Genomic DNA, 72,089 nt, shown 5'->3' on the forward strand with positions numbered 1-72,089 from the left:
AAGACACTTTCGTGAGAACCTAAAAAGGATGATCCCTGATTGTCCAATCAGCGAACTCGGATGCCCAAATTTTGATACTTGTTAACATCAATTTTACTATAAATTATGGTAGAATAGAGAGGTAATTACGGTCGTTTTTCCAATTGCCTGAGGTTATGCTGACGGAGAGGACGGTGACACTGCAGGACAGCTGTTTCCCTAAATCTTTGACAGACTGATCGAATGCCCAATTTCCTGATGAACTGAACCTTCAAATTTGACGGGCATAGATTGATGAGACTACTGGATCTGACTTAGAAGACGATATTTAGCCAGAATAGGTAAATTTGATGGTCAGCTGCTTGAACAACTAATGAATTTATTTGCATATAATTAGATAAAACATATTTGAGTCATTACAGAATTGAGTCGGTTTGTTTATTTATGAAAATGTATTAATGTGAAGGGAGAAGAGAATTAGGTAATCATTTAACCAGCAACTAGCAGATCCACCGCCAAGATTATGGAAGGAATATCCGAGATGGAATATAAGGCCTAAATGAGCAACACAAGGTGGTGTAGATTTTTTTCACTCATTAGGGTAGAAGTGGTATTTCCTTCTCATACCTGTAATGATGCTAGGTGCTGTGTCTGCTTGCTGCTGTTCCCCAATAACTTGCTGGAGGCTTTGTGAGGTAAGTAGATGCCTTTATTATCAATTATATCGCTACTCCGAGAGAGCACCGGGCAACACGCTCCGATCGCCGTCTCTCGCAACACGCTACTGCTCGCGCATGCGCAGTAGCGTCCAATATGGCCGCTACGCGCTTCGCCGTCCTTACGTAGTGCGCGCGTCAACTAGACCGCGACACTACATATCTCCCCCTTTTCATACCACCCAACACAATTACCCCGACCATGTGGTCAGTCCATTTCATAGTCTCTAAACCTGGATGGTCTCACCACTGCTCTCCCCACCCGGGTGTGTCTTACCAGTGTGGACTGTCCTTCTCGGCCTCCTTCTGCGACCGGGCCTCCGTCGGTTCCTTCCGGAGTGCCCTGGCCCTCTCTCTCTTCTTTCTCACCATCTTCCCGGGCCGTTTCCCCCAGGGACCACCCGCCTGGTGTGTCTCTCTCTCTCTCCAGCTCTTCGCTCATGTTCTCACCGCGCTCTCTTTTGGACGTACCTGCGTCCCTTGTCGGCCCTTCCGTCGGGGTTTCCCCTTCCGTGTCCTCACGGGGCCATTTTATGATTTTGTTGCACTTGGCCATGCGATCGTGAGACCACACGTTTCCGTCACTGAGCAACGCTGCCCGGTCGTACACCTCTTCTACTCTTAAGGGTGGGGAGTACTTGCTTTCTCCCTTCCGCTTCAGGACTGCCAGCTTCACTCTGACCCACTCCCCTTTTTCCAACGCCGTCTCCTTCACCCTCTTTTTTCGGTTGTAGTGTTCCGTATAAATGCGTTGTGCCTTCTCCAGGTTGTGTTGCACCACCGCCGGAGACCATTTGCTGGTGATGGTCTTCTCCTGCCACGCAACATTGTCTCTGGTGAAGGGTTGCCTTCCTCGTAAGATCTGGAAGGGGCTGTACCCCGTACCGGTGGGGGTGATACGGTACGCCCATATCGTGCTTTGCACTTCTTTCTCCCAGTCTTTGCCCCTCGTGATGGCCGCTTGTATGGAGCCCATAAGCACCCTGTTGAACCTTTCTACTTGTCCATTGCTGGCCGGATGATATATCGAGGTGTGTCTAAGTAGTATGCCGTTCCTGTTTGCAAACGTGACCCACTTGTCCGAGGTGAACTGGGGGCCATTGTCGCTGATTATGATCCTGGGTATGCCTTCCCTGAGGAACACCGCCTTGAGGAAGCGCAGTATTTCGTCCGTGTCCATGATCTCGTTGATGTGCACTTCTGGCCATTTCGAGTACTTGTCTACTAACGCACAGAGGTATTTGGGAATCCCCTGATCGTCTAGTATAGGCCCTAATATGTCCACTGCGACCTCCTCCCATGGGTTACTGGGGTTCGTGAACTTCCCTAAGGGTGGTCTCATTGGCTTCAGTATCTTGTCCGCACCTTGGCACTGCGCGCAGTCTCTCACGTGCCTCTCTACATGCATGTCCATTCCTGGCCACCAGTACGTTTGTTTAGTCCTGGCCTTTGTCTTCACGATTCCCAGGTGACCTTCATGTAGTATGGATAGCAGGGCCGGTACTATGTTCTCCGGTGGTACCACTCTGTTGCCTCTGTAGACGAACACCCCGTCGTTCCCCACCGACAGCTCTTCTCTGACCTCGTAGAACTGCCGGACTTTGGGTCTTTGTCTTCTCCGTTCGGGCCACCCTCGTACAATGTACAACTTGATGTCGTCCATATCGTCATCCGCCGCATACGCGTTTTTCCACTCCTGCCTGCTGATGGCTTTTTCCGGGTCGTCTGTCAGGGCTACCATCTCGTCTTCGTCTTCCATGCCATTGGAGGCACTGTCCATCGCTGACGCCCTGCTGAGGTAGTCCGCTATCTTGTTTCTTGAGCCCGGGATGTACTCCACGTCGTACCGATACTCCAGGAGTTTCAGCGTCATTTTCGCAATCCGGGGTGTGGCGCTGGCATGACCATTCGATGTCAAAACCTTCACTAGGGGCTTGTGATCCGTCTTCACTTGAAATCTAGTGCCCCACAGGAACTGACGGTACTTCGCCATGGCCCATACCACCGCCAGCATCTCTTTCTCGATCACACTGAACTTTTGTTCCGACGCCGTCAACGTCCTGGACGCGAAGCTGATCGTCTCCGTCCCTCCTTCTGGTCGTTCTTGCATGAGCACCGCTCCTAGCCCTTTGTCACTCGCGTCCGTCATCAATATGGACCGCCCCTGGGGATCGTACCCCTGCAGCGGGATCGCTCTTCTGATTTCCTGTTTCACCTGGTCAAACTCCTCCTGCGTTTCTTCAGTCCATACAAACGCCGTCTTGTCCCTCGTGAGTTGCCTCATGTGGTGAGTTTTCGTGGCGAAGTGGTGGACGAACTTGCTATAGTACTCCGCCATCCCTAAAAATGACCGTACTTCTTCCTTGGAGGTGGGCGGAGGTGCGTCGCAGATGGCCTTCACGTTCCCTTTCTTCGGTGTTATCCCCTGCGCTCCTATCTCATGCCCCAGGTATGTGACTGATGTCATCCCGAAGTGACATTTCTCCCACTCTGCCGTCAGGCCGTTCTCCTCCAGGATCTTCAATACCGCCGACAGCTTCTTATCATGGTCTTCCAGCTCGGTCCCCATCACTAGGATGTCATCCTGGAAGAACTGCACTCCCTCGATGTCCTTGAATAGGCGGGCCATCAGCTTCTGGAACACCGCAGCTGCCGAGGCAAGACCGAAGGGCATGCGGCAAAATTGGTAGCAGCCAAACGGCGTGATGAACGATGTCAGTTTTTTGCTTGTCGAATGCAGCACTACCTGGTGGTATGCCGATTGCAGGTCGATGGTGGAGAACCATTTCACGCCTTTCGTGCGGGCCTACATTTCCTCTATGCGTGGTAAGGGGAATTTTTCTACCACGATGCACTTGTTTAACTCTCTGAGGTCCACACATAGACGCACCTTGCCTGACGGTTTCATGGCTACTACCAGAGGCGCCAACCACTCCGCGCTGTCGATGGGTTCGATGATTCCCCCGTCTTCCAGTCGGTGGAGTTCCTGTTGTACCGCCTCTCTCACCGCAATCGGTATGTTCCTTACTTTGTGCGCTACCGGGCGGGCGCTTTCTTTAAGGACGATCTTGTGGGAGAACTTCTCTAGTTTCCCGATCTTCCCGCCAAAAACCTTCGGGTGTCCACTCCGCCATTTCTCCGCCGTCGACTCCTCTCCGTCCAGGGTCACCATCACCTGGGTGTCCCCTCCTGGATTCATCTGTACTCCCAACTCTCCTTGGTCCATCCAGCCCAGGACTGACGGTCCCTTCTCCGCGACGTACAGTTTGCAGAGGGCACTCCGCTCTTTGAACTGGAACAACAGCTTCTTGAACCCCACCATCGGGATGGGATCCCCTGTGTAGGTGACCGGTCGAATGTCGGGGGGTTCTAGCTGTGCGCCCCATGTGGGTCTGAATCTCTCGTTCCACACCGATCTTTGGACGATCGTGTAGGGAGACCCTGAATCCGCCACGATGGTGATGCTTACTCCTCCAATGATCATGTCACACTGGGGCTTGCGTGTCCTCCTCCCATCGATGCCCAGCACCTGGTCCTCTACACACAGGACTTCATCGTCTTCCTCCAGGCCTTCTGCTTCTTCCCCTGCGTCTTGCGTCACAAATTTCACCGCATGCTGTCTCCCTTTCCGCCGGCATACTTTCTCGTAATGACCTACTAGGCCACAGAACGCATACTTGGCTCTGAAGGCGGGGCACCGTTTGTCGTGCGCTGCGTGGCTCGAGCTTCCGCATCTGTAGCACCTCATCGCTTCACTCTTTTCTTGCTTCCATGTCTGTCCAGGTTTGGCCTTCCCTTTGGGCGCTCCTCTGTACTCCCTCGTCGCTGTTTTACCTCGTCCGTGCTGGTCCGCATCATCCACCTTATTGACTGTGAGTCTGGGGGCTGGGTCTCTCTTTGCCGCCTCCGCGCAGCGCTTGGTCAGTTCCGCCCTTTTCACTATGGCGATCACATCTTTCAGCGTCGCATCCCCACTCGCCCACAGTTTATCTTGCACCGTCTTGCTTGTCGTATGCATTACAATCTGGTCCTTGATGAATTCTTCCTGTAACCCTCCATACTTGCACGTCATCGCAAGTTTACGCAGCGCCGCCACGTAGTCGTCTATGGATTCCCCCGCTTCTTGCTTCCTCTGCTGGAAATTATAGCGGTCAATAGAGGTGCACACTGCAGGCCGATAGTGGTTGTCCAAGTCTTCTATGGCGTGTGAGAACACATCTGTGTCCCCTGCCTGTCTGGCGCCCGGTGTGAGGTTTTGAAACACCCGTATTCCTTCTGGTCCCAGGTTGTGTAAGAGTATCCTCTTCCTCCTCGCACTGGAGAACGCCTCCTCGTTCTCATCTTCCAGCGCTTCTAGGTAGTTTTTGAAGTACTCCCTCCAGTCTTCCCACTTCATTTGGGGTTCTCCCGGACGTGGAAGGAACGGGATCGGCGTCAAAGTTGATGACTGTGCACTCATTTTTGCTTCCGCCTGTTTCCTTGGGCTACCTGGCGCGTCTGTCCCCGCTCCCCTTCTTCGGGTACCTGGGACTGCGTTCGAGCCGCCTGCGCCGTCGTCACCCGAATCCGCCAGGGTCTCCTCTGCCGTTCTGCGGTCCGCCTGCAGAGTTCCTCTACCTCGTGGCCGGTTATCTGGCGTCTATCTGCCTTTGCCGCGCTCTCCCGGTGCGTAGGCATCTGTCCTCGACCCCCTCGGTCCTCTTACCGCGTGGGGTGACGTCCCTCCTTGTGGGCACTCCTCCCTGAAGCAAGTTGGGGGCACCTTCCACCTGTTCCACGCAGGGTTCTCACCAGCCCAGCCTCGTCGCCACTGTAATGATGCTAGGTGCTGTGTCTGCTTGCTGCTGTTCCCCAATAACTTGCTGGAGGCTTTGTGAGGTAAGTAGAGGCCTTTTTTATCAATTATATCGCTACTCCGAGAGAGCGCCGGGTAACACGCTCCGATCGCCGTCTCTCGCAACACGCTACTGCTTGCGCATGCGCAGTAGCGTCCAATATGGCCGCTACGCGCTTCGCCGTCCTTACGTAGTGCGCGCGTCAACTAGACCGCGACACTACAATACCAGCGTTTGGAAGATAATCGCCTCCCACACGGACTGATGGTGAGTGAATGTTGGTGTGGGCCCCACCATGGATAGTGTGTGTATGTGATAGAGGGAGGGATTTTGCACTCCGCGCTGAAGCGCATCAAGTACACAGGAAACATGGAAATGTCACGCATTAGAACAATGAAAACTTGGCAGCTCTGGGACTTTGGCGTTCGTCTCTTTTGCGTGAGTGTGCTTTCCCACGCGTTGTGTCATTGTTATAGACGTTCCATGACAGTTGACCCCTGCTTGGCAGTTGAAGGCGCTCCTTTCTGGTGAATAAACGCTCGTACCGGTTGGTTTGTCTCGTTGCAACAGCGCTGTAAAGATGTGAAGGAATCTCATGAATTGTCACATGAGAATCTCGTGACAGTCACGTGGCGCTGAGCGTGGACCCGAAAGGGTAAATAATAAGTCGATTAATACCGTCAGGAAGTGTAGCGCCATCTTGGAACGGAATACTTCGCATGGAACAAAACCGCGGTCATGTTACTGGTTACATAATTGTGTTTAATGTAATGAGGTTCGGTATATTGCTCGTTGCTTTGGAAGGGATTTTAGTCAGTACATAGAGTAAAACGTCTCACCATGTTTGACAGGGGCCGGTATGGTGATGAATGCAGTGAGATCGCGAATCGCTGCGGGTTTTTGCCATCTTGGAATGGGCTGAGAGTGAAATTCCGACCGACAATAACGCGTCTCCATTCTCCTCTCTGAATGGCTGAAGGGGTGTTGTGGGCAGTCTTTTCTCCTGTCTCTGAAAGGGGAGGTGTCTTGTTGAGCTGTCAGAAAGTAGACAGGGGAGAAGCTGCAAGAAGCTAGGGATCCAGCTCTGAAACCGAGCCTTTCCATCCCTTCTGTGCCGGCGCTGAGCCCCCGACTCACTGCTCGGCGTGTCTAGCTGTTCGTCAACCCACCCCAGAAGCGCCCGCGCTCTCACCTCTGCGCCCCGATGGTGTCCCTCCTGTGCTGCGGGCCGAAGATGGCGGCCTGCGGGATCGTGCTCAGTATTTGGGGGGTCATCATGCTGGTGAGTGGTTGGAACGAGCTGGGGCAGGGGGCGGTGAAATGACCTCCCCTCTGTGTCTCTGGAAGGGGGCCTGTGGAGGCTGTGGGGTGTGCTGTTTCAGAGAGTGGTTGGGTTGTGCTGTTTCAGAGAGTGGTTGGGTTAGGGGCAACGGTGGGAGCACAGCGACAGAGCTGTTGAATCGCATCAATGGGGAGCACCGCTGAGGGAGCCAGACATTGTCAGCCCTGACAAGAGGGATTGTTGAAGGTGAGGGATGGCCTGTATAGGAGCGCTTGGCATGAAAGGGATATTAGGTGAGGTCATCGCGCAGAAGCAGAGCTCTCGGGTTTTCCATCCGTAAGTGGCTCAACAGGGCTTAAATATGCAGTCTGGGCCGGGCACTAGTCTAGACTGTCTGGCACTTGCAGTCCGGCGTAGCCCATGACAAAATTGGGGTTGTAAGCCATTGAAAGCAAAGCAAAAACGACACTGGGAAAGATAATCTGGCATGGAACTGGAAAACTTGAGAGCCTTGGCGATAAAACCCTTTGAGTCCCGAGGAATGGGAGCCTTGAAGTAAGTCTTGAATGAGCAGTAAGGGAACTCGAGGGAGTGGACTGTTTCCTGTTGTATAGATGGAGCTGTGAAATGACCTCCGTGGGGCTACCAGTGAGTGAGTAGAAGGCCAGTGGTGGGTTGGGTAAGCGGGAAAGTGTGAGAGATCAGTGGAATCAGTTGGGAGGGGAGTTGTGGATTGGATACAGTGGATAGGAGAATAGTGGCAAAGTTATGGGCCGCTGTATAGAGTGACCTTTTGAATGACCTCTGTGGACTGGAGACCTAATTTGGGGCAGGGTTAGAAACCTGGGTCTCAGGTGTATGCATGTGGGTGAGTATTAACAGTTGGCTCGTGCCTATGGCTTCGATATGGGCTTTACATCGTATGCCCCTTATTTTGATATTACGTTAAGTCCCCTCATACGAATGAATGGAGGTGGTGTCCTGTGATTGTCTGTAAGGTCTGATTAGTGTTACGCATGTGATCACAAGAGGGTGTGGCTTCCAGTTACTGTTTCTGCTAAACTGTATGTGTTTACCAAGGTATGGGGGATCTCTAGGTGGTGCTCAGTTGAACGCTCTTCAGCGTGGGTTCATCCCTGGTGTCCTTTTGATAATAACTTCAAATAATAGACTAACGGTTCTTATGTAAACGCCAATTCCAAGTATTTTTTTATTCATAATCCAGACGGCAGCCTCTTAAATAACTTGCAGGCCAGCAAGGAAACATCGAGCCCCTCCAGGTTTTAGTTTATGGTGCGGGAGGAGGTGGATGTCTGCCCTGTAATACGGTTCCTACTATGAAGTGAGCAGGCAGTGGGTACCCAGGAAGCCAATTAAGGAGGGGGCAAGTCCTTCATATGTTTGTAGACTATGGCAGCGAGTTAAGATGCATCCTTGCCGGAACTTGGCTCGTACGAAGGAACCCTTTTCATCTCTTGAATATTGCCCCATATTTGTAGATGTGCTTTAGGCAGGCAGTACTTTTGTACACTCTGAAACCCGTGGTTGTGGACATGAGTTTGGATGTCTGGTCCTGAGTGGAACTTATGCTCTTGTACAACTGTTTCACTTCCTCTTTGACTAGTGCCTGATCTCGGATTCCGGCACTGCACTTCCTTCTAAGTTCTGGAAATTATGACTGCTACTGTCACAAGCCGGCGTTCTGGGCTTGTGAGCACGCCTGCCCTGTGGGGGTAGAGGTGACTCAGCTGATCTTCTGTACAGCCAGGATACAATCTTGAGGGATGCATTAAAGCAGTGCCTTCAACCGATAACAGACACACTGTCCACAGTAAACATGTATACTGGATCGAACCCACGTCTGTTAGGCCGAACAATGGACCACTTCCTAGATCGGCGAAGGAACAAAAGGCTTTCCAGAGTGCAAAAGGGGCATCATCAGACCTTGGGTCTCGGGTCTGCATACCTTGTCTTCACGTTTATGGAATATTGGTCACAGTTGGGCCATTGAATCTGCGCACAGAGTACTGCCTTTAACAGTTTGCTCATGTGCTGTCCAGAATATGCAGAACCGGCTAGATTCGAGCGAACCTGGGCGATCTTTTGCCAATGAGTTTAATTTGGTGTCAGTGATAGTTCCCCTTATCATTTTGAGATAATGCAAGGGCCTGATCATGACCATCATCCTTCCTTTAGTCCCAAGATTTGATCCCTCATGGCCTTTGCTTGGGTTTGCTGTCTGTCATTTCTTGCGTCTTTGTTCGTCCCAAGTGAACTTGATCTTTCTTCTATCCGCAATTGCTTGAGACATCCTCCCGATCTCCAGGTGTACTTCATTGTTAGTTGCCTGCAATCTCTAGAAGTGACCTTCAGGGTTCCTTTTTGACTGTGCTGGGCATGTACAGATGGGCTCCCAAGCTGCTTGCTGCAATTGGTACCACTTATTCAGATAGCCTTTGAAGCTAATCTTCTGAGCTGTAGGTGAGTTCTGTCCTTTTTAGGTCTCGCCTAACGTTGCAACGCGAATGCGCTGCCATGGCTTTGCAAGGCATGCGATATATACTGTAGGATGGAAGCTCCGCCCACTCTTTGCCCATTGGCTTTTGTCTTAAATGTTGCCTTCCGATTGGTTTGAAATGCAAAAACAATAGTTGATGGACAGAATGCAGAACAATGTCATACATTCACCCCAGTACAGAGATCTGGGCCTAAATCCATAGTTTTTTTGCTCACCATGCCATTCCAGTTTGAACCCAGCCAAATACAAATCAGTCTTGACCCTGTGCCTCATGGGAACAGTCCAGCCTGAATTGCCAAGCCAGGTCCCCCCTGTACTGGAAACAAGCATCCTAGGACCGGTTTCGGGGTTTCACCCCTCTTCAGCCAGGATAGCTTGATTCTAGTGGCATGGAGAGCACGGGACCCACGTCTGGGCATACCCGTCTCACTCGGGGTGAGAAATGCAAAAATAATAGTTGATGCACAGAATGCAGAACAATGTCATACATTCACCCCAGTACAGAGATCTGGGCCTAAATGCATCGTTTTTTTGCTCGCCATGCCATTCCAGTTTGAACCCAGCCATATGCAAATCAGTCTTGACCCTGTGCCTCATGGGAGCAGTCCAGCCCGAATTGTCAAGCCAGGTCCTCCCTGGACTGGAAACAAGCATACTAGAACTGGTTGCGGGGTTTCACCCCTCTTCAGCCAGGATAGCTTGATTCCAGTGGCATGGAGAGCACGGGACCCACGTGTGTGTGTGTGTCTTTTGCTTCCGATTGGTTTGTGGCTTGTTAGTCCCTCCTCATTCATCATATGTATCCTTCCACGGCTATTGGCCCCTTTACTACTAACTTTTCTTTTAGGTCTCGCCTAGCGTTGCAGCGCGAATGCGCTGCCATCGCTTGGCGAGGCATGCAGTATATACTGTAGTGTGGAAGCTTCGTGGAAGCTCTGCCCACTCTCTGCCCATTGGCTTTTGTCTTAAATGCTGCCTTCCAATTGGTTTGAGGCTTGTTAGTCCCTCATTCATCATTTGTATCCTTTCACGGCTATTGGCCCCTTTACTCCTAACAGTATTTTCTCCCCTCTCTCCCCACCCCACCGCCCCCTCCCTCAGTCTGTGACTTCTCACCCTGTTGCGCCCCCCCCCCCCCCCACCTGCCGTTCCTGCTTTCTTGCCTGCCGGCACTTCCGTTTTCATCTTTTTTTGCCACCTTGAAATATGCGAGTTCAAGATGCGTGCTGAACAAAAACCTCTAGTGTTTAATGAACTAGATTTTAATGTTACTCTAAATATACTAAGACTCCAGGCAACATTCAGGGTATGCATGGCAACGGATGCCTCTTAGTTCACAAATGACATTGTTGTCGGGCGGGAGGAGTGGCAGTGTTTTAACTCCTGCTTAAAACAAGCACTTTTAATAACTTCCTCTCAAATCAGTGCTATAATATTGTGCACTGAGGTGACGCGCTAAAGAAATGTATATTTTTTAATTCTGAAGAGACATTATCGCACATTTACATCATGTTTACTGTATGATTAACATGCCGTTCATTTTCACGGCTCACCCACTAGCGTATAAGCTTGGCTCGTCTCCGGCTGGCTCTACATACTAATTAATATATTGGCTCGCGCACTTCTAACAAAGAGAGATGAATGGATACATGACAGTGAGCCCGGTAGATGGTAGAGAAATAGACTGGTGCAGACAAAGTCAGTCTCCATTGCCTCACGTCAGAATCATCACTTTCAATAACCTGGAAATCTGCCAGCAACTCCCGCATGCCCCAACCTCAACCCCCTCACCTATTCTTAGCAGAAACGGCAGATTCTGAGCAGTGTCCTGCTGGTGTAGAGGAGCACTTCAGAGTCTGTAGAAGCGCTGGGATACCTAGCCTCCCTGGGCGGGCACCTAAGCCTTCCGGGTGCCTTCACACTCAGGATAAATGAATACATTTTGTTCTATGCTTTAGTCGCCCCTCTGTGAGCACTGTCTGGCAGATGGAGCTCTGTGTTAATAAACACATTCAGAGAGGTGGTTGTGTACAAACAAACAGCCACAATACCGTACGTTTTGAACGTGTAGTTAAATACCTGCTCATCGAGTACCTCATTGGCTGATCATTCCATGGCACTACTAAAATTACATTTGGACACCTTTGCTCAACTGTAAAACACTCCCTTCTGTGGGTCACTTAACAACTCGGGGCTTTGGGGTTAGGTAACCTACTTTGGATGCTGTGTAAAAGAGTAAATACAAAAATTAATGCAATGAAACTAAGCAGCCAGTACTGTCTAAAACACTGTGAAAAATGACACGCATACTGGTATTTTCTTTAGTTAATGTCGATTTTTCTCATAGATGCGAGTAAAGTACGCTTAATATCTTAATGACATCTGCACACTTTTAACTAATAGCACCGGTCGTCCATTGACAACTAGCCAATGAATACATTTTCATGTACCCCCGAAGCCTGCCAAACTCCCCCCCCCCCCCCCCCCCCCCCCCCCCCTTTCCGGCCACCTTCATTGCCTCCCAGTGTTTGGAGGATAACCAAGACGCAGGAGAGCGCGTCAAATAGTCTAGAAAATGAAAGAGAAGTTGGGATTCGGATTCACATGCTCCGATCGCGTTGGTTAGTCTGTAAGCGCTACTTTTATTAATGAGTTTCGCATTAGTAAAGCACCACGTGTGCATGTGTGGCGACACTTCACCCATGAGGTACGTGCCAAGCAATGCAATGCATACAAGCAGGATATATATCGAAGTAGTGTTTTATTTTTTATTTTTATTGTATTTCTGTTGTGTTGCTATTTCTAATTTATGGCCAGTGTGAGAAAGTGCCTCTTTTGATGTGGTTAGCCCCCACTTTTTGCCTGGTTTTGATGTGGTTTCAATTGTAGTGCATAGGGTCCCTACCTACCAGTTTACCTGTGGCAGTGCTTCTTACCTAAAAACATATCTACAATTGGTACTTCTGCCCCTGTAAGTCCCCAGTAAGTGGTACCCTGGGTACCTAGAGCCTGGATGCTGTAGAGGGCCCCCTGGTACCTCTCTCACTAGGACCATGCCACTGCAGCTTGCATGACCCAGTGAAGTGAAAAAGAACAAAGTCGACATTGCACCCTGCCTGGGTGCCATGCCAACCAGCACTGCCTGGAGGTATAGGTAAGTCACTCCTCTAGCCGGCCTTACAACGCTAAGACGGGATGTGCTATACCATAAGTGAGGGTACATCTACATGAGTAGATATGCCCCTACAATAATTAAGTCAATTCATAAATATTGTAAGAGCCAGGGAAGCCATGAGGAGTACATGGGCTGGGAACTCGACAACTTGAGTTCCACAGCACCATGATGGCTTCACTGAACACAGGAGTGTTTGGTACCAAACAACTAATTATCATAAATTCACACGGATGCTAGTGTGAGATTTATTAAACCATGTACTCAGAGGACTCCTCAGAGGTGCCCCTTGAAAACCTACCGACCCTGATGTGGTCATTGATTGGCTTTAGGCAGCCTGTCAAACACACGTGTTTTTGGACCCCTGGGTAGAGAGCCTCTGCTCTCTGTGACGAGAAACCATGCACATCCTGGAAAGAGGCGTCACACCTCCTCCCCAGGATGGGCCAGTACTCGAACGGGATGCTTCAAAGGCCTGCCGCCTTTGTAATGCGCGCCCCAACCTCTGCTGCTAGCAACAGATGGCAGCCCCAGGTTTACACCCCCACTTTGGGCGGGAAAACCTAGAAGAATAGGAGGTGTGCCCTCATCTGCCAACTCTACCCCTAAGGTGGAGGAGGCGGGTGAAGCACACCTTTCAGGCCCTACCATCTTGAAGATTCCAACATCGAAAGGCACCCCTGCACCCAAAGCCTTGGTTAGCTGAACAGACGGTGCCCCTGCAACCCCCTACATCTCTACTTACCTCTGCTGTCATTGGTCCTCCTCCTGCGACCTCCGGTGCGATGCCTGCCGCCTGTTTGACCAAAGAAGAATCCTCACTGAAAAGCATTGGATGTCCAAGGCTAAAATTGCACCCGGCTGCCCCTGTGCTGCTGGTGGTGTATGTTTGGTGCTGCTTTGTGCCCCCCAGTGCTGGTGCTTACCTCCAGAGCTTCGCCCCTGCAACCCATTACCAACCAGCAAGCAGTGTGGCTCCAAGCACCCCCAGTCTCCATTGAAAAGCATAGGGTCGAACTCCGATTTTGACCTCTGCAGCCTGCCCCTGTGGTGCAGTTTTGGTACTCACCTGACTCTTGTGCCTTGTTGACCTTTGGGCCCGAAGAATAGAATTGTAAGTGTTGTATTTACCTGTTAAACTGCATTATTGTTTTCCCCATTGGAATAACAGTGGACTGATCAGAAATTGCACTGTCGACTAGTGAAAAGTATTTTTAGTAATAAACGTACTTACCTTATTGCAAAGGCCTTTGGTCTTAAAAATACAAAGCTTATTTTTTGTAACATTAGTGTGGATCTCCTTTTTGAGTCGTGTGTCTATCATTCGTCAATGTTGTGCCATAAATGTCTTGCACTTTTATGGGTTAGGCCTAGGCAGCTCGCCGACACTACCACTAATAGAGCACTTTGGGTTTTACATTGAGCCCTGTACACTTCTGGGGAACCCCAGGGCTCTGCGCACTGTAGAACCACCTAGTGGCATACCATATACAGAGCCAGCTTCCTACAGCCGGGGCCACTGAAATTTTGCAGCCAGGGAAATCCAAATTATGCTGCAGGATTCACTAAATTATGTGGGACGAAAGGAAAATTTACACTGCGTAATGTGGCAAATTTTGTGATTGTATTACTTGATTATTTTTATACTTTAACACTATTTAGGTAAAGATTACACTGCGTTATTATCAGTTTCACACCAAAATACAGCAATAAGAAACTTAAAGGTTATTAGTCAACCTTCTCGAAGGGCCTTACACTGCACGGCAACATGTCACTGCGTTTTTAGGACCTTTAAATCTGTTTGAGCTAGAAACAATGTTTTTGTTAAATTCTGAAAATGATGCAGCAGGTGATGGATTATGTGGCTAATCCGTTATCATGCGGAATATGTATCACCTGCAGAATTGCATGATTCTAGTGGCCCTGCTTATGAAATATATCAAGCAAGAAACACTGACCATGGCAAAGGTTTGACAAGTCTCAAATAAAAATGCTTGTCGGGTTTCATTAATACAACACAGATAGTGAATGGGAAAGAGCAGTTTTATGCAAAGAAAAGCACTGAAGACAATTCCGTGGCAGTACTGGCAAGATGTGGTGCTGCTGTCCTGTCCATTCTCAGTCTCCCGAGGTGCTCGCAGAAGGTGGAGCCTGCTAAATATATTTACAAGGAAATTAAAGAACACCCCATTTTGGGGCACCGGTGACAGCATGTATTCTCTCTCAGCAATTCTTTCACTTTGTCACATGAATAAAATGGATTATAGAGATGACCACTGGAATTATGTGACCCTGACGCGTTTTGCGCTTAATTATGGATCTGCCACATTATCCATCATCTGCTGCATAATTTGCATCTATCTTGAATGGATCAAAAGTTACTAAAAACGCGGTCACGTGTTGCTGCACACTCGAAGGCCCTCCGCAAAGGTATACTCGTCACCTTTCAGCTGCTCACTGCTGTACTTGCATTTTAAACTAGTACTAATGAGGTAAAACCTTTTTCCAGACCGTCTCATTTTTTTTTACAGGTTAACAAAGTAATACTACCTCGCATTACGCCGCAAGATGTAGTCAACCCTGCTGCATACTTTGGTCCTTCCGTGTTGCGCAATTCCAGTGGCCCTGATTCTAGTGCAGCTATTACCCCTCGAGTCTCCTTACTGATGAGAGGGAGGATGGTGAGGTTGAGAGAGGAAGGCCAAACAGAGGCATGGAGGGGTGATAAGAGTGAGGCTGAGGCAGAATAGAGGATAGTGAGCTGCAGAGAAGGGCGAGGCAGAAAGACTGAGAAGGGGGAGCAAGGATGAGAGGAGGGGGGGATAGAGACGAGGGGAAGGAAGAGAGATGAAGTGGCGATAGAAGGATGTAGTGGAAACAAAAGGGTGAAGTCCAGCGAGAGTAAGTCGATGCACAGTGCGAGAATATTGACGTCAGGAGAGAGAGAAACTAGGATAAGGTGGAAAGATGAGTGAGTTAAGAGAATTGGGAGGGTGAAGCGGAGAAGGAGAACGGCACCGCACGGAAACAGATGGATACGGTAGAGTTGGATGATGTGTAGAGAGTGAAGTGAAAGGAAGTAAACGGTGAAGTGAGTGGCACAGCAAGTTCAAGTGGAGAGAAAAGAGGGTGAAGTCTCGAGAGAGGAATGTGAGACCGAGAGAAAGGAGGGTGAGGTTGACAGCAGAAAACATCAGGCCCATTGGTTTAAACCTCTAGAAATATACAGTCTACACTAGTAGGCAGAAGACGACAGTAGGTATGGTATGCAGCTCACACCCATACAAGACCATTCTGCATGCCTAGACCCAGCTGTCGGACACCTCGGAGTCGCTGGACAACCCTATGTATCTTTATGGCCCACCCATGCTCCTTCATGGCCCTCCCAGATCCTGGAACAGGGCCTGTTCTACATTTCACCACCTCAACTGTACTATTTAGTACCTTCTTTTCGCTGTCTCCAGAATGTACTTCTCTAATCCGAGTTGTAGCAGAAATAAGTGACCGTTGCTTTGTGCGCTCTGCAGAGTGACCAAGGATTAGATGACCATGCATTTGGAACACCTTGTTTACCACTGACAGGCACCCTGAGAAACTCTTGCTGCCGTCCGCCCTAACTCCAGAGCGCTCACTCGTGGTCCTTAATGAATGTAAGCGACTCGGGTGACAGTATGCACTATGCAGGTGTAATATGCCAAACGAAACAAAAATACAGAAACGCAACCAGCCGTAAAAAGCTAACGCTCTTCGGGGAATGCAGTATTAAATAAAACATATGAAATGTAAACAGATAAAAATAGCTGAGCTGGATGAACTTTTACATTCATTGTTAAACAATTGATCAGCGTTTTTTCCCAATTATTGTTAAGGACCTGAATATAGTGACTCGTTTCAAGGTCCTTTTTCAATAACTACTGGATCTGAGACTCGGTGGGACCCGGCCCAATTAATAACCTGCCGAAGCTCCCGTAGTATGGTCGCCACCTCTTATTGTCAGGAGAGTCCCATGTTTACACCGTTGGGTCTCTCACGTGCAAGTCATTGCTGTGCTGTGCACTCGTCCAGTTGGTTCAATGTGAGCAAAGAAACTGCATGCAACTCGGAAAATGTCATGGGCGGTGGCGGCAAGGAGAGAGCGACCTTGCTGCCTGCCTCCTCCCTGGCATTGGCACTCTGCGCCTGTTACACGGGTCCAGACCGCTCCAGGTTTGTTGTGGACACAGGTGCTTGTCGAGTGTTGGTGTCCTTGAGAGGTCCAGTGCTCGGCTCTGGCTGCTCACTGCCCCGCTGTATCCGGGCGCGTGCGGTTCGGTCCGGAAGAGGCCGCAGGAGACAGGAAGTGTGTATTGTGTAAACTGCGCTTCACCCGCTGCTCTCTCTTGTGGGTGGCTCGCCTGGCACGTCTGAGCCCTCAGTGTGATGTTATAGGTAACAATACTGCTGGGAAGGCCACGCACGTTTGTGGGCATTGTTCTGTGTGTGTGTGTGTGTGTATGTGGGAGGGGGAGGGGGGTTAGTTACCGTTTTGCTGCAGAGATTTCTTTGCCTCCAGCTCCTGGTCCCAGTTCTCACCGCTCATAACGATCTCTTCTCTCCTCACAGGTCCTCCTGGGCATCTTCTTCAATGTCCACTCGGCGGTGCTGATCGAGGACGTGCCCTTCACCGAGGCGGACTTCGAGGAGTAAGTCTTGTTCCATGCCCGACCACAGCCGCCAAGCTTCCCATGCGTGATGTGCCTCGCCAGTCCAGCTCTTTTCAATTGAGGGACGGACGTGTAGCCCTGTTCTATAGTACATTAAAAACAAAGCTACAAGTCACAAAAAAAAATAAAAAATCAAGCATGGACTTGAGAAACCTCTCAGGGCTGCTGACCGGTCGGTGCCGTGTCGCCGTCACCACCCTCTCCTCCTATGCCCCGACTAGCCTTGTATTGAAATGCACACCTCCAGCACTTTTCAGCAGGGTCTGTTGCACTATTAATTATTATTGCTGCGTTATTCATTATTCAGCGCGTCTAACCGGGGAGGCTGTATTCGTCATGCACCGTGCCGTCTGTTTTCAGCAGGGCCACTGTACTATACTGTTGCCAGTACCAACACCCCTCACAGTGGCAGCTGTACTACTAATGGCATTAACAACATTTCTCAGGTGGGCTTCTATCCATGTAGTGTGGGACAGTGTCAGGAGGGCACTACCTGTAATGCACCCTAGTTAATGCACACTGCGCGCACTTCCACGCAAGGCTGGTGTTATATGTTTAATTGCCAGTATGAACGTATCTGAAATGAATCATGGCGATCACACTAGCCTCGCACATTGCTAGCATGAGTCTGTGCCGAGCAGTTGTTTTGTGACTTAGAAATTGTACCCGTCTTATTTTTAGCACTTGCAATAATCAAAGGTACTTCGATATTTTAAATATGCGACAAACTATAGTATAAACTTAGTTTTCAAAGTAAATTGATTTTTCTCATACTTTATTAGTTCTGTAAAATGAAGCGAGAGTCCTTGTTTCACACTCACTCTAGATACTTTAATGAATCGGTTAAAGAGAAGAACACTCTGGGAACGCTTTAAGTGTCCTAAGTGCAGCCACAACAGCTGTGCCGGGCAGGGTCACCTAAAACACAGGCTTAAAGGAAATTATTGTCCTGTGTGTCCCTGTGGCACAAGTTCTGTTTGAATGGAGACCGTCAATAAATCTATAAGACAATGATTCTGGGTGTGTGATACTGCACCGATTACCGCTCTGCCACTGCGCTTCAGTCCTTGCCTCCAGCACCCCCTGCCAATACCGCTCTGCCACTGCGCTTCAGTCTCCACCTTCAGCACCCCCTGCCAATACCGCTCTGCCACTGCGCTTCAGTCCTTGCCTCCAGCACCCCCTGCCATAACTGCTCTGCCACTGCGCTTCAGTCCTTGCCTCCAGCACCCCCCGCCATTACCGCTCTGCCACTGCGCTTCAGTCCTTGCCTCCAGCACCCCCTGACAATACCGCTCTGCCACTGCGCTTGTCTTCACCTTCAGCACCCTCTGCCATTACTGCTCTGCCACTGCGCTTCAGTCCTTGCCTCCAGCACCCCCTGCCAATACCGCTCTGCCACTGCGCTTCAGTCTTCACCTTCAGCACCCCCTGCCATTACTGCTCTGCCACTGCGCTTCAGTCCTTGCCTCCAGCACCCCCTGCCATTACCGCTCTGCCACTGCGCTTCAGTCCTTGCCTCCAGCACCCCTGCTATAACTGCTCTGCCACTGCGCTTCAGTCCTTGCCTCCAGCACCCCCTGCCATTACCGCTCTGCCACTGCGCTTCAGTCCTTGCCTCCAGCACCCCTGCTATAACTGCTCTGCCACTGCGCTTCAGTCTTCACCAGCACCCCCTGCCATTACCGCTCTGCCACTGCGCTTCAGTCTTCACCTTCAGCACCCTCTGCCATTACTGCTCTGCCACTGCGCTTCAGTCCTCACCTTCAGCACCCCCTGCCATTACTGCTCTGCCACTGCGCTTCAGTCCTCACCTTCAGCACTTCCTGATATTACCGCTCCGCCACTGCGCTTCAATCCTCACCTTCAGCACCCCCTGATATTACCGCTCTGCCACTGCGCTTCAATCTTCACCTTCAGCAGCCCCTGATATTACTGCTCTGCCACTGCGCTTCAGTCCTTGCCTCCAGCACCCCCTGCCATTACCGCTCTGCCACTGCGCTTCAGTCTTCACCTTCAACAACGCTATTACCGCTCTGCCACTGCGCTTGTTATGTTATGTTATTGGGGTTGCTTATATAGCGCACGGCTACTCCAGGGAGTGTCCCGGCGCTTTCTGACCCCAAACTGAGAGAGAAGATGGAAGAAAACACCAACATAACAAGTTACTGCTTGTAAAGCCAAGTTTTCAGGGACTTTCTGAAGGCAAGCAGATTAGACATACGGCGCAGATCCACAGGCAAGGAGTTCCATAGTTTTGGAGCAAGATGTGTAAAGGAACGACCACCTATCCTGACCCTTCTAATGGGAGGAACCGTTGCCAGGCCAAGACATTCAGATCGGAGAGATCTGGACGGTTTATAAAAAAGAAGCCGTTTCTGGATGTAAGAGGCCCCTACCAAATAGAGTGCCTTGTGGGCCAAAGTGAGAGCCTTGAAAGTAATCCGCTTCTTAACTGGGAGCCAATGGAGGCAAGAAAGCAGCTCTGACGCCCGAGCTTGTCGAGGTAGGCCAAAAATCGCTCTTGCTGCGGAGTTTTGAACTACCTGAAGTTGGTGCAGGAGGTAGTCCGGTAAACCCAGGTAGAGGACATTAGAGTAATCAATCCTGGAGCAAATCAAAGCCTGTACCGTCACCTTCCTGTGGATAAGAGGGAGCAGAGGAAGAAATTTTCGCAACATTTTTAACAGACCAAAACAGGTGCTGGAAAGACCTGTGATCTGTGTTTTCAGCGAAAGGGTGTTGTCGATTTTGATCCCCAAGTTTTTTGCAACCACAGAGGAAGAGGAGGGGGGTGACATACACACCGGCCACCATTCCTGCCACGGTGGATCTGCTTGACAGCCAAAGAAAAGCACCTCGGATTTATCAGGGTTGCATTTGAGGCTGCTTCGCTGAAACCAGTCGAAAACAGCCCCCAGGCATCCACGGATGCTCTCCCCGTCAAACTCCATGCCCTTCTTGCAGGTGAAGAGAAGCTGGGTGTCGTCAGCGTATGATATGATCTGGGCACCCATGGACTCCGCAAGTACCGCCAGTGGAGTCATGAAGATGTTAAAAAGGGTCGGGCTCAGCACCGACCCTTGTGGGACTCCAACATCCATGGGCGGCACCTCTGCGGAGTACGGCGGGGCCCAGACCACTTGTCGACGACCCGCTAGGTAAGATCTCAACCAGCTCAACACCGTTCCACGGAGACCAATCTCGTGAAGTCTTCTCAAGAGGGCCTCATGCGGAACGGTGTCGAAGGCCGCCGACAGATCCAACATCACCAGCATAGCTCTTCCCCCTGCGTCGAGAACTTCCTTAATGGCTTCGTTTACTTCCAAAAGAGCGGTCTCAGTGCTCAAATTGGAGCGGAAGCCGGATTGGGTAGAATGGAGTAACCCCTGATCTTCCAAGAAGGAAGAAAGCACAGAGTGGACGTGCTTCTCGACGATCTTAGTCAGACTGGGCAGGAGAGATATGGGCCTATAGTTCGCATGTAACTCTGGATCAAGGCCTGTTTTTTTTAAAAGGGGAACAACCATTGCCTTCTTCCATGCTGGCGGAACTATGCCACTGGACAGTGATAAATTCAAGACAGGGTAGATCAGGGGATTAAGACTCTTGGCATTCCTGGCTAGAAAACTCGCCGGACAGGGGTCAAGCGGAGAGCCTGATTTAATTCTGAGTAGGAGATCCAAAGAAGTAGATTCCGTTAAAGGTGGGAACTCTGATAGAGTGGGGCACGTATCAGATGGTAAAGACAACAGATTTAAGTCAATCATAGGTACATTAGGGACAACTGGAGGAAAGGATTCTTGGATGAGTTTGATTTTCATGTTAAAAAAGATGGCCAGCTCCTTTACCCAAGGTTCAGAGAACTTATGCTGGACTGACGATTTAGGAGAAACAAACTCTTTGACAATGGAAAAAATTTCTTTACACGAGTTTGATGCAGCTTCAATTCTGTTGGCGAAATAATTCTTTTTGGCCTCTAGGATAGCCGCATGATAAGATTTAATAGATGCTTTGTAGGCGGACTTAGCTTCCTGATCGTACTGTTTCCGCCAGAGTCTTTCGGCTAGCTTACAGTTTCGCCTAGCAAGAGTCAATGATTTTGAGAACCAAGGGGCGGAGCTACGCTTAATGGATGAACAAGGCGTAGAAAGAGGAGCAAGATCATCAAGCCTATCTGTAAGCCATTCCTGAAAAGTTTCAAGGTCACTTTCGAGATGGCCAGATAGGATACAAGGATGTTCTTGATACGCTTGAACAAGGCTCTCCTGAGTAATTTAATGAAAGGGTCTACTGGAGTACCTCAGTTGGTCAGAGTTGGTACAAGAGGTTTTGCTTCTACCTTGAATTAGAAAGCTGAGCAGGGAGTGGTCAGACCACAAAACAGGAGTGGGACGGGACATAATGAGGGGGATGGTGGAGAACACTTGGTCAAGAGTGTGACCCATAACATGGGTTGCACTAAAGATGTAGGGAGTTAGACCAAGGGGAGCAGTGATGTCCATGATTTTAATAGCTTCACTGTCCGACTCGACATCCATGTGAATGTTAAAATCCCCAAGCATTATGCAGTGTTCCACCTTCAGGCATAGAGTGGAAATGGCTGATTGAAGCTCATCGAAGAAGAAACCACGCAGACCAGGAGGTCTATAAACTAGGAACCCTGAGAATGATTGGTGTGGGGAAAGTGAAATAGTGAAGGCGAGGGATTCGCAGCCAGAGATCGGTGAGGAAGGAATGATTGCGCAAGCAAAAGATCTTTGAACTGCAAGAGCCACACCCCCACCTTTACCCAGTGCCCTATCCTGTCTATAGACTATATAGTCGGGAGGAATGGCTGCCGCTATATCAGGGTTAGAAGACTCATTGAGCCAGGTTTCTGTAAGCATTAGACAGAGTGGTTTCTCAACGGTCAATAGCTCAAAAATGTCCAGAGCGTGTCTATGCAAAGAACGGGTATTTAGTAGTAGACACTTAAAATTATTTACGGGGAGTGAGTGGAGTCCCTCAGAAACCCGGTAGATGTTTGGGTACCATCCACAACCAGGGCAGCGACATTTACCTTTGTAACGGCCTGGAAAGACAGGCCGACAGGACGTAATATTCAAGTTATAGGATAATAAATCCGTTGCGGTGTAGGTGAGCCTATGGCCAGAGTCTGCCGCCGTGCCGGTCGCTGCCGTAACGCGGACGGGCGCAGACGGGCAGGACTCTGGCACGACTCCGGCGCGTCCGCTGGTCGCGTCCGCTGCGCGGAGCCATCACTGTCTGTTTTTATAGTGCTATTAATGGCCTCCCCAACCCGACCCAAGATGGCCGCCAAAACCGGCGCCCGGTGCTCTCAGCCGAGAGCGAGACCGGAGCAGCAGGGACGGGTAAGAATGGATTCTGGGCGCAGCTGGGCGCTGGGGGATCTCAACACACCTCTAGGATCAGGTGTGGAGAATAACAGGTGGCGAGTACAAACGCTGTTAAAAACAGATTAAAATAAAGGGAAAGACTGAAGACCTCCCGGCTTCCGCCTCAGGAGGGAAAAGGTGCGTCCGGTGTCAGCTTGTCCTTGTCCCCAGCACCCCCTGCTAGTACCGCTCTGCCACTGTGCTTTAGTCCTTGCCTCCATCACCCCGTTATTACCGCTCTGCCACTGCGCTTCAGTCCTTACTTCCAGCACCCCCTGATATTACCTCTGCCTCTGAGCTTCAGCCTTCACCACCCCCTGATATTACCGCTCTGCCACTGCGCTTCAGGCTTCACCTTCAGCACCCCCTGTTATTAGCGCTCTGCCACTGCGCTTCAGTCCTCGCCTTCAGGACCCCCTGCTATTACCGCTCAGGACTGCGCGTCAGGCTTCACTTCCAGCACCCCCTACAATTACCGCTCTGCCACTGCGCTTGTCCTCGCCTTCAGCACCCCCTGCAATTACCGCTCTGCCACTGCGATTGTCTTCACCTCCAGCACCCCCTGCTATTACTGCTCTGCCACTGCGCTTGTCTTTACCTTCAGCACCCCCTGCTATTACCGCTCTGCTACTGCGCTTCAATCTTCACCTTCAGCACCCCCTGCAATTACCGCTCTGCACTGCGCTTCAGTCTCTGCCTTCAGCACCCCCTGATATTACTGCTCTGCCAGTGAGCTTCAGTCTTCACCTTCAGCACCCCTGCTATTACTGCTCTGCACTACGCTTCAGGCTTCACTTACAGCACCCCCTGCAATTACCGCTCTGCCGCTGTGCTTCAGTCTTCACCTTCAGCACCCCCTGATATTGTCTCTGCCGCTGCGCTTCAGTCTTCACCTCCAGCACCCTATGCTATTACCGCTCTGCCAATGCGCTTCAGTCCTTGCCTCCAGCAGCCCCTGCTATTCCCGCTCAGCCACTGCGCTTCAGTCTTCCCCTTCAGCATCCTCTGCTATTACTGCTCTGCCGCTGTGCTTCAGTCCCTGCCTCTGGCACTCCCTGATATTACCGCCGCTCTTCCACTACGTTTAAGTCTTGGCCTCCAGCACTCCCTGCTATTACTGGTCTGCACTGCGCTTCAGGCTTCACCTTAAGCACCTCTGATATTACTGCTCTGCCACTGTGCTTCAGTCCTCACCTCTAGCACCCCCTGCTATTACCTCTCTGCCACTGCGTTTCAGTCCTCACCTTCAGCACCCCCTGCTATTACCGCTCTACCACTGCGCTTCAGGTTTTACTTCCAGTACGCCCTGCAATTACCGCTCTGCCCCTGCGCTTCAGTCTTCACCTTCAGCACCCCCTGCTATTACCGCTCTGCCACTGCGCTTCAGGCTTCATCTCCACCACCCCCTGCTGTGACCGCTCTGCCACTGCGCTTCAGTCTTCACCACCCCCTGCTATGACCGCTCTGTCACTGCGCTTCAATCTTCACTTTCAGCACCCCCTGCTATAACTGCTCTGCCACTGCGCTTCAGTCTTCACCTTCAACAACCCTATTACCGCTCTGCCACTGCGCTTGTCCATGCCTCCAGCACCCCCTGCTATTACCGCTCTGCCACTGTGCTTCAGTCCTTGCATCCAGCACCCTATTACCGCTCTGCCACTGCGCTTTAGTCTTCACCTACAGCACCCCCTGCTATTACCGCTCTGCTACTGCTATTAGTTCCTCGCCTTCAGCACCCCCTGCAATTACCACTCTGCCACTGCGCTTTAGTCTTCACCTTCAGCACCCCCTGATATTACTGCTCTGCCACTTCGCTTCAGTCCTCGCCTTCAGCACCCCTGCTATAACCGCTCTGCCACTGCCCTTCAGTTTTCACCTCCAGCACCCTGCTATTACTGCTCTGCCACTGCCCTTCAGTCCTCACCTTCATCACCCCCTACTATTACAGCTCTGCCACTGCGCTTCAGTCCTTACCTTCAGCACCCCCTGCTATTACCGCTCTACGCTGCGCTTCAGTCTTCACTTCCAGTACCCCCTGCAATTACCGCTCTGCCACTGCGCTTGTCTTCACCGTCAGTACCCCTGCTATTACCGCTCTGCCACTGCCCTTCAGTCTTCACCTTCATCACCCCCTGATATTACTACTCTGCCACAGTTCTTCAGTCTTCACCACCCCTGGATATTACCGCTCTGCCAGTGCGCTTCAGTACTGACCTTCATCACCCCCTGCTATTACCGCTCTGCCACTGCTCTTCAGTCCTCACCTTTATCACCCCCTGCTATTACCGCTCTGCCACTGCGCTTCAGTCTTCACCATCAGCACCCCCTGCAATTACCGCTCCGCACTGCGCTTCAGGCTTCACTTCCAGCACCCCCCTGCAATTACCGCTCTGCCAGTGCGTTTCAGTACTGACCTTCATCACCCCCTGCTATTACCGCTCTGCCACTGCTCTTCAGTCCTCACCTTTATCACCCCCTGCTATTACCGCTCTTCAGTCCTCACCTTTATCACCCCCTGCTATTACGGTTCTGCCACTGCGCTTTAGTCTTCACCTTCAGCACCCCCTGATATTACTGCTCTGCCACTTCGCTTCAGTCCTCGCCTTCAGCACCCCTGCTATAACCGCTCTGCCACTGCCCTTCAGTTTTCACCTCCAGCACCCTGCTATTACCGCTCTGCCACTGCGCTTCAGTCTTCACCTTCAGAACCCCCTGCTATTACCGCACTGCCGCTGTACTTCAGTCCTTACCTTCAGCACACCCTATTACCGCTCTGTCGCTGTGCTTCAGGCTTCTCCTCCAGCACCCCCTGCTAGTACCGCTCTGCCGCTGCGCTTCAGTCTTCACCACCCCTGGATATTACCGTTCTGCCTCTGCGCTTCAGTCTTTACCTTAAGCACCCCCTGATATTACTGCTCTGCCGTTGCGCTTCAGTCTTCACCTTCAGCACCCCTGCTATTACCGCTCTGCCACTGCGCTTCAGTCCTTGCCTCCAGCACCCCTGCTATAACTGCTCTGCCACTGTGCTTCAGTCTTCACCTTCAGCACCCCCTGCTATTATGGCGCTGCCACTGCGCTTCAGTCCTTGCCCCCAGCACCCTCTGCTATTACAGCTCTGCCACTGCGCTTCATTCTTCACCACCCCTGCTATTACTACTCTGTCACTGCGCTTCAGTCTTCACCACCCCTGCTATTACCGCTCTGCCACTACGCTTAACTCTTCACCTTCAGCACACCTATTACCGCTCTGCCACTGCCCTTCAGTCTTCACCTTCAGCACCCCCTGCTATTACGGCTCTGCCACTGCGCTTCAGTCCTTGCCTCCTGCACCCCCTGTTATTACCGCTCTGCCACTGCGCTTCAGTCCTTGCTTCCAGCACCCCCTGATATTACCACTGTGCTTCAGGCTTCACCTTCAGCACCCTCTGTTATTACCGCTCTGCCACTGCGTTTCAGTCCTCACCGTCATCACCCCCTGCTATTACCGCTCTGCCACTGCGCTTCAGTCCTCGCCTTTAGCACCCTCTGCTATTACTGCTCTGCACTGCGCTTCAGTCTTCACCACCCCTGGATATTACCGCTCTGCCTCTGTGCTTCAGTCTTCACCTTCAGCAGCCCCTGATATTACTGCTCTGCTGATGCACTTCAGTCTTCACCTTTAGCACCCCTGCTATTACCGCTCTGCCACTGTCCTTCAGTCTTCACCTTTAGCACCCCCTGATATTGACGCTCTGCCACTGCGCTTCAGTCTTCGCCTTCAGCACCCCTGCTATTACCGCTCTGCCACTGTGCTTCAATCTTCACCTTCAGCCCTCATGCTATTACCGCTCTGCCACTACGCTTTAGTCCTCACCTTCAGCACCCCCTGCTATTACTGCTCTGCCACTGCGCTTCAGGTTTCACTTCCAGTGCGCCCTGCAATTACTGCGCTGCCTCTGCGCTTCAGTCCTTACCTTCAGCACCCCCTGCTATTACCGCTCTGGCGCTGCGCTTCAGGCTTGACCTCCAGCACCCCCTGCTAGTACCGCTCTGCCAGTGCGCTTCAGTCTTCACCTTCAGCACCCCTTCTATTACCGCTCTGCCACTGCGCTTCAGTCCTTCCTTCCAGCACCCCCTGATATTACCTCTGTGCCACTGCGCTTCAGGCTTCACCTTCAGCACCCTCTGTTATTACCGCTCTGCCACTGCGCTTTAGTCCTCACCCTCATTACCCCCTGCTATTACCGCTCTGCACTGCGCTTCAGGCTTCACTTCTAGAACCCCCTGCAGTTACCGCTCTGCCAATGCGCTTCAGCACTCACCTGCACCCCCTGCTATTACCGCTCTGCGCTTCAATCTTCACTTCCTGCACCCCCTGCAATTACCGCTCTGCAATTACCGCTCTGCCACTGCACTTCAATCTTCACCTTCAGCACCCCTGCTATTACCTCTCTGCCACTGCGCTTCAGTCTTCGCCTTCAGCACCCCTGCTATTACTGCTTTGCCACTGTGCTTCAGTCCTTGCCTCCAGCACCCCCTGCTATTGCTCTGCCACTGCGCTTCAATCCTTGCCTGCAGCACCCCGTGCTAGTACCGCTCTGCCACTGCGCTTCAGTCTTCACCACTCCTGGATATTACCGCTTTGCCTCTGTGCTTCAGGCTTCACCTTCAGCAGCCCCTGATATTACTGCTCTGCTGCACTTCAGTCTTCACCTTTAGCACCCCTTATTACCGCTCTGCCACTGTCCTTCAGTCTTCACCACCCCCTGATATTAACGCTTTGCCACTGCGCTTCAGGCTTCATCTTCAGCACCCCTGCTATTACCGCTCTGCCATTGCGCTTCAATCTTCACCTTCAGCACCCCTGCTATTACCACACTGCCTCTGCGCTTCAGTCTTCACCTTCAGCAGCCCCTGCTATTACCGCTCCGCCGCTGCGCTTCACTCTTCACCCTCCGCACCCCCTGATATTACCGCTCTGCCACTGCGCTTCAGTCTTCACCCTCAGCACCCCCTGATATCAACGCTCTGCCACTGCGCTTCAGTCTTCTCCCTCAGCCCCCCCTGCTATTACCACTCTGCCATTGCCCTTCAGGCTTCACCTTCAGCACCCCCTGATATTACCGCGCTGCGCTTCAATCTTCTCTTCCAGCACCCCCTGCAATTACCGCTCTGCCACTGCGCTTGTCTTCACCTCCAGCACCCCCTGCTATGACCGCTGCGCTTCAGGCTTCACCTTCAGCACTCCCTGATATTACCGCTCTGCCACTGCGCTTCAGGCTTCACCGTCAGCACCCCCTGCTATTACCGCTCTGCCACTGCGCTTCAGTCCTTGGCTCCAGCACCCCCTGCTATTACTGCTCTGCCGCTGCGCTTCAGTCTTCATCTTCAGCACCCCCTGATTTTACTGCTCTGCCGCTGCGCTTCAGTCTTCATCTTCACCACCCCTGGATATTACCGCTCTGCCACTGCACTTCAGTCTTGTCTTGCTTTTCCACCCAGACATTATGATTAGTTTCCTTTCCTCAGAATGTTTTTCCTCCTTTACTGTGAAGGTTCCTAAATGAATACTCTGACACTACCCCTCCCTTCCCCCCCATACTCTTTGGTACAGGAGTGCAATCTAAAACCGTTAAATATTTTTTCGCATATAGTGATTTTGACAAGGTACTTAAAAGATTCCAGAAAGCGGTAAGCAGGAATAATGCCATATACAATAAAATCGGTAATTGATTTACATTTGGCAACATCAGATTTAAAGACTGGAGCAGAGAAAGTACTAAAGTCAGAATACTGTATTTGTAAGAAATAAATAAAGTATTAATTAATCTTTGAAGAGGCAAAAAATACCCAGTGGGGGTGATGGTGTAGAAGTTCGAAGGGGAGCATTCTAGAGACAGCCCAAAGAGAGCTAAAGCCACTTTGATTGTTATGACAGGAGTGTAATCCTGCTGAGCCGGCTGGAAAAGTGAAGAGCGCCTACAGGAAATAAATAGGAGACGTTCATGTGCGTGGTTTAACATCTATTCAAAGAAAACAAAACTCGTGGCAGGTCGGAGAAGGAAGCTAATGTAGAGAAGTAAGAGTAGGGGGTGCAAACTTAATAATGCTAATAGCTGAGCAGAGGATCAATTGCGAAGGTGGAAATAATAGATGTCTTCCTTTGCTAAAGATGGCATTTAGTCCTTGGTGTTAACCGCGAGGGCACAATTCACCCAGCACCACCGAGAATGCTGCTGAGTAGCACCGAAGGCAAGGCTTGAATAAATACCCTTACTGGATATAATGAAGGCACTTCATGTGTACGTAGTAACGTGAAACCAGTTCTGATCACTTCAATCTGGGAAAATGTCGGTAAGGAGGACTTCAGATACGATCATTATTGAATGGCTCGTGTCTCTGACCCATGTGCTAAAGCACTTTCTGTCAATCATCAACATTATTGAAGTTATTTGTGCGGTGAAGAAGCAATAAATTGCAATTCTTGAAGTTGCCATACAACTAGCAAGAGAATAGCTTATTAAAAGATGCAATTGTGAATGTACCCGAACTAAAAATCTAAAATGAAGTCAATATTAATTTGAAGGTCAAATATATGTAAAAAATAATTTTCTATTTCAAATATCCCTTACCAGCATCAAAAATGTCTGCTCCAGGTATCGGGTGTGTTTTTTACCGTGATTAACATTTACATGGGAAATAAAAAGAGAATAAAGCGGACATTTTTTGTCGCCCTTTTGCATGCAATAATACCCAGTTTTTAATTAAATTGTGCTGCAGCAGCTACCAGCGGCTGAAATGTGATGACTGCCTGGGCAGACTGTGAGTTAGTGCAGTTTGTGCCAAGTATGTGCTAGCTCAAAGACCTCACCAATACCAATTGAACGTTCTTTCCCACTTGCACTCTGGTCTAAATGATCCTGCAGGAAGGCAGCGATACTACTTAGCATGGAAGAAGATGCAGTGCAGACCTGCAGCTCTCTGTGGTAATCCAAGGCTGGATCCCTAACACCTCTAGGGGTGTGGAATTTAATACATTATCTACTTGTCCATGAGGCAGGTTGCTTCATAAATCTAGTTGTCCTGTAACAAAATCCACTTGTCCCTTTTGTGCCATGTAATGTGGCGACAAATTATTGCAGCAAGCTCAGTATATAGGAGCTCTGAAATAGCTTCTCTGATTATGCCAGGGCTCCTTTCATAGTAGGGTTTGAATACTAGCAAGTCCCTAAAGTTGCCACGTTTCAACAGATCTGCATACTGGGGCTGAAGGTAATAGTAAGCAACAGTTTCAGGGTCGGACTGCCCTTTTGAGTCGGTGCAAATATACTAACTTGCAAGTTATAAGTGTTTTCACCAACTCGAGAGGATGTAGCCTTAAGGCTAGAGCGGTCAACCTCAAAGCTAAGAAACCAGGTTAGAGTTTCAGCAACGATGCTCAACATCCTGTGATTCTGGCCAAATCACCCAATCTCCCCATGCCTAACAAAAATGAATGTGTCAGTCTATAACGAAACTGGTTCTCATGTAAAGCACTCCGATACCTGATATCCTCGGGTCTAGTACGAGCTATATAAAACGCTTTAAAAAAAAAAAAAAAAAAAAATTAAAACTATTTTCTAATCTTTTCCCCCCTACTAGGAAAGGTTGGAAATTTACTCCAGACAATGGCAGACATAAAGCTTCTTCCAGGGTTGGGAAAAAAATGGTTGGAGGGAAAGTGAACTTGCAAACACTCAGATTTTTTGCATGAGCAAATGCACACCTGCATATTTGCTTGTGCTAAAATGCAGTTCACAAATATTTTCTAGGAGTACTATTTCTTGGCCTACTTCTGTAAAGTCTTTTGAATTTACGAAAGCCGTATATCTGCACTTAATGCAAGGACATAGGTGCACTTTTGAGACTATTTCATTATTGGGCCCTTAATTAGGCCTGGCATTAACCATGACCTTTTGTATTTATAAAATCTCTCTCTCACTCACTCACTCACTCACTCACTCACTCACTCACTCACACACCATTCTGTTCTTTCACAAGGAGCATATCGACACATAGTAGTTGTGTTCAGTGCCTAGAACTACTTTGGCAATGTGTGCTTTTTGAGACCAAAACAATTTTTGCTTTTGCCGAGTATTTTTTATAATGTTGAGGGCCTGGCAGCTCCCACACCAATACGACTTTAGAAACACCATGCCAAAACAAGTCACTCATTGACCAAAAAGCTGACCAACAATTTCAGACATACTGGCTTTACCAATACTTGTTTATTTTTGTTTCCCAATATCTTTTTTAAACTGGTTACACCGAATTTCCATTATGAATATTTTTGGGAAATACTAGCATACATCAACTCATTTTACTAAATGATGCTGCAAAGAAATGGCACCTAAAATCTTACAGTAGTTTAACAAAATGTTGCATTTTTTTCTGACCATTTTATTTTGAAAGCAAAGAATCCTCAATCTTGCTTTCACACTTATGCAAATATTTGCATCTAATCAGAGGGAATTCTGGGAGCATTATACATGACCTCATATTGCAAAACATTGAAAACATGTGTACACATTTTTATACTGGAACCAATGACATTAGTGCAGTCTGAGCTTACAACATTTACTTAGAGTGCTCACCATAATAATAACGCCTCTGCGTTCATTAATGAACCATAAATACAAGTTTGAACAGCATTAACACATGGACACACATATAACCTTAACTGCTGGCAATGCCTTTCTCTGATCCATAATACGGTACTGTAAACTGGCAGCTAAAGGGTTTGTGCTGTAGTGGGTTGGGCCTACTTGTCCCAAGGACAAAATACACATGAAAACTTGTTGCCTTTGACCCCAAACAATATGTCTCGGGCGTGGGGCTATAGGAATTCCAAATCCTTGCACATCTCTGCAACTGCATCTCATTTTCCGACCTGCAGCACCCTCTAATGTTCCAAGACTGGGGTGCAGTTCAATCCTGAAGAGCTGAACCCTTTGCTTGGCTTGTGCTGAGAAGACTCACCAATACTGCCAGTGCACTGCAGCCCTCTCTGGCAGCACCTTTTGATATTCCAGGACATGGACTCACGCACGGCTCTCTTAATGCATCTTAACCACAACCTGCTGCCCATTGTGTTTCAGAATCATCAGACAGTTCAGTAGTGCACATCATGCCTTGAGGTATGGCAGTTTAGTTGTGCACATCATACCTTGCTGTTCCAATGCTGCGGCACACACTGCTCTGCCACTCTCCCACTTTAGGCCAACAGCAGCCCTTCTGTTGTCTTACTTGGAGGGACCTCCACATACTGCCCTGTCAAAAGGACCTCCTTCTGAGCTACAGCTCCTCTTGATAATCCAGGGCTGAAATGCACAGAGCGCTTTGTCATTAGACCCATTTCTGTCCTTCTCTGCCCCCTGACGCTGTAGTACTAGGAGTGCCCTCCACACCTCTGGCAGTGCATTATCCTCCTTGCATATTGGGATTCCATCCGCATCACACACTGATTCTGATGCCTTCTTCTTCTTCTTCCCACAGTAGTAACCCACCTGAGAAGATTTACCGGCTGTATGAACAGGTCAGCTACAACTGCTTCATCGCTGCTGGGATCTACGTGGCCCTCGGAGGCTTCTCTTTTTGCCAAGTGCGGATGAACAAGCGCAAGGAATACATGGTGCGCTAACCCCTCAGGATGCAGTGTTAATCTCGACAACCAGCTCTCTATCCCCTTATCCCTCAAAGAGCCAAGCAAGAAGCAGGGGGCTGTGCTCTGCATCCAGCTTATTTCGTACTTGATGTCCAAGCCACTGGATAGACATCTGCTCAAAACGTGTGTAATCTCATCTACAGGTGACCTTTGTAAATCAGATTATAAACCAACCCTAGAGGAGACGTCGACTGCTAACTACCAATCGCCTAGGAGATGCTCCAAGCACATTGACATCCAACAATGGCTCTTGTGTTGGATCAAAGGTCCAATATTCAGGCGCAGTCTCTTACTCTTTCTTGACTGGTGTCTGCTTTTATTTTGGGGGGGGGGGGGGGCATCTCCAATGTAGGTATGTATGAATTAGTTGAAGTTGTTACTCTTCCATCCACCAGGCAGAAAATGTGTAGAGTATAAATCAATTCACCTCTGCTCTTGTGGCTGGATTATAAAATTTGTGATCTCCGAACACATCCATTTTGTTGATGTCCACTGACCATCCTTACCACCTACAGCAAGCTGGGGCCCCTTCTCCATCCTGGCTAATGAATATTGTCTTGCTGCCTAGGCGGCGTCCTGTAGGATGGTGTTATTTGGGCGTGTTTTGTGCTGGTAGGTTGGATGGTCACATGCATGCACTGATCACTGGCTTGGTTTAATGTAGTGGTAGAAACTTACTGCTCTGTATTTATTTGTGTGTCTCTGGTTGTTGGAGAGTAAGTGTCTCTTTTTCAGCATTGTGTGTTGATTTCATCTAAGAATATTCCATTCCTCTTGGGCCATGTCCTGTACAGAATGGGGTACTGAGAGGGAAACATGTACATTCCTTAAGAAACTGATATCTTATGAGAGGTGAAGAGCTTTTATTTTGTGTCTTGGACCAAGATCTAGTGTAATATTAGGATCGAATGCATATTGATGGGCCTTTGCACCCCCCCCCCATCTGGATGCCTGTGGTAATGCAGGCGTGCCAATGGACATTTGAGGAAATGGAAGCGTCTCTGCCTTCCATCATTGTGTCTGTTGAAGCGAGTGGGTACTGTGGGAAGGAGGTGGTTTTTCCGTTTGGGACATGCCTGTCTTAGTTATGGGAAGCAGTGCTCTTCGAAGCCCTGTATAACGTCTCCCATAGTCGCTAGTGAAGGGACTATTCTTCAAAACTTTGCAAACAAAATCTTTAAAATTGTACAGTGAAGCGGGTTCGCAAGTTACTATTGTTCTGTGTCCCTGGCACATTGGCATGGTGAAGGTGTGTGTGCATGGTTGCTATAGGTTGGAAGAACAGCCATGGTTCTCGCCCTAATGGAGTGCGAACGCATCTGGTAAACCTAAGATACATTTCTTCGAATAACAGGTCTTCCAGGGTGCTTTCTGTCCAGGTTCTGACTCCCTTTCCTTTCTTGATTCCCTTCTTCGCCAGACCAACCTGTACATACCCTTTTGCTCCTTGAAGTTTGACTTGTGTAAATGAGAAAATATTGAAACAGACACTGGGTGAAATTAAGTTAATAGTACAGTGTTGAAAATAAAGTACTTTGTGATTGTGAGCTGATGCTGGTCTCGTTCTTTGATCAAATGTTAAGCGAAGACTTGAAATGGTTTTGTTAGTTATTTGTTGGATTACTAGAAAGTGGTGATGAAAAACCTTAATTGCTTACTTTTTTATATTGCTTAGTGTTAGAGTTGAGTATTTCTTAACACACAGCTTCCTTGCAAACCAGAACGCTGGAATTGTCGAATGAGGTAATTTGCCTGGGATCTCACAATGTTGACAAATGTGGGTGTCCTGTTTCTCTAGCCAGTAATGTGATTTTTTTTAATGGGTAACTTTTTTTCTCATGTAACGTTTTCAACTGGAAAAGATTAAAAAGCATATTTTTTGTTTTAAGTCATACATTTTAATTTTTTTAAATCGGTGCTTTGTGCATATTTGGAAATTCACATAAATAAAAGTTGTCTTTTCAGACAACGAAAATACTATAGACCATTCCTGTGGCAAGTCACTCTGTAGGTGAAGGTTTAGGTCGAGTTCTGTTTATCGGTTACTCTGTTTTCTACTGACTAAACCTGCCTGAAAAGTGTAACACAAGTATGTACTCCGCTAGTTTTGTGGACTGCCTGTCCTCAAATTCTAACCACTCTTTGTAAATCATCACGTGTTTTGAAATGTCATTTCTTTGCTACCTGCTAACTTTTGTTCTTTTACATTTGATGTGGATTATGCTGCAGGTGGCATGGAATCATATACTTAGCTGCTTCATCTACCAAGCCATTCATCGGAGCAGTGTCACTTATCAGAGCTTCTCTCCTTATCCGGTGGCCTAAGAAACCCTGAAAGACACAACTCCCTGCAACTTGAGGTTGTTCTCTTATTGTCAGACCTCTCTATAGTGAAAGGGAATGTTATCAAGGAGTAAGTAGTCTTAATTGCAAATGTCAAATTAGCTGACTACCACTAGCCGTGTTACAGATAGCACTCACTCTCCCACTCTCACCCTTAACAGGGTGCAGACCGGGACAGGGCTCCCTATTACATTGAATGCACTGCTCAGAGTGCAGGTGCGGATTTTATTCAGTGTATTGAAAGGCAGACTGGCTGTTTGAAGATGCTGGTCTGCCTTTCACAGGAGATGGCGGCCCAGATTCTGGTTCAAAGAGAGTACAGAACTATAATATTCCTGAGTTAGGCCCATGTAGCAAAGCTGCTTATTCCTTACATTGTCCTAGAAAAGAACATTTCAGCAGGGAACTTTTGCATACATTTGCATGCACGACAATGTTGGATTAGTTTCTCTGAAACTACTTTGTTTACACATCCAACTTCGCACAACATTATCACAATGCCTACAACATCATGTACTAGGCCTCTCTACGCACTAGGTACAAAAGTCGGCCTGTCTTCATCCACGGGATGACAGCGCTATCTACATATCCATAACATCCCTAATCTAGCACGCACATCGCGAAGGCTGCTTTTTATTCTAAATAATAGGCATCCCGATAGATTGGTAGAGGAGGCACTTTTGACACTGAAGGTCCCTGCCTACTGAGAAATCACAACGCACTGTCCCACCCGAGACAAGACTGGGTCCTTCACTCTCTCCTATCAGGTTATGGGGTTGGATCATCCTTTGGGGAAGGGGGGGGGGGGGGGGATACTTGGCTCTACACCCATACTCACTCGGTACACTCAGAGTAGGGTCCACATCGTAGGCGTACGTTAGATTACCATTTTGCATATATGCCTGCATATATTCTTTGCTGCTGCCCCAAAGTAGAACTGTATCTACTGTTTGCTCTTTTGGTGCTTGTAATTTCCTTTATTTGCTTCGGTCTTTTAATCATTGCAGCACATATATTTTATACAAGAATCACATTGGTTCAATATATATATTGAAAATGTCCCACTGTGTATTATGTATACTTCTGTTGGAGAAAGTAAGCACGAGTGACTGAGCGAAAGATTCTGTGCTGTTTCCACGATCCCTGAGTGATTAGGGTTGTTTTGGTCAGTGGTTGCCAGAAACTGCTCGCTCCCTTGTAGGTTGGTGGGGGGGGGGGTCTTACATTGGCACTGCGAGCTAGCTGGTCTATAGGCCAACATATCCTGCGGGGGTGTCCGGAACCAGTCTAAGCACCACACCCTTAGTTCATGTTGTCCAAACAATGCATAGATTCAATGGATTATTAAGAACTGCACAACATGGCGCCCAATGTGGGGCACTTATTTAATAGGCAGATCTGAATAGTTCAGTCGTGCTTTCTCAGAGACCCCTACTCACATTAAATCGTAGACGTCTGTAGTGGGAAAAGGGAATCCGCCTCGACTGAGTAGGTACCTCCTATGTATTGGCTGTAGGTTTTATCAACTTGAAGTATTAAACAATATTCCGATATAGTACAAACCAAATCTTAATAAATTCATTTTCATAAAAAAACATTTTTCATTTCTACAATGTCCGAACATGGAGAGGACGTTGAAGTACAAGCAGCAATTCTAAATATTTCAGGAAAATGCAGACAGGCAGTTACTAGGAGATAAATACAACATCGCCTCCCGGCAACGGGTGGAGTTACCTTTGTGGTTAAGGGACACAAAGCATTCAGGACAGAGAGTTAAATTCCCAGCTGCACACGCACATACACAGTTGTTTCATACTGTAATGGCTGGATTTTCTGTTTAGATGGGATCAGCCCCCAGGGGCCCCTGTGACCCAGCCAAAACGTACTCACCTTCCGTCCTCAGGACTCCTCTATATCCAGGCACCTGGTACCTACCTGAGGATAGGGAACTCGCAATATACAAGCTCATATTATTAAGAACACCACTAAATCTATAGGGATACTAAGAATACTCACTGATTACTAGGGATATCCATACCCTACACCACACTTATTCACATCAGTTGGTCTCGCGGCCACCCTGACCCAGACCGTTCTACCCTAGGGCAGATCTGCTACACACGGGCCTGCAGAACCCAATGCTCCCTTTTCCAAATCGTTCGCGATCCTGCGAAACCTACACGGCGGTATCCCTCCCGCCGCTCTCACTTATACACGGGCTGCAATCCGGCAGTCCTACACGCTGGTAATCCTCCCCAGCGCTCTCATTAACGCTGCATATCAACGACGACCACATTCCTATGAAACATTATTAGGATGATATCTCAGCGATCTACTTAGGATGAAACTACAATAATAACTTTGAATGTGGGTCCAGATTATTGTGTATTACCTGCTCTTGGCATCAAAGGTCCACTCACTCCCTATTTATGTGATCACCACTTACCTGATTGGGATTACTCATCCATTCACGCGCCTAGTGCTCACCTAGGAGCTTCATTTACCTTCAGTGAACAAGAATAGGGGCTACACACCAGTTTGTTATAAACTGGGGGTCATTTATTACAGTAATATAAACATTAATACAAATCTAACAAAGGCTATAGGTAGAACACACTACTTAAAAGAGAAGGATTACACATAACAGGAACACTCCGCTGAAAGGGAAAAGATTAAGTGTAGCTAATGTGATGAAAACAATATCACCTGATTAGTGTGAAGTCTTGTTCTAGCTGTCATCTGGGTTCCTCTCTCGTCTGTGCCTTGGCTCATCTCATGCTCTCTCTCTCTCCTGCACTCTTGGGTACACCTCTGCGCTGATCGCTTTGCACTGGACTCCTCTCCCCCACGAACTGTCTCCACCTTCCAGCTTCAATCTTAATGGTTCCTGCCGCTCTGATCACTGTTCATTCCACTAGCTTATTCACTCTGTCTCTGCGCCAATGTCCAATTAACTCCATCTGCTCCCATAGGTTAGTCCACGATCTCTCCTCCGTCCCTTCTAAAAGGCATTACTTCAGACTCCAGCTATTCACACCTCCTCCTGATAAGCAACTGCTTCTGACTGCTTCCTTCAGTTCCAGCTCACTATTCAACTCAGCTCTTCTCCAGATTGAACTCTCTCTCTCTCTCTCTCTGCCAACTCCACTCCACTGCTCTCCTCTCTGCTGGACTCTCTCCTCGACTGCCCTCTGACTGACTGACTGACTCCGCCTCTGCACTTCACTGATATAGAATGCTGTTTCCTCATGGAAAGTTCCAGCCATCAGCCCGCCGCCCACCGGGTCTCTGCATCACCTCGCATCAAGGACACTTTCCCAGCCGGCCGGCCTTTTGTTGTGTCTTCTACACAGAGAATAATACAGCCTACCGATAAGGGCTGGCCCAGACCGGTTCTCTCCAAGTGACAAACAGCCTTAACTATAAACTTTGCCTTTGCCCTGAAAAGCCTCTCAGCTTCATCAAGATGGAGTCCCTCTAGCTCTAGGCCTGTAGGCCTGAAAGGGGTGAAATGCTCCTTAGCTCTGTCAGAATACCTACATGAACCATACCAATATGTCTAATATGTCAAAGCCAATAGGCAATAGACAGGTTAAAGTCAAGAATAAAGGCATATTAAGCAGCTATCCTCTTCTAGGTCTGGAAAAAGGGCTTAAAAGGGCCAACACAGGCTAAGAATGCCTATACTAGATGCGAGCAAGAATAATGATCTATTATCACTGCTAAATAAAGCCAAAAACCCTGCCATAACATTGCACCCTAGATCCTTATCTTGCGAGCATCTTATAAACAACAACAACCATCTAAACAAACATCAACATAATCTATCCAACATAGGCTAAAAATACCTATCCTAGATGTGAGCAAGACTAAGATCTATATCACTGCTAAATATCTCTGCCATCCACCCTTAGATCCTTATCTTGCGAACATCTGACAAACAATAACATCCAGAGAAACAAACATCAACAAAATCTATCAACAAATCAAAACCTAAAAAACTCCCTAAAAACAATGACAACTCAAGGAAATTCCACCTGAAACTCAATTGTAGGGAATAGAAACCTAAAAACAAATCAAAGCACCCTTGACTCGAATGCTGAAAATATCTGATATTGGATCTGATAACGAAAGAAACTAACCAAAGCATCCTCAAACTAAATGTTCCTCAACTTCTAATGATAACTGGTGAAATCTAGTGATGTAGGGACTTATGTGTTGAATGAAAACAGCAAGGGGCCTAAATGGGCCTACTTCGGACAACTTAAGGCTAAATGAGACCTACCTACCATTGTCAACTTAAAAACTAAATGTGCTTCAACTCCTAATGAGAGAACAAGAAAGGGCCTAAATGAGCCTTACGTACTATAGGCAACTTAAGCCAATGATGACTCATGAAACTATTGGTGTAGGTGCTAATATGTGAGATGAAAATAACAATAGGCCTAAATGAGGCCTACCTGCTGACATTTGTCAATTTAAAGTGAAATCCGAGAAATACAATTGCAAGGTCTGGGCAAACATTAATACACAATCATACTAAAAAACACTCTACCCAGAACAATCCAAATTTTAAGGTAACCACCCAGTAATCAATCAAGGTGAAAATATAAGAACAGTAACAAAAAACATTTCAAATCACACGGTGAAACACATGTGCGCACCATCAGTGAAAAAAAAAAAGTCCTTCATTTGGAAAAACTATAATAGGTGACAAATTTTTTTTAAAAGTGGGGCCTGCTTGTAGTGATGTCAAAATTGCAGGCCAGGGAATTAAATAACTTAGTACACGTTTTTTTTTCGCTTTAAAAGTGGGGCCTGATTGTCCAAGCGATTAATTAATGTTCAAATTCTTCAGTGTAGGCCACCACCCTGCATCCTCGGTACTTCCTCCAATGCGGCCATCCATCACCCGGTCTGGTCTGGTCTGGTTCCATCATCCAAAACAATAAACTAAAATAATAACATGAAAATAAAAAGCTAAAACAAATAAAGGGAGTGGGCAGACGCACGCACGCACCCCAACTGCAGCAATCCTAGAAACAAGAGAAGAAGTATCATTATTCTTGTAAAATAAAATTTTCCATTTAAAAAGCACCCCGGGTGCCTTTCATTATCGAAAAGAAAATATCCTAATTAATTAAAAACATTCAAAATTTAATTTTTAAGTTCATTCAGTGGGGCCTAACATCACTGCCAAATGATGATCTCACAGCAGGAGCAGCGCACTGCAAGCCTCCCATTTCCCTGATCAGAGAAGCCCGCCCAGGCCCACTGCAACTAACTAACTCCAAGGGCAAGAGTCTGCAAGAGTCCCTTATCAGCAGGCAATGAAGCCGCCTGCGTCAACAGCCAGGAAGAGCCAGGTCTCCCGCCCTTATATAAACAAGCCGTCCGCGGAAGAAAATTGGATTATAGCCAATCATAACGAAACAGGGACGTGATCGGAGCCTGCAGCGGAAGGAAAAAAAAAACTCGTCTGCACAAACCAGCTGGTCTGCCAAGGTCGACAAACAAATTCCTTGTAAGTTTTGTTCCCAGGCCTGATTGTGCTAACTAACGAAAGGTAGCATTTTAAAAAAAACAATTCTATTACAATGTACTGCTACTTAAAAGCTCCAGTTTCTAAAAAGACTTGTGTCTAACTAATTCAGCTAAAGGCAAGACATTTCACTTATTTAGGGTCCATTTGTCAAAGAGAAATAATTTGTAAAACAACATAAAATGCAGATACATTTCAACATTGTATTTAAGTTCACATTTATAAAAACATACATTTTCATTTTAACATTTTCATTTCAAAGGCAAATAGTTGCCAGTCACTAATTAAAAGCACATGTTACCATGCACAGTCGGGCAAGATTTATTATTATTAAACTAACACATTCCTGTCTAGATGGAAACCCCTCACAGAAATAATTAATGAAAACAGCTCGTAGCGTGCACTCTAACGGGCTATCTTTTTAACATTTCACTCATTTTAAAAGAACACAGCTTTCTCCGTAACGTTGATTTATAACCACATCGGTTCCAAGGTGAACCCACACAAATACGTACGCATTTCAAAAGGAATGTGAAATGAACAGAACCCTTCTCAAAACACAAGATGTTACCTTTCCGTCAAGAAACTGACAAAGCACGTAGGCTGACCAAGGAACCAAAAAAAAGTCAAAATCAAACCATCAAAAATCCTTAAAATAATTCACTGACTTTTATAGTCAGGTCAGATAACCATGCATGTTGACAGCATGTAAAAAATAAAGGCTGCCATCTCAACTCAAGATATTAACCCCTTGGCAGCTCAAATAGAAACATTTCCCAACGTCCATTTATACATGGGAAAATCATTAGCACATTTCTTCACGTTTACAAATGATACACACATATTTTCAAAAACGTTATCCCCAAGCACCCGAGAAAGATCCAGCTCTCTCCTGCCAAACGTAATGATAACATGCCCTGTCCAAGCCATGACCACATGGCGCTATTCACAAGCCATATTTACAAGACAAGCCTTTCACAAACAACATTTCCAAGGCGCAATGCACAAGGAACACAACAGATCAACATGAGAACATGCACCTCACAAATCACAATAATATGGCGCTATTTACAAGTCATATTTACAAGGAGCTATATTCACAGAACTCCACAGATCATAGAACAATGAACACATTTCACATTGCACAGCATAAGCAGATGCAGCAAGCAATTGAATGGGCAATTTAAAAGCATTTTTTACACACAATTATACAATTGGACCATCACATAGATGTAACTGGCTTCCTCATGTAATGTCATCCTTCAACTCCGACAGTTTAAACACCAAGATGAAAACCATTCCTTCCACCCTGAATAAACCAAATGCCATGATGTAATACAATCTCCTCACGCTGCAACTGTTCAAGCCAATAGGTCTAACAGGCTACATAAACTGCAACATTACGCCAGATGGAACTAGCGTTCAGGGCACTCCCTCAGAACACATGGAAAACTCTCTAAGCACATGGCCAGGCACACAGAGTTCGTAAACTGTCCGACTACGCCAAAATGTAATGGCGTTCATGGCACTCACTCACAACACATGGGAAACAATCTAAGCACATGGAGGTCACACAGGATTCGTAAACTGTCCGACTACGCCAAAATGTAACGGCTGGATTTTCTGTTTAGATGGGATCAGCCCCCAGGGGCCCCTGTGACCCAGCCAAAACGTACTCACCTTCCGTCCTCAGGACTCCTCTATATCCAGGCACCTGGTACCTACCTGAGGATAGGGAACTCGCAATATACAAGCTCATATTATTAAGAACACCACTAAATCTATAGGGATACTAAGAATACTCACTGATTACTAGGGATATCCATACCCTACACCACACTTATTCACATCAGTTGGTCTCGCGGCCACCCTGACCCAGACCGTTCTACCCTAGGGCAGATCTGCTACACACGGGCCTGCAGAACCCAATGCTCCCTTTTCCAAATCGTTCGCGATCCTGCGAAACCTACACGGCGGTATCCCTCCCGCCGCTCTCACTTATACACGGGCTGCAATCCGGCAGTCCTACACGCTGGTAATCCTCCCCAGCGCTCTCATTAACGCCGCATATCAACGACGACCACATTCCTATGAAACATTATTAGGATGATATCTCAGCGATCTACTTAGGATGAAACTACAATAATAACTTTGAATGTGGGTCCAGATTATTGTGTATTACCTGCTCTTGGCATCAAAGGTCCACTCACTCCCTATTTATGTGATCACCACTTACCTGATTGGGATTACTCATCCATTCACGCGCCTAGTGCTCACCTAGGAGCTTCATTTACCTTCAGTGAACAAGAATAGGGGCTACACACCAGTTTGTTATAAACTGGGGGTCATTTATTACAGTAATATAAACATTAATACAAATCTAACAAAGGCTATAGGTAGAACACACTACTTAAAAGAGAAGGATTACACATAACAGGAACACTCCGCTGAAAGGGAAAAGATTAAGTGTAGCTAATGTGATGAAAACAATATCACCTGATTAGTGTGAAGTCTTGTTCTAGCTGTCATCTGGGTTCCTCTCTCGTCTGTGCCTTGGCTCATCTCATGCTCTCTCTCTCTCCTGCACTCTTGGGTACACCTCTGCGCTGATCGCTTTGCACTGGACTCCTCTCCCCCACGAACTGTCTCCACCTTCCAGCTTCAATCTTAATGGTTCCTGCCGCTCTGATCACTGTTCATTCCACTAGCTTATTCACTCTGTCTCTGCGCCAATGTCCAATTAACTCCATCTGCTCCCATAGGTTAGTCCACGATCTCTCCTCCGTCCCTTCTAAAAGGCATTACTTCAGACTCCAGCTATTCACACCTCCTCCTGATAAGCAACTGCTTCTGACTGCTTCCTTCAGTTCCAGCTCACTATTCAACTCAGCTCTTCTCCAGATTGAACTCTCTCTCTCTCTCTCTCTGCCAACTCCACTCCACTGCTCTCCTCTCTGCTGGACTCTCTCCTCGACTGCCCTCTGACTGACTGACTGACTCCGCCTCTGCACTTCACTGATATAGAATGCTGTTTCCTCATGGAAAGTTCCAGCCATCAGCCCGCCGCCCACCGGGTCTCTGCATCACCTCGCATCAAGGACACTTTCCCAGCCGGCCGGCCTTTTGTTGTGTCTTCTACACAGAGAATAATACAGCCTACCGATAAGGGCTGGCCCAGACCGGTTCTCTCCAAGTGACAAACAGCCTTAACTATAAACTTTGCCTTTGCCCTGAAAAGCCTCTCAGCTTCATCAAGATGGAGTCCCTCTAGCTCTAGGCCTGTAGGCCTGAAAGGGGTGAAATGCTCCTTAGCTCTGTCAGAATACCTACATGAACCATACCAATATGTCTAATATGTCAAAGCCAATAGGCAATAGACAGGTTAAAGTCAAGAATAAAGGCATATTAAGCAGCTATCCTCTTCTAGGTCTGGAAAAAGGGCTTAAAAGGGCCAACACAGGCTAAGAATGCCTATACTAGATGCGAGCAAGAATAATGATCTATTATCACTGCTAAATAAAGCCAAAAACCCTGCCATAACACATACTTACATTGAAGAGGAGATACCAGAAGAATACTTTCCATACGTGGACATAGAAGTCCCTTTAACTTACCAAAAGCATATATATCGGCTTAAAGGCGCCCCCCCCCCACCATAGAAAACATGAGACTCGGTCCACTCAGAATACACCTGACATTCACAGGTTACCAGCACCAGAAATGCACACACTATACGAAGATTTAGTAAAAATTTACAGAAATCTTATACAATTCATAATGCGAACACTTCTAGTTCAACCTGTGAGGGCTGCTCAGGCTGCACAACCTAATTGGCTACTGCGGGTATCGGCCCTCAAATGCTGAATGCTGTAATGGGAAAGATTCCCACCAATCTGTAGCAAGTACCGTTCTGGATAGCACAAAAAAACCAGCACAGCTTGAAGCATCCCCCTGCCCCCATATACGGGCCCACAGGAAAAACACTGAATTCTAACAATTTGTTTGCCAACGGGAATGGCTCCCCTGATAGTAGATTGTACCATTTGGGTACAGTCTTTGCTGCCATTTACACCAGAACTCATGGTGCCCCTTCAGTAGAGGTAATACCAGATGTATTGAAAAAAATACAGAATGAGTACGAGGCAGAACCTGCCCTGGACTTGGGGATGAAACTAATAGGCAATTATGCCTGAGTTTCTGCAATTATGTTAAGCGACATAAAAGGTGAGGCAGCCGCGATGGCTAAATGCCAACACCTAAGGGAATTCACTCCTTTACAACAGAAGAGGGAGTTACCTAAGATTGTCATAGAAACATACTCTTCTCTGGTAAGAGATAATCTGAGAGCCAGACCAGGGAAACCATTGGTTAACGGCAATTCTGAAAAGGATAACTCTAAGCTAGCACCCGATTCCTCTAAAAAGAAATGGGATATTAAACAAAATAAACAACAGTCACGGAGTAGGTCTCCTCAACGGGAGCGCACTGAAAAGAGATACAACATCAGAAACCGTTATAACATTAGAAAACCTGACAGATATCACAATACTGGTACACGTTCCTCTCGTTGCTGTCTGGATCAATCTGAAAAATGCTCGTAGAGAGGAGGATGGTCAGAGCAAAGACCAGAAGAGCGAGTCAAGCAGAAAAGGGAGACACATTGCACTTCAGACTACATCATCAAACAAGAAGATAAAAAAAAATGCATGAAACCTCGATTTAAAAATAAAAAAAGTAGCAGGGGTTAAGATCAGAAATGCCCAAGCTGCTGAGGACTCTGCTTCTGAACAGGGAATGGGCAGTGACGATGCTGGACAGCGCAGCAGAAGTCACAATAGCTCACCAGAACCTGATGGATTTTCTGGAAGTAGCAGCACTGAGTGAGTATATCACGATGGAAATATCTGATACGAGAATAAGTGTCCCATATCGTTAGCACAAAATAACGCTCGAGCTAGAAGGGGACATACAAATACAGGTGAAGGGTCTCTTTTGGGAGGACCTGACACATGGTTACAACATTCTTTTGGTTGAAAAGGATTGGCCACCTGAGTTATTAATAGATTGCTCAATGGGGGAAGAAGTAATTTCACCTGCTTTCTCTGACCTCGTAGCAGGATCAGTTAAAAACATATACGCACAGGAGTGGGCATCATTTTTAGCGCCTGCTCTATACCGCAATCATGTTGGGTAGGATGATGAGTCTCCTCATCACGAGATCCTGTTAAAAACGATCCCTCAACCACAAAGACAGTACCCAATTAAAAATGAAGCAAAGAAACGAGAGATATTAAATCAACTTGAGTACCAGAGTGTAAGAGAGAATTACACCTCGTCTATAAATAGTCCTTTGTTTCCCGTAATGAAACCCGACAATTCATATTGTTTAGTCTTAGATTAGACATTTAAATGCATCCACACGTACATTTGCAGTACAAAATGCACACAGTACCGCACTAATGAATAACGTTGTGCTTGTGAAACACAAAACAACATTAGACATCTCAAATGTTTTTTTCTGCCAGAAGATAGCACCTGGAAGTAGACATTTGACCAAATTTTCAGCCCGAGGGTCTCAGCACCATTTTTGTCATTTACCACAAGGGTATAAAAATAGCGGTGGGCTGTTTTCAGCCAGAGTAACAGAGTTACTTCAAAGTATTGATGAGGAGGCGATGTCCTATGAAGATGATATTTATCTGACGGACAACGAATAAATGGAACATATGGCTAGAGTGAACAACATAATAGTTGGGTTTGGTTACCAGGGCTACAAATTTAATAAAAATAAAAAAATCTAAAATAGCCCCCCTTAGTGTCTGGTTTTTGGGGATGCGAGTTATCAAGTGAATGGTGAAATTTTTTAGAAAAACGTTTATTGCTCCAACCTCCAACAACTGAAAAGCCAACAATCCATTTCCGGGTTTAGAATTTTGGCAGAACTTACATTTTGGATTATGCAGAAAGGGTTAAACCATTCTACGACTTAATTAGACCTGATTTTTCAGTAGGACACTGGACACAGTGACACACTGATAGTTTAGGTTCCGTACAAGCTGACCTGCTAGCTTCCAGGCATTTACACACACATGTTAACACAACTAACCTGGTGATCATCGTAGTCGCTGGACCAACTGGGTACACCTATATCACTTTCACTGACGGTGATACGGTATCTATAGCATACGAATCACATTTGTACATAAGCGCCGAAATGAGTTTTGCACCCACTGAAAAAATTCTCACAGCTGTACAAACTGCTGTAATGAGAAAGAGAGAGAGAGAGTGCGAGAAAGCGTGGCTCAGGGAAAACGTATAATTGTTGTTACCCCAGTACTGATCCTAGAGGCCATTGCGAAAGCAAGCATTTTGAATGCTAAGGCTCAACATCCAAGATGGATTAAATGGGCTAACTCTCACTGCAACAAATGTAGCGTCAAATCTGTAATCTACATTACAAACAAGCATTACTGCAGTACGAACAAGAATATCCTCTGCCAAATGCACTAATGCCTCCGGATCGATATGAATATATCATTTATACCGATGGATCTGCTCAACCTGCAGTAGGATTGAAACAGAAATATTCCGTGGCATGCGCAATAGTAAAAGGGCGCATGTAAAATGGAAAGTTTCTTCCTGAAAAAACACACAGACAGTCCCTAGGGGATTGTATAGCATAGCTGGAAGAACTAAAACCCCTGATACTGGCACTACAAAATACGAATCGCAAATTCCACACACTTGTTGTGTGTGAGTCATTTTACTGTGTCCTGTCTTACAATGAATACCTTCACTATTGTGGCCAAAATGAGTTTTGAGATTCCAAGTGTTGTAAATTCAAGCACAAGATGCTTTGAGAATAAGTGGCAAAGCTGAAAGAAGGCCTGCAACGGGCTCATGTTATTCATACATTGTAATGAGCGTGTTGGTGTTCACGTTGCAGGGAATTCAATGGCAGATTAAGCCGTCAAGGCGACCGTGTGAACTGCCGTTGCTGCAATGTTAGTACGATGATAAACGGACAACTTAGATAGCTGTCAGTGCCACATGGAACAGCTCCGCAACACTGAAAGACTTTCCACTCAAGTACTCCTACAAGTAAGACTCACAAAATAGTCTGAATGCTAAGATTCTAGGAGTGGGGTATTGAGTAATACCAAACGCTGATCGTAGATTGGGATTGATACTGGCTGCACATGAGGGTCTGGGTTCAGCACATGCAGGGATTACAGTTTCATTATTGAAGCAGCGCAACTGGCGGCCAGGTCTCAAACAGACTATGGACTTAGTTCTCAAGTGCAACATCTGCCAGCAGATGAAAGGCTCCACCGTAGCACACCCACCGCAAACACCATTATTGATCTCAGACAAACCTTTTGCATGTGTCTATTTGGATCACTGCGGCCGCTTACACTCTGACGGTTTTTATAAGTATATCTTGGTGGCAGTGGATTTATGCTCTAGATTCCTATGGGTTTGGCCCCAGCGCTCGGCTGTCTCCTGAACTGTTATAAAGGATTTGCAAGTCTTTATCGGGACATACACAATTGGCACACTACCTTCCGACCAGGATCCGGCTTTTAGCTGTCGGGCTTACAAAGAAGCCATTGGAAGTTTGGGTGTGGCCTTGCGGTATTTCTTCCCCTACCATCCAGAGGAAAATTCGGGCACCAGTCTAGGCACCTGCAGGGGTGTCCGGAACCAGTCTAGGCACCACGCCCTTAGTTTATGTTGTCGAAACGATTCACAGATCCTATGGATTAGTAGGAACTACACGACAGAACCTGCCCTGCAGGTGTGTGCGATGAGTTACTGCACCCACCTGTAGAAGCTCCTAGATCCCCACTCACGATAGTCACCTTCGGGTTGAGGTGTGGGAGCACTGATTGGGCCACCTCTATGTACTCCGAGTCAGAGCATCTGCAGGCCTTTTTGGCTCTGCACCCGCGCCTGTAATGTTGCATGCACTAAGGTTTTGGTTGTTTGCTTGGGGCCAGGCTTCCATACAAATGAGGGTATACCCCCATGGGCATCGCACTTGTGCACGCTTGGCATGAAGGCGATCCATATTACAGCAGGGTCAGCCCCTTCTGCAATACCAAACTGCCACAGGGAGCAAAAAGCGCCCTTAGGAATCTTTGTGTAATGGAAACCCAGGTGTCAGTCCCTGTACAGGGGGAAAGGGGTAGGGGATGGGGCAAGCTGGGATTACTGAGCCTAAGGCATGGGGACCAGGAATCTTTACCTCTGAACTCAAGCCATCCTACTATGGCTTTTTGAACTGGACTGAGCACAACTCTTTTAGCACTTGACTGTCAGTGGTAGTGATGGCAAACTGTCATATGCTAATCAGTGAGGCTAGTGTGGGGGTACAACAGCTGTGCTCATTACTCAACAGACGCCCAACAGCGCAATATGATTGTCCAGCCCAGTGCTTATGTTTATATAAAGAAAATACTTTATTACTCAATGAAACAAAAAACTACACACTAATATAAATACTATAAAACACCTGAAGTATCGGAATTAAGGCAAATGCTCCCAGGTAAGGGTGTCCCCCTCTTTTTCACTCTGCCTCTTTCTATCCTTTTCCTTATTCTAGGTTTACTCAGGTGTGGGTAGTAGTGCAGATGCATCTCTACCCTTCCTTCCCCCCCCCCCTAGTTACCAGTCTTTGGAAGTTATAGCAATTAGTCTCTCCCCCTTATTCTGGGGTTGTGATATGTTTTCTACTGTTCAGTTCTTGTTTTTCCCTTCTCTGGGTAGTAGGTCTGCGGGTGAGGCTGATGCTCCTCTTCTAGCAGGTAGACCCAGGCTGCACAGCAGTGTTCCAGAGGCAGCCGTGGCATGTGGCTGTCTTTAGATGGCGGTCCTCCTCTGGATGGACAGTGGCGGTAGCAGAGTACCCCTAGTTGGGCTGCAGTCAAGCCTCCTTTTTTGGACTGGGGAGTCTTAGGAATCAGCCACTCAGGCCTCCCTGGAATGAGGTGTTGATGCAGTCCTCTTCCAGGCACAGGTCCGAAGTTGTGACCCGGTTGCTGCAAGGCACTTCTGGACATCAGCGTACAGCACCCAATCAGGAGTACTTGTGGATAGCACCACTAGCAGCCCCTCGGTCTTTTCGGCCCACTACAGGTTTTACGAAGTAAAAGCTTCCACTTCCTGCTGTGTAGTCTGCACAGGTGCACAATCGACAAGTGTTGTGGCTAGCCACAATCTTAATCCGTCTGTCACACTTTGGTGAGTGCCAGGACATCACAGGATTCTTTCGCCTGAGCAGCCTGCTCCGTGGAAGAAGTGTGCAAGTGCTATGGCTAAGTCGTTGAGTCACTTCAGGCACATGAACAAGTGCCACAACTCATGGTTGATCCCTTATTCAATAGAGCATTCTGCTTGGGTACACATAGACAAGTGCCATGGCTGCAGTGGCTGGGACAGTGAGCGATTCTGCTCAGGCACACTAAAGCAATGCCATAAATCCTACTCTTTAGCACAATGATCGACTCAGTCAGGACACTGCCAGTCTCATCCTTCTCAAGTCTTTGGTGGTTGAACCCACAGCACCATTGTCACCTGGTCTTGTCCTCATTAGTAGTCGGCTCCTGCAGGGATTGCTTGCTCCTTTCTCTTTCTTCTAGACAGCACTCTGCTATTCCAGAACAGGAACAACAGTTCTTCCTGGAGATTAGACCCCATGTGATACCCCTTATGTCTGAGAAGCTAGCTATCAGGCAGGCACCAGCTCTGGTTGCACAGTAGTCCTTTGGATATTATGTGAGTAGCACCCCCTTCTTGGCCAAATGACTTTGAAATGTAACAAGTGAATCAATAACTCCCACTTTTATGCAGTGGTGGCAGACACTGTGGGACAGATTTGCAAACATTTGACACAGCGCAGCAAGACAACTTGCTGCACTGCGACAGATGGAGAACGCAGGAATGCCCTATATTTACTAACATATGGCTCATGCCTGCTCTCTCACTGCTGTGGTGCACTGAGTGCTGTCTAATGCCAACACAGGCACCCTTGTTCCATGGTGCAAGGGTGCCTGCGTTACAGGCAGGATTGGGCTTTGTGCAGGAAGGGACACCTTCCTTCACAAAAACAATCCTCAGACATTTTCACTTTCTACATGTGCTGTAGAATGCAGAACACATATAAAGAAGACATAACAAGGAGAAATGAAGATATTTCTCCTCGTTATGCCTCTGTTGGGAAGGCGTATCATTTTAAGCATTCCCAGGTTTATACGTCTCTGTAAATCTTGGAATGCACCAAAATACAAGGGTCTATGAATGGGAACGCCCATGCTCCACCCATATGCTCCTTCTCAATGCAGACTAATGCAAGGCAGTGATTTGCTCTGCCAGCGTTAGTCTGGATTTACTGAGCCACGCAGAGCCATACAAAGTGGCTTTGCATGGAATAGTAAATCTCACTAAAGCCCTTGCGTTGGCTGTGTGATGCAAGGACTTTGTAAAAGCTGGCCCTCTTTGCGTATTCTGTTGTCAAGGTTTTGAGTCGGTTCTCTTTTTGTGGCCATTGCAGACTGTCTTTCAGACTTTGCCTTTGTCTTGAGTGATGCTTTTCACTGCATGTTCGTCTTCAGGTTTGAACACCCACAACAGACGTACAAAGAGCTGTGATCTGTCTGCACCTAATTATCAACAGTCTCACCTGACAGTGATCACAAAGAGAGACAAAAGGCTGACTCCCTTCTAAAGGATCCTTCACACTTTGACTACAGGATCTGCAGTCCCACCAATAACACCTACCATCCACTAAAGTGCAGTTTTTAGGAAGATTAATTAGAAGCCCTCTGTGTCAAAAAGACCTAATAATTTTTCTTTTAATGGAGCCTGTTTCTTCTTTCTCCACTTTGGTTCCTACCTACAGAAATGTCAGCAATGCACTTCCACTGTCTGGGAAGGTAACCTCACCTCCATGTTGTGCACTTTAACATACCTTGATGCCAACATTGAACCCACAAGCTGGTGGCACTCTGGTGTGCACCTCACCCATTGTACACTTGTCAACAGCCTCACCATACTGACTCTAATATTATTGTTTATTGATAGCCATAGACCTTTACATGAGTGAGCCAGTAGGCCTTCACTCTGATGATACAGATAAAAAAAGGTCTGGCAACAGTAGGATTGGCTGAGTTGTCATAAAGCTCTCCATAAGTTCATTGCTAGCCAGCTGGGGACTAGGACCTTGTGACTCCTTAGTAGCTTATATCCTCCAGATGACCTTCATGCCGTCTTCAGTTAGTTGGTCATGGGATCTGCCCTTTCTACACTGGACAACATATCTTCCAGCAGTCTGGCTTCTCAAGGTCCTAGGTCTGGACATAGTGTTGTCAGAAAATATCAGCACAATCGTATTTGCTGGTGCGCTGAGCACCTTCTCCAGACAAAGTGCATATACTGTCTTGAGGGGCCAAGATTTATCTGGGTTTGGGGTCACTGCTGGATGTTTGGAAGACCCGAAGCCAAACTTTCTACATATATTTAGATACACTCTGACCACAGAACATTGCATTTTTACAGATACTTTGCAGGACAGAATTGGGGGGCAGCCACCAAATGTCTGCTATATGGTAATTAATAAAACTTTAGTAAAACATCATTATTTGGACTGCTATAAATCTTAGTGTACAGGATTTCGTGAATGCCTATTAAAGTACACTGGGAGAACTATGATTAGCTTTCCACCAACATCAGAGTCCCCTTCATCCTGATATGAGGTAGTATCAACTCATGACTGTAGGTTCTGTTTGCATACCTCTGAGCTTTTTCTGAGCCAGCAGATACTTGCTTTCTATTGGTTGATCCTAGGAGGAAAACATGGAGTTCCTTACGTGAACTTTCAGATTGTTGATTCCTCTGGGATAATCCCAAATAATGTCAGAAATTAGTCCAATAGCAGGGTGGCACAACTTTGATTTCCATTCAGTGATGGTTGTTACTATAAGTGCCTGGGGAAAGACTGGCCCATGGTTTCAAGCCTAGAGCCGAGCTATCACACAGTCATCACTCAAGCTCCTGAAAGAAGAAGTCACACTCAACTTGATCATTTCTCAGTGTTTTGTCAGGAAAGTGGTTCTTTATGATGCAGGGGTTCTGTGGCCATCCAACCTTAATGTGTGGGTAATTGTGGTACCTATCATGCATGTAGAGGGAGATTTTTACCACAGTTCCTTTGAGCATGTTCTATGGGTTGTCTGCAGCAACCAGTGTTCCACAGAAAGAGAGCGCTTTTACCCAATATATCTCAATCACATCAAATACCTGGAAGGCAGATACCAGACTGGCCTCATCTTGCCAGTTTTGAACAGGTGATGACTGTTGATGGAAGCCAGTAACTTCACAGAGTAAAACTTAAGTGCTCACCTTTGGTCGGTCAGTGTTTAATTCCTAACAACCTGCTGTCACAAAAAACGTTATTAGTGCACGCTTGGGTGTTCTCTGTAAAGGATTCTATGGACACATTTGTGTGAAGAACTAGGATACCTTGAAAATAAAGCTGGTGGGGATGTAGAGGTAGGGCAGATTAGAAACAATCTACTTGTAGGACAGAGGGCATAAATAACAATGCTTATGCGTTTTCCAACCAAAACTGTTGTTGCTGGTCTTTGATCAGGGGGCTAGAGACAAATCTCATGATTGGAAAGGTTACATAAGGATGGTACAGGTGGGCAGGGTATAGGAAAACTTGAAGGGTGAACGTTGGAAGGGATGGGAGATATGCATAACTGTAGGAAATAAGCCTTTTTTGTATGTTCAACCCAGGTTTATTTTGCTGTTTTCTCTACCATATTTGTGCTGGTTGTAGAACTCTGTGCACTTTACCCCTGCTAACCAGTAGTAAAGGTTTTGTGCTCCCCCTTTAACCAAGGATAAAATGGCTTGTTCCTAATTGACACTTTTAACTCTCCTGTAAGTTTCTAGTATGTGGTGTAGAAGGTGCACCCAGAGCCTGGAAGTTAAATGCCACATGTGGACTGTGGCACCTACTGTGCCATCCATTACAGTAGCAGTACAAATGTGTCTTGAGGCCTAACCATGTTTATCCTGTCTACTGCTAGTGCAATCATGAAGTGCGAACTGTTAAAACAACCATTTTAACAAGTAAAAACCTCCCTCTAACATATTAGTAAGCCACCCCTATGTAAGCCCTGTAGTCCACAGGGTAGGGTGGATGATATTTTAAGGTAGGACGTGTAGAAACTTATATTACCATCTCCCTGAAGTGAGAAAGCCCAAATAGCAATTTTTACTATGGGAGGCCTAGCTGTCATATGTGGAAAACCAGAGCACAGATTTAAATGCTAATACTGTTGAGTAGTGAGTCAGATTTTGATAAATATTAAGGAACAGGGACTTTTAAAAGTCACATTTTGGCTAACTGAAGTACCTGGAGGCTTCAGCTCTCCAGCTTTTCCCAGCCTGTGCTAAGCCTTGAATAGGTGTGAATGAAGTGTGAAATGTCTCCAATGAGCAAACAATAGGCTGACCTGAATGGGCAGAAATGGCAGTTCTATGGAGCCGCATGTAAAATTTGGGGTGCGCTTGAGGGGAGAACAGGATGCCAAGACAATTCTTATGTATTCTCTGTCTGGTTGCTGAAGGAACGTGCTTTTATCCCACCAGACGTCTGTCTGTAGGTTTGTTGTGGGTACAATGCCTCTTCAAACTGGATTTTTGTGTTCGATGTGGGAGGACATGAGGATTTGCACCCCCAACTTTGCACACAAGTTTAGTGTGTCTGAAAACATACACCATCTTGGATTTGACCGGACACATTGCACTTTGGGCCGGTGTGCAGTAAGGAAAATAGGAACTACTGCATAAGTAGGTATGGAAATGCCTTAGAACCTTTACTTCAGTGGTCCAAGAGGAAGTAGGGGGTTTAATGGTGTCCCCGTCCCACATGCTGGTGAACCCTGAAACCCTTAGCCAGCCTTAATCAGAACACCTACTGGACCTTCTGTCTGTGACCTGAAAGAAGCTCCAGAAGAATGGACCTGCTTCCTCTTGTACCCAGGACAAAAAAGTGGACTTCAAGAGTCAGTTGGCTGACTTCTTTTGTGGTATGGGGTGACAACAAGCTGCAAGAATCAGTTTCCTGGAAGTACCCAGCTGGACCTAGGCTGGTCTTTACTGCTGGCATGTGCTTGACACCCTGTGAGTCAGTCAGTGCTTTGCCTGAGGCCCTGGGAGCCTTAGATGTGTACTCTTGTGGTTGGTTAAGGTGTGAAAGAGTAAGGCCCTCATTACGAGTCATGCGGTAAGTGGTTACGGCATGACTCACATATTTACAAAGTCCTTAGGAGCCATCGGTTTAATTATGAGTGTTTCCGATGTATTATTCAGTGCATGAGTTAAATAACAATGGGTGGTATTTTCTGCATTCGGTTTCACATGTGGTAAATACCAATAGGTGTTAATTACTTCATGTGTTAAAAAACGTGTGCAATAATTTAAGAAATAAATTGTCACTACAAACGTTAAACAGAATGTAAGTTATTTTTGACATCTTAAATAGCTACAGGCCTAAATCCGGTGGTAAATATTTGTACTGTACAAACGAAAAAAAGATATTTGCATGCTTCTTAAAGTTGTTTGTTTACGTTAAAAGCAAAAATATACAATTTGAATAGGACCAAGTGAATGACTTTCACCTCCTAGGAGACACACCGGCACCAGGAAAGGGTGTATGCAGACCATGCCCTTTTCAATAACTCCCATTTATACACTAGTGAATCCCACCATGGATGCAGCTCCACTTGGCCACTTTATTCACCTACGCCAAATCCATGTGCTGCTACTGCAAGATGTTCAAGAAGATGCATGCAACCAGGCAGCGCAGCATTGTATGTAAAGGATAGTCACACGACACCAGAGACGGCCAATAATAGAAAGAATCAAGTTAGATCTACTAAACGTGACTGAAACAGAACGTTTAAAACAGGTTGGACATGCGGACTACACAAGACATTCGTATATCATTAGGTGATGTGTTTGAGGAACCTAATATATGCATAAGCCCAGCCATACTACCTCTCCTTAAAATTCTTGTTGTGCTAGAATGTTTAGCTCCTGGCTCCACTCAGCGGGTATGGCGCATGGCATAGCACAACCAACCTATTTTAAAATCTTCAAGAAAGTTGTTGAAGCTTTGTTCAGTATTAGTCATCAACTTGTTTGACCAGCTGACAAACTAATTCCATCAAAGTCAAATTCTATGCTTTATCTAGATTTCCTCATGTGGTAGGTGCCATAGACTGCACCAATGTTTCCCTAGTGGCTGAATAAGTGTATAGAAATCGGAAGAAGCAGCGCACCATAAATGTGTAAATGGTGTGCAATGCAAATCTTTGTTTTACACACTACTGTGCATGGTATCCTGCTTCAACTCATAAGTTGATACTCAGGACAAGCTGAATACCCCATACAATAGAAACACATCATCCTCAAAGAACATGGCTGCGAGGTAAGTTTGAACATCCCTTCCTTATTGATAAAGCTTATTTCATTATATGATTTTAATATATTGCAAATAATGCATTGTGGGTTTTGTAGCGTAAACGTCTTCCTATCATACTTATTATATATGTGATGCTGTTTAACCCTTGAATCCATGGCTCATGACTTCCCCACCCCTGTGTAACCCAGGGACTGCAAAGGAGCATACATATAAGAAAGCAGTGGTTCTTCAACGTTTGACTTCTGTGGACCCCCACTGAATCATTACTGGAACCCAGAAACCCCCCTGGCTTATTACTGGAATTCGAGGACCCCCACTGACTCATTACTGGACGTCCGGGACCCCGACCTAAGCATTTTCGGTCATTTGAAATGCAAAAGATTACACCAAAAATACTGAAACAAGCTCTCATGAAGCGAGTACATAAATGATTACATATTTTTTTTAATTCACAAACCAATATTTAAATTTAACCAGAATTTCAATGGGAAGGTTAGAGCTGTTCTAGCATCAATTTAGGTCACTCATCGTCCATGATATATTCAGCTTCCTTCACTTGCACTGCTCCCACTTATCAGTCTGAAGCTACTAACTTAATATTTAGCCTCCAATTTCAAATTCCTTCACATTTACAGAATGTTGTAAAATTTTCAATTTTTATTTTTATTTCTTCATTGCTATGCACTCTATTAATATGTTAATGTTTAATTTTCCAAGCCGTCTTAGACCCCCATTGGTCCCTGGACAACAGGTTAAGAACCACTGCAATCAAGCACCATGGAATGGGCATTTGCACTTCTTAAGAACAAAGTCTGCACTGAAGTGGTGGTGCCTTGGAATACCAGCCTGATAAACATTTGTGGCATTATTGTAGTGTGTACCATGCTGCGTAGCAGTGCTGTTAAATGACGTGTGCTCAGGCCTGAGGATGAGGAGGAGAGTGTCAAAGCTAGTATTGAGGAGGATGGGTCACCAGTAGCAAACCTGAGGCTACAACCGGATGTCAATGCTAGTGTCTTAAACATTACAAATAATTTATGAAATAACAAAATAAGTTAGAAATATGGAAATTTGTAAGAAAACATGCATAGAAAAAATGGGCTTGTTTAATATTTGTTGAAAAAAAGATTTAAAAGCAACGGCCAAACCGACAATAACTTTCGCTGAAGTCATAAATCACTGAGAAAATATTATTATTTCTTCTTCCTTACTCCAGCTTCCGAAGTCAAATTTGCAGCTCCAGCAGAGCTCCTTGTTGCTCTGTTAGGAGATGCCTGTGTGTCAAAGGAGGAGGATGACGATGAAGGGAAGTGAAGAGGTTGTTGTGCTGTCTCTTGGTGCAAATTTAGCAATCTGGGACATTGTACTTTCCTGGCACTTCAACGGTTTTCCAAGGGTGCCCAAGGCATTACCAGCTGCGCTTTGGCCTCCTGTATTCTGTGGGCTGACGGGCGGAATGGAGTCATTCAGCCTAATGGGTGCACGTGGACTGGATCTCGACTGACGCGTTCTTTGCTCTTGTGATCAATCGGTAGCGCGTGCGTGCCTCCACCTTCATAAAGTTTAGATGTTCATTCATAATGTCCTTCATAGCAGGGCGGGGTGATATTGCCTGTGCAGTTTCTCAATAATTATCAGGGTGGGTTGTCCTGACTCCATGGCAGAAATTGTGACTTAATAATTCAACAGGGAGGAGATTCGGCCTCCCTGCCAGCTTTAGAATTGGGGAACCAGGTTCGAGTCCTGGTGTCGGCTCAAAATCATATGTTTCCGGGGAAATCACTTGATCTCCTGTGCTTATTGAAAAATGAATCTGACATTGTGAAATGTAATATGATGCTCATGTAAAGCGCTCCAATGCCCACAGGCTGAGTTTGCGATGTATAAAACTGCAAAAAAAAGCATTACCCTTTGAGGAGACATGTCTTTTCTTATCAGACATTGGATGAGGGGGACTCCAATGTTCTTTGTTGTTCCATGACTTTCGTGAGTGGAAAGTTCATTCTAGAGGCTCTAAATAAAGTGTAATGATTTCTTGTGGCTCTACGTGGGATAGTAGTAGTTCACACACCTCCATGTTTTCCCCAATTTTCTACAATGGCCTCAAATGTTCCTGAAAGAGGCATGACTTCTGAAGGTGAATGCATTATCATCATCACCAAAGTGCTCCACTTGAAAATGTTTGCTTCTTTCATGGACACTTATTGGCCTAACAAGAGATGTCAGAACCAGGAGCAGAATGTTGGTCACTCCGGTTGCATGCCAGTGGTTGCAGAGCCTGACAATTGTTTTGATGTTGTTGGCTCTTTGCCTGTAGAAGATGCTTGCACTACTCTTTCCTATGTGCAGAAGATGTTTTTGGTATCATGGATGGTGGCTTCTTTGCAGTTATAAGCAGATGGTCTCTGTTAGGCAAACCTAATGTTTCTTTACTTGGCAAGGGCGCAGCTCCTCCGGCACTCATGTTTGTAGATGGTTTAGCTGCCATAGATTCAGTTATTCTGTTTTTACCTAAAGATTTTGGTGACTCTACATCTTGTTGCCTTGCTAGAGCAGGATTTTCTGTTGAAAATCTATTGGCTTTTTAAGCTCTGGTTTGTCTATTTGTCATAATTAATATTAATAATCATTAATTATTAATTATTGGTTTTGTGTAAGTGTTTTTACTTATCAACATGTACGTATTAACAAGAGAGAACTACACGTGGGAACGCGTATGTGTTGCCTATTAATAATAATGTGCACGTTTAAATGTTGCTGAGTGCTGTTTATTTTAAAGCACAAAACGCTTTTGAATTAATGCTTTTCTGTGTTGCAAAGGCTAGATAATTACATACACATAAGGGTATTAGTGGGGTTAACACTGTTTAATCACTATGCTGTGGTAACGTTGTTTTTGTCTCTTTCAATTAAGATGGTCTATTGTGGCCTAACGGAAAATGGCTGCCGTTTGCAGCCTGGCCTCGAGTGAGTGATTTGTGATGAGAGGGCCTTGCTGAATATGGTCACGAGACATCTGACCACAGTCCTTGCCTGGTTAAAACTTTCCGTGAGGACAGCAGCAGTTCTGGGCGAGTTTCCAGATGTATCGGAACAGCCTTGGAGGACAAAGGGGCCATAAAGAACGAACTCTGAGCTCATTGTGTCATCGCCGAGGAAATGTGGATGCTAAAAGATACTTTTTTATTTTTGGTTCCTGTTCTGTCTTTTTATTTTTGTGATTTTTCCTGAGCGGAGATTTTCCAAATGTAGCGATGCTACATCCTTTCCTTCTCGCTTTGCTCAGAGGTTCAGCGGACGCGAAGAAAACTTTATGTTGCTTTCCTTTGTTTAAAATACTATAAAAATTGTTAGCCTAGAGAGGGTTTTTGCCACTTTGCCATTTTCTTCCCAAACCTGCGTTGGTGAGGATCTACGTTGTGAGGACGGTGACTCGAGAGACTTCTACTGAGAGACCTGTCCTGACCCATTCTGACATTTAGCTAGAATAGGTAATTATGAGAAAAATGATTTATTCTGATTGATTTTCTTTGACTAATTTTAGATAAAGCATTATAATTTTGAATACGGTGTTGGTTATTATTTCTTGTCAATTATTGAGTACTTTATTTTGATTATTGTTGTATAGATTGTTTAGATCATGTTTCAGGACAGTTACAATAACCAGGTCTTATCGACCTCGATATAGATGCAGGGTGTTTAGGAGTTTTCTTTCCACAGGTTCAGTGTTGGTAGAGTATTTGAGCGTATGTTAGTGAAATGGGCCCTAGTGTATGATGAGTGTATGTGCGTGTAACTGTGAAATTACTCTATCCGTGGAAGTAGGGATATTATATGCACCCTGATCTCTATCATGCACCCTGATCTCTATCAGCCTAACCTTGATTCCACCAGCACAGTTGCTGGACGTTTAGCTATGTCTGACCTACTGCTAGTAGCGCTGTCTTCAGCAGCTGTGGTAGGTGCAGCCGAAGACTTTGAGGCACTTGCCATAGCAGATGTACTTGGAGCATCGTCTTGTTTGAAGTGTTCTGGTGAAGCAAAAGATGAGTCCTTATTAGTAAGGTTTACATTTAATCATGCACCAGTTCTACTGGTTTAGGATTCGTAAGTAAAAAAATAACAATGTAGTAAATTATGTCAGTTTTAAAGGTTACATAAAGCCTTCCTGTGAGTACATTTTATCTTGTAATTATTGTTTGAATATTTTTTGTCCAGGGTAGTTGGTCTGGCTTTGTAGTTGCTCAGTGCATTTTATTTACGAAGTTATACATTGTTTTGAAAGATGCCAGGCCCTTGATAATTTGATAAAAAATAATTGGAACTACTAATAAATTCCAAAAAGCACATCAAAAGCCATGACAGTAGTCCCTGGCACCGAAGGGAATTACTTTGTGAGGATGTGCTCCTGGTGAAAGGATAGAATGCCATCGCGAACACCCATCGCAACAAAGTGATCACTTCGCGAGGACGTTACAATGCAATTAGAACCTCGCAATAACGTTTAAATCGTAAGGCACAGCAACGCTGAAACGTTTACATCGTAAGGCACAGCAACGCTGAAACGTTTACATCGCGAGGCACAGCAACGCTGAAACGTTTACATCGCGAGGCACAGCAACGCTGAAACGTTTACATCGCGAGGCACCGCTGAAACGTTTACATCGCGAGGCACAGCAACGCTGAAACGTTTACATCGCGAGGCACCGCAACGCTGAAACGTTTACATCGCGAGGCACCGCAACGCTGAAACGTTTACATCGCGAGGCACAGCAACGCTGAAACGTTTACATCGCGAGGCACCGCAACACTGAAACGTTTACATCGCGAGGCACCGCAACGTTGAAACGTTTACATCGCGAGGCACAGCAACGCTGAAACGTTTACATCGCGAGGCACAGCAACAGCCTGAAACGTTTACATCGTGAGGCACAGCAACGCTGAAACATTTACATCGCGAGGCACAGCAACGCTGAAACGTTTACATCGGAAGGCACAGCAACACTGAAACGTTTACATCGCGAGGCACAGCAACGCTGAAACGTTTACATCGCAAGGCACAGCAACGCTGAAACGTTTACATCGCAAGGCACAGCAACGCTGAAACGTTTACATCGCAAGGCATATCAACGTAAGCCAGTACAACGCACCTTACAATGTAAACGATGTAAACGTTAATGCGATGTTCCTCTACAACTGTCCGGCACAGTCACGCGATGTTATTATGATGTTATAATAGCAATCACGCGAATAGCATGCACAGACGGTAAAGATGTTGTAATAGCATTGCTTATTATAATAGCATTGTTTATTATTTAAGACATTGGCATGCATCGCGCAAACGTTACTGCGAAACAAAACTAAAAAAAAAAAATGAATACAGTCACGTGAGATGTTATAATAGCATGTAGACGCGATGTTATTGCAGTCATTGGTGTTTGCTGATAATAGCATTGCTTATTATAATAGCATTGTGTATTATTTAGACATTGGCACGCATCATTTGTAGACGCGATGTTATTGCAGTCATGCAATGTTAATATGATGTGATTATATCGTTGTTGCGATGTCATCATTGCTTGGTATTCGGCACACATTTTTTTCGTGAAGCCCATCAACTAAACACTGTTCCTCTAGGGAAAAATGTCCGGCACAAAAGGATGGATGTGTGAAAAGCTGGCTGGATGAATAATGGTTGGATGGATGGATGGATGAAAGGGTGGGTGGATGGATGAATGATGGGTGGATGGATGGATGGGTGAATGATGGGTGGGTGAATGATGGGTGGATGGATGGATGAATGATGGGTGGATGGATGAAAGGGTGGATGGATGAAGGGTGGGTGGATGGATGGATGAAGGGTGGATTGTTGGCTGTGCGAAAAGGGGGGTGGATGAATGATGGGTGGATGGATGAAAGGGTGGCTGGATGAATGATGGGTGGATGGATGAAGGGTGGGTGGATGGATGGAAAGGTGGATGGATGAATGATGGGTGGATGAAAGGGTGAGTGGATGAATGATGGGTGGATGGATGAAAGGGTGGATGGATGGATGAATGATGGATGGATGGATGAAAGGGTGGATGGGTGGATGAAAGGGTGGGTGGATGAATGATGAATGATGGATTGATTGATTGGGGTGCTTATAGAGCGCAACTATCACCCTACGGGCATCTTGGCGCTTGCATTGGGAACCCGTCCTGGTTTTTCCCTGTAAGATAACCCGTACTGGGTATCCCCAAGGTGAAAGCCAGGCATCCCGCCGCGGGGGGCCGTTGTGGAGATTAAGCAGGCTTGTTGCCCAGAGCTGCATAGTGTGAACTCATGCTTAGAGTGGGCACCGAAGCGAGAATTATCGAGTCCGTGGACAATTGGGTTCTGGACCCTGCCGCGTCGGGCATCGAACCCAGGTCCCGGGCCTGATCTCTGCTTCAGGGTATGCCTCCTCTAACCAGTCCCGGGCCTGATCTCTGCTTCAGGATATGCCTCCTCTAACCAGTGAGCTACACTTCGGATGGATGGAAGGGTGGATGGGTGGATGAAAGGGTGGATGGATGAATGGATGGGTGGATGGATGGATGTGTGAAAAGGTGGGTGGATGAATGATGGGTGAATGGATGCATAAATGATGGGTGGATGGATGGATGAATGATGGGTGGATGGATGAATGATGGGTGGATGGAGGCAGAGCTTGACACTTAACCTCTGTCTTTGAATGCACATTACATGTGACAAGATAAGAACAACATTTAAAGGCCTGTTTAGGGAAAACGAGCACTCGCTGAAGAATGTAAGGAGTGATGGTGAACAGGCTATGCTCCATTGAGGGCAAAGTCATACTGGATAGCCTAAAACCAATCAAGTCAGTGAAAATATTTTAGAACTGTCAAAACAAATTAATTCACGTAAGCGTCCCTGCCGAGACTCGAACGCGGTTCCCCAGCTCCAATGTCGGCTACACTGGCAGTTAGGCCATATCTGAGCCAGTCCCCTTTTTATGTAGGATCCCTCTGGGCATGATATTGTATTCCTTGTTATTAGCATTACTAACGATGAACATGTTTCTAAAGGCGCTTTGGGGAGGACACTGTGCTGCAGCGATTACGTTCCTAGTCTACAACCAGTGTCCACTTACAGGAGCGTGGATACAAAGTATGCACACAGCACGCCTGCAAAAGTTGGAACCTGCTCTAGGTATCCTTGCCTGTTCCTGATCACTGGAAGGCACCAGGACTCTAAACTAACCCTGATTTTAGGGCTCTGTATACTTTAAATCTGAGGGCAAAATTGATTGAAGTACGCAGATTTATAACATTCAAAAGTTGCCAAGGTTGTGGAAAGATTTTGCAAGATACAGCAAGATGCAACTTTTTGAAGTACTAACGTGGCAATGCTTTTTCGTACTTGTCTCCCTTGTTTTGGAACAGCCTTCCCCAATATCTTCGTACGGAAATGTCCTTTTTACGTTTTAGAAAGCTGATGAAAACATTCCTCTTCCAGTTCTAGATAGTCCGCTGTTGCAAGCGCAGAGATACCCTTTTGGGTGATTCAGCGCTATATAAAATTATAAAATCAAATCAAATCAAATCAAACGTTCCCCTCAACTTATTAGATCTCGGCTGGCGTGGAATGCGCACATGCCCAGTCTCGCTGGCGAGATTTAATGTTTTTAAGTATTTTCTGTAAAGGACTTTAAGCCCCGCCCCTCCTTTCCACTGGCTGGCGTCACCGTTTATGCTAAATGGTGGCCAGCCATTGGAAAAGAGCTGGTAGTGAGGTTTTCGTTTGGCTTTTTGAGCCATCCCATTTGGACGGGCTCGTCTGACTTCCATGCGTCGTGAAAGCTTTCTTATCTTTATGGGGCCATGTGTTTCAAACACATAGCCCCATAAAGACAAGAAAGCTTTCACAACGGACGAAAGTGAAAGCAGACCGTGCTTGTATTAGGTTTGCCGTTGGGATTCACAGACCAAGTCCCCTTAAAACAAACCGTATTCTCACTCCGCAGCCAGGGGTCTCGTGGGGGGGTGCGGGGGGTTCACACGCGGTGTTTTTGCCTCATTGCCTCAACTGACTTTAAGCAGGTGGACGGATCGAGGGTCCCCTTAATTTCGATCAGCCCCCTCTCTGCAGGAACCACCCCCTTTCTCCCATTGTCAGGGTCCTGAATGGGGTTATCAGCAGGGTCTGGCCGCTTTTAGGAAGACTCGTCTTCTGTATGGTCCCCATTGTAGGATGGCGGTCTCATAGAGCGCTCTTCCGCCTCTTTAGAGCACTTCCTGAATGCCCAGAAACTATTGTTTCCCTGGATATCTTTGTGCTGAGGATGCGTCACGTCTACAAGTGAGACCGGTGTATTGCTTTTTGGGGTGGTTTATTTCAGCAGGAGAAGACGAGACCTGTGTCACACTTGGCTTTCGTTTCAAGGCAACAGAAAAGTAAAATAAAATGTTTTGAACTCGCAGAGAAAGGTCACGTTTCGTTAGAGATTAAGTGATTTTGATGTGAAACCCAATAGTTGGGAGGTAGAAACCCTCGATTTAAAAAAAATACGCCAATTGGTGCGCCTTTCATCAAAAGCAGATGTTTTTCCCATTATAAATAAAGCGGTGCGGCGCGCGTGTACAGTCAGAGGAGCGAATACAGGAGGCGTTGTGTGAGAGTGGTGGGTTGCTCTTTAGAGGAAAGACATAAATCGATTCAAAAGATTAGAGCGCTTTGAAAATGTAACATAATACAAATTGCGTTTGGTTCTGCCGATGCTCTTGCTGTTTCCCTGTAATCATTCAAATTATTTTTCATTCTAAATTGGGCGATGGTATACTTCAGCTGTGTATTGCCTTGGACTTGATTTTAGGCGTCCCCTGTTAATTGTTTGTTTTCTACACCTGCAAGAGTTTAAAGGTCCAGCCAGGGCACTGGCCCTTGTTTTGTTTTTGTGTGCTTGGGCGGAACGGTCCATTTCGGTAGCGCCTCTGAAAATAGTCAGCAGCACTTTCTTCAAAGCGCTGGACAGAGGCTCTCTCTCTCTTTCCTGGAGTGGGCCTATTTTAAGGGGAGGACAGGGTCAACGACCTGGGGATTTATTTTCACCCATTGCTCCCCCCCCCCCCACCTTGGGCTGTGGGGATCTGCGAGTAAGCAGTTGTGTTAAGTGCAGTTTGGCGGGCCCGAGCTGTCCGGCATGAGGGTGTATGTCACTCGGTGTCGGTGGCACTCACTGGGCAGGCGATTCATACACGTTTTGGAGACGGAAGTTTCAGTTCAGAACCTGTCTGGTATCAGGCACACGTTTGAATCACACGCACAGCCGCACTCACTAGCACAACCCATACAAACTAATTTTGGCGCACGCCTCACCGGATCTAAACACGCGCATACATCAGGTACAGACACACGCAGCCAGGAATGACAAAGGGACGCATCAGAGCTCGCTCACACACTTCCAACATGTTCAGGCAGACTCAACAGATGGTCTTATGTACACCGCAAATACATCAGGGAGAGGAATTGGCCTAACGGCTTGGGCGGTCGACCTCGAACCTGGAAAACTGGGCATGAGTCTCGGCAATGACGCTGAACATCCTGTGATTCTGGGCAAATCACGCAGGGGCATATTATCAAGCACGGCGTTAAAATTATCGCCACTTTAGCGGCAGTAAACTGCCGCTAAAGCGGCGATGATGGGCTTGATAATATGCCGCTGAGAATTCCAATAGAAGCCCATGTTCTGGTGTCAACATGGGCTTCTATTGGAATTCTCCAGGGCATATTATCAAGCCCATTATCGCCGCCTTAGCGGCAGTTTTCTGCCGCTAAACCGGCGATAATTTTAACGCCGTCCTTGATAATATGCCCCTTAATCTCCCCGTTCCTAACAAAAATGAACGTGTCCTTATGTAATGCAACTGGTGCTATGTGAAGCCATCTGACCCCATGCGGGTCAAGTTCGTGCTATATAAAACTCTGTAAAATAATAATAAAAAAAATTATCATACACACACGTGGCACACTGAATGAAAACACACAACTACCCTGGTGCAGATGCACGTCTAAACATGCATCGATCTTTCTTAAAAACAGGGTCACTAACAATCACATATAAGAGCACACACTGTCACCTATAACCATATATTCTCATATATTAAGGGCATACACATGCACTCTTATAATTTTTAAGAGGCAAACAACCACACACAAACAGACAACGACTCAAGGCCACTGGCATGCATAGGTAATCACGCTGACTTGTGAACAGACACACAGACATCACACTGACAGACACGCGCACACACGCATCCCTGCAAAGACACACAGCCTCCTGGTCAATGCCCCCTTGCTCCCCCTTTGAGGACCTCACCGATCTGCCCCTCTGGGAGGAGCGGGGCAGAGACACACAGCCCCTCCCATACCGGTAAAACTGTGCCGGGGACCCCTGTCTAGCCCCGCGTGGAGGCTGTGGATAAAGTGACCCCGCACCTGGGTCCGCCGCCGCTGTAACCCGCAGAATTTCCAGGCTGGCCGGTCACTCCCAAGAAACAGGCCCCAAAGAGACGCTTCCAATAACCTGAAAATTACAACCTTTAAAACCCAGCATGCGCACTCCTGCTCTCAGTGCCCTGCACGGCCCATCAGCAACGCCGCTCCCCGACCCGTGAATTCATTCGCAGCCTCAGCAGCCAGGGGTGCGGACCCCATTCATTCGCACTCCCCTTATGGATCCGTCCCAGCTTTGCCGATGAGGGGTGCTGGCCACCCTGTTCAAGGCATCGGAGACAGGGCATGAACATCCCTTGGCCTAACGGTTGGCATGGCGCTCAACCTCAGACCTGGGGGAACTGGGTTCGAGTCTTGGTAACGACGCCAAACCTCCTGTGATTCTGGGCAAATCACTTAGGGGCATATTATCAAGCACGACGTTAATATTATCGCCGCTTTAGCGGCAGAAAACTGCCGCTAAAGCGGCGATAATGGGCTTGATAATATGCCGCAGAGAATTCGCATAGAAGCCCATGTTGACACCAGAACATGGGCTTCTACGGGAATTCTCAAGGGCATATTATCAAGCCCATTATCGGCGCTTTAGCGGCAGTTTTCTGCCGATAAAGCGGCGATAATTTTAACGCTGTTTCTTGATAATATGCCCCTTAATCTCCCCGTGCCTAATAAAAAAAATAAATGAATGTGTGTCCTCATGTAACGTAACTGGTGCTATGTAAAGCGCTCTGATACCTGATTGGATTCGGGTCAAGTTCGCGCTGTATAAAACTCTGCTTGTCTTGGGCCCAGGATTCCACGGTAACTATATCATTCCATACACACTGTCAATTTATTAAGGGAGCACAAGAAAGTACAGCAAACAAAATAAGATCTGAATAAAAAAGTTCCTTTTAACTTCTCTAAGGGCAATTGCCTCTTACTAAGTTCACCCGCTGAGGATTCTTTCTAAGAATAACTGAGCAATACCACCTATGTATGTGAAAACAGAAGCGGAGGGGTCAGGAAGAGGGACGGGAGAGGGCGGTACAGATGTAATCACCTTTATTTTTTTGTGAAAGTCAGCTTCTGTTCTGCAGACTTGGCACTTATTTTTGTACCATATTAAAGTTGATTATTTTCTGATTTTTTTATATGTATGATCTAATTTTATCGCTTGCTACTGGAAATTAGATCAAATGTCTCTTAGTTTCCTTTTTAGTGGGTAAGCTTTTTACCGATGCGCAGACTCAAGAAAAGGCTGAGGTATCAGTTTAATTCTTAAAAGTGATTTTGTGAACTTTCTTTAAAGTCAAATCTTTCTTCCAGGAAGGGTTTCAATGTTATAATGCTAGGATTTATTCAATAAAGTTGCTGGCAGAATATGTGCTGCGCTTGTCAGTTGTCACAATCCCATTGTGAAGTTCTTGATTTTTAATCCAAACAGTCGAGGGCGAGAAACGATCTGAGTTTTTTTTGTTGATTTTATTGTAGTTTGTGTTTGGTTGCGTTTTCTTAACTTACAAACAACTGCTTACAACTAGGCATAAACATTCCGACATCAATATTTAAAAGAAAAAAAAAAATCGCTGTTGCTCGGAACAAATAAAGTGAGATTGCTTCAAATTATGTGCAAATATCTTTCATTTATTCAATATGTATTCCATGTAGCGCCTACCTTTGTTCCTTTCTGCTACTTCAGAGCTTGTGACGCAACGAAATTGCGGGCATATTTAACAAAGTAAATATAGTCTCAAAAAGAAATCTCAAAAAAACTATCAATGTGTAGATGTAATAATATTGCAGATGCTGTACTAACAATTTGGCCCCGCAGCGGTGTCTTTTCGCATGTCTCTAAAAAACAAAAAGTGCCACTTGAAACTTTTTTTTTTTAAAGTTTAAACAACTAAGTTTATTCAGCAAAATTCAAATGTAATATAAACATGAGTAAGAATATTATATCAACAAGTATAAAAGAAGGGAGGGGGAGGGAGGGTAGAAAAGAGGAGTGGAAGCATAATCTTGAAACTCAATTTAAAACAATAGTTGAGAAAATAGCACATGGAATAATTCCTATAAGCATAAAGACAGTGCTAGAGAAATAGAAATATCAAGTTACAATATGGGAGAAATATCAAAGGGAGAATTAATACAAAATTTGTTAAGAAACAAAGACAACAAGTAAATCATGGAGGTTTCCTAACTTCAGCAGAGGTTCGGACTAAAGGAGCACTATGTGAGGCAATATAAGTTAAGTATGTGGAGACAGGGAGCCATAGAAGGTCTCTTTTGGTGGACACAGAAATAGGGGTAATGTAACTAGTATCAAGTCTGTGATGAAAACAAACTGCATTTCACCAGGCTCGAAAAGTGACTTTGTCAGCTTGTTTCCAATTAGAGGTGATCAAATGAAAAGCAATCGCCAATAACAAATCTATGATTTTAAAATTAGAGGGAGATTGGGGCCAGCAAGGTGATAAAAAGCCTAGAAAAACATTGGAGGGGGAGAAGGGGATGTTTGTGTTGAAGATTTTATTAATTTGAGACAAAACTAAATGCCAGAAACGATTCACGGGGGTACAATCAAAAAGCTTATGGAATAGATCTGCATTTGTGCAAGGGCAAGACCAACAGGCAGGGGTAGAAGTTGAAGTAAAAGAAGCTAATTTTGCAGGGGGAAATAAGAGGCGCTGATAAACAAAATAAAGGGTTTGAGAAGTATTAGCAGCTCTGGACAGTTTATTAATTTTGAGCCACAGCTTATCCCAAAAAGGAGTTGTCCAACATTCTAGAAGCTCCTTTTCCCAAGCCAATTCCACTCTTGTCTTACTTCTGTCAGACGAAAGAGATAAACCCTTATATAATGATGAAGCAGAGGAAGAGCCTGACAATAAGGGAAAAAGCAAAGAACAGCCGGCGGAAGGGGAAGACGATGATGGTAAAGATCGAAGGTATTGACACAATGAAGGATATAAAAGATCATATTGAGATTTACAGGAAGGAAGTAAGGAAAATTGCGTTTGAAGGTCCAAAAAAGATAGAGGGATATTATTTGATAATAATTGTGAAATCCAAAGTATTCCTTTAGTCCTCCAAGATTTCCAATAGAAAGTGCGGTTTTTAATGTGTAATATATTATTGTGCCAAATGGGTTGTTGATCTAACGAGGTAAGCGAAGGATAAGAAGAAGGCAATAACGGGGCAAGTAGTTTCCGAGTATGTGAAATAATTGAATTATGAAAAGAGGAAATATTGTTTGTGATGGCGAGGGCTTCTTCAAATGTAAAAGGAGACATAAAATAATTTTCCATAGTTAACCAGATAGGAGAGGAAGTATCATGATCAAAAGAGAGCCAACGGGAAGATTGTTTTAATGAGAAGGCTTGATGATATTTTTTGAAATCTGGAAAATTAAGACCACCAGAGGTATTATCCGCCTTTATAGGCCTATACGTGGAGATTTATTCTTCCAAAGAAATTTTGTTAAAATAGAATCTATTTTTTTAAAGTAAAAATCAGGAATCCTAGAAATAATATATAAAATTATAGGAGAAAGCATCATTTTAATGGAGTCTAGTCTTCCCCACCACGAAAGAAAGAGTGGATGCCAGCGATCAATAGAATCAGATAGAGTCTTATTTATGTGATCAAAGTTTAATTTTAATGTGTCCGGAATATTCGAAGAGAACCACAGACCTAAATATTTTATCTTTTCCGATTGCCAAGAGAAACCGGTAGAAATAAAATCCTGCTTAAGGCAAAGGACATTGAGGGGAAGTACCTCACACTTTTCTGAATTAAGACGGTAATGAGAACACGTGGGCACCACATTGCGATCCCCTTCAAGCTGTGCCACAGCCAATCTCAAAACGAATCCAATGAATTAAATTCATGAAACTCTTTACTTATTCCACAATTTTCTCTGTGATAATTCATCCTTTTTAATCCTCTGGTTTTTCAATTCATTTTACTCATTTTCATTACCATTCAGTACTGTTCAAAATAGGCACAGGAATGACGAATGTTTCCACATGTCACGCTTTATTGGCGAACACCCAATGCATTTCGGGAAAAAATTTCTTCTTCAGGGGTATATCTATAATACAAAGAAATCAATCACCCATTGTTATAATTATCATATTCATAATGCAATGAACATACTACACGCTTTCATGTGATACAACGCTGTTAGCTATTTGTACGCTCACATATTTAGTACCTATTCTATGTCTATTTATACTTTCAAAGATTAAATGCCACCCTCGACTCAATACCCATGTTACTCAACCAACTTGCACTTTCCGAATACATATAAACATTAGATGCTGTTCTAAAAAATTCACAGCACGTAATTAGCTGTTCCAGCCTCCCGATCATTTTTGCGTTGTGTACAATTTCTTTAGCTGACTCACCGTAATATGTGAGCGTACAAATAGCTAACAGCGTTGTATCACATGAGAGCGTGTAGTAGGTTCATTGCATTATGAATATGATAATTATAACAATGGGTGATTGATTTCTTTGTATTATATATAAACCCCTGAAGAAGGGATTTTTTCCCGAAATGCATTGGGTGTTCGCGAATAAAGCGTGACATGTGGAAACATTCGTCATTCCTGTGCCTATTTTGAACAGTACTGAATGGTAATGAAAATGAGTAAAATGAATTGAAAAACCAGAGGATTAAAAAGGATGAATTATCACAGAGAAAATTGCGGAATAAGTAAAGAGTTTCATGAATCTAATTCATTGGATTCGTTTTGAGATTGGCTGTCGGAGCTTGAAGGGGATCGCAATGTGGTGCCCACGTGTTCTCATTGATTCGCAGGGCGATTGGACAGAGCGCGGAGCAAGCTAGCACGCCTACAAGGTTGAATTGAAAGAGTACGTTGATGATGGTACATTATAAAAATGGGAGTTTATAAAAGTGAAGGTGTGCATCTCACCACTTCGTATCTGTTAATGAATTAAGACGGTAGCCAGATAGTTGAGAGAATATATCAACCTGTTTCATAAAAGACGGAATGGAAGAAGAAGGATTAGAACAGTAGAAAAGAATGTCATCCGCACAAACAGTCGAAAGCCAGTAATCTGAGTGTCCTGCCTAATCTTAGTTAAGAAAGGTTCCAAAGCAATTATGAATAGGAGTGGAGATAGGGGGTAACCTTGACGTACTCCTCTAAGAAGTGGGAAATAATCCGAGACGTTACCATTGGCAAAAATAGAAGCTTTAGGGCCTGAATATAATAACGAGATGAGGGATATTAATTTAGGAGGAAATCCTATCCAATTAAGTGCCTGAAACATGAAGTCCCATCCAATCCTATCAAATGCTTTCTCTGCATCTAACGCTATGGCTGCAATAGGATAATCAAGAGAGGACGCTTTGCCAAGGATATTAAAAAAGACTCTGGAATTATCAGAAGATAAACGGCCTTTCACAAAACCTGATTGTTCAGGGCCAATGAGAGTAGGTAAAATGGGGTCAATACGGAGAGCAAGAATTTTTGCAAATATCTTATAATCAAGATTGACTAGGGAGATTGGACGATAATTTATGCAAAGAGAAGGGTCTTTGTTATCTTTGGGAATTAAGCAAATCATGGCCGGAAGAAGCGCCAACAGTAATGAAAGAATTGAAAAGTAGTGAGAGACGTGGAAGAAGAAGATTAGCAAAATGTGCATAAAATTCGATAGTGAATCCATCCGGGCCTGGAGCTTTTCCTCTTTTTAGAACAGAAACTGCTTGAGTAATTTCAGCAAGAGTGATATCCAACTCTAAAATCAATATTAGGAGGCGAAGGGGGAGCAATAGATTGAAAATAAGAAGAGAGGTTAATTGAAGTCGGCTGATGTTCAGGAGTATATAAAGTATTATAAAAGGAAACAAACTCGTTTAAAATGTCATTGTCCTTAACTAAGGAAATGCCAGCATTATTCCGTATA

The 72,089-nt window shown here is 46.1% G+C and overlaps 1 protein-coding gene across 1 annotated transcript; it reads left to right on the forward strand.

The window, feature by feature from the left end:
- The first annotated feature begins 6,531 nt into the window (after positions 1 to 6,531).
- Positions 6,532 to 33,833, forward strand: LOC146782645 (ribonuclease kappa-B). Its single transcript, XM_085639703.1, has 3 exons — positions 6,532 to 6,812; positions 17,105 to 17,184; positions 32,118 to 33,833. The coding sequence occupies exons 1-3, from the start codon at positions 6,735 to 6,737 to the stop codon at positions 32,260 to 32,262; spliced, it is 303 nt and encodes a 100-aa protein (XP_085495829.1). The 5' UTR covers positions 6,532 to 6,734; the 3' UTR covers positions 32,263 to 33,833.
- The last annotated feature ends 38,256 nt before the right edge of the window (positions 33,834 to 72,089 follow it).

The sequence above is a fragment of the Triturus cristatus genome, chromosome 12 (assembly GCF_964204655.1).
Source record: "Triturus cristatus chromosome 12, aTriCri1.1, whole genome shotgun sequence".
NCBI lineage: Eukaryota > Metazoa > Chordata > Amphibia > Caudata > Salamandridae > Triturus > Triturus cristatus.

Bases quoted from the DNA above. Each gene is read 5' to 3' on its own strand.
- LOC146782645 (XM_085639703.1), top strand. From the start codon at position 6,735: ATGGTGTCCCTCCTGTGCTGCGGGCCGAAGATGGCGGCCTGCGGGATC. The intron at 6,813-17,104 runs GTGAGTGGTTGG...CTCTCCTCACAG, and splicing joins TTTGGGGGGTCATCATGCTG to GTCCTCCTGGGCATCTTCTT. The intron at 17,185-32,117 runs GTAAGTCTTGTT...TTCTTCCCACAG, and splicing joins ACCGAGGCGGACTTCGAGGA to TAGTAACCCACCTGAGAAGA.